This window comes from Carlito syrichta, unplaced genomic scaffold, assembly GCF_000164805.1.
Source record: "Carlito syrichta isolate Samal-C Ts95f unplaced genomic scaffold, Tarsius_syrichta-2.0.1 Scaffold302328, whole genome shotgun sequence".
Classification (NCBI taxonomy): Eukaryota; Metazoa; Chordata; class Mammalia; order Primates; family Tarsiidae; genus Carlito; species Carlito syrichta.
This window is the reverse complement of record NW_007246424.1, coordinates 216,841-288,929: the sequence shown is the minus strand read 5'-3', so window position 1 is coordinate 288,929 and position 72,089 is coordinate 216,841. Positions and strand designations below refer to the sequence as shown.

General features: G+C 37.5%; 1 protein-coding gene across 4 annotated transcripts; it reads right to left on the bottom strand.

Moving 5' to 3' along the window:
• Positions 1–25,970: 25,970 nt before the first annotated feature.
• On the bottom strand, positions 25,971–57,705 carry FAM204A (family with sequence similarity 204 member A). Of its 4 annotated transcripts, none has more exons than XM_008056349.1 (8): positions 57,650–57,705; positions 52,183–52,427; positions 51,537–51,624; positions 51,375–51,405; positions 51,083–51,182; positions 42,437–42,526; positions 27,096–27,202; positions 25,971–26,803 (listed from the first exon to the last, which is right to left on the bottom strand). In XM_008056349.1, the coding sequence occupies exons 2-8, from the start codon at positions 52,417–52,419 to the stop codon at positions 26,752–26,754; spliced, it is 705 nt and encodes a 234-aa protein (XP_008054540.1). In that variant the 5' UTR covers positions 52,420–52,427; positions 57,650–57,705; the 3' UTR covers positions 25,971–26,751. The 4 variants fall into 4 exon arrangements, with proteins under 4 accessions (XP_008054540.1, XP_021567186.1, XP_008054541.1 ...); XM_021711511.1 differs by having other exon boundaries at positions 52,183–52,424; XM_008056350.2 differs by lacking the exon at positions 57,650–57,705 and adding an exon at positions 57,443–57,516.
• Positions 57,706–72,089: the final 14,384 nt, after the last annotated feature.

Here is a 72,089-nt window from a genome sequence, read left to right as displayed (position 1 = left end):
TCCAGGACATGGCATTGCAACCTCTCTATGCTGATACAGGGTAATCTGCCACTGGTTACATGTAAAGTTGAGTAAGAGGCTGGGGAATTTCAAGAATGTTAGTTAATCCTTCAACAAACACCTACCAAAAGCAGAATATGCTAAGGTTCATGACAGAGGAGATACAGGACCAGGTGACACCCAGGAGAGGGGCACCCCGTGAGGACACAGAAGTCAGGAAAGGCTTCCTGGAGGAAGGGACCTATCATCTGAAGTCTGTAGGAAAAGTTAGCTAAGTCCTCCTGCGATTCCTGGACCTCTCGTTAAGAAAGGGAGTAAAGAGATATTAGTAGGCAATTGGTTAATAGGTTCTGAACTCAGAAGAGTGATGTCTTGGCTGAAGGTGGTGAGTTGGGCATTCAGGCATGGAACAGGTAAATCAGGGGACTCTCTGGGCAAGAGTCTTTCCCAGGGGAGACTCTCAACCTGGACCTCCCCAACCCATATAGGTTGTTATTGTGTGTCTGGAGGCCAGGGTGGCTCTCTCCTAGTCTGGTAGGCAGACTCGTGACCCAGAAAGCTGTCGCTGCTCCTCAACTGCTTATGTCCTCCATCCCGAGGGGCTCTGGCTGGGCTCTCCCCGCTCACTACCTGCAGTATCCCACTATGCATTCCAAGATCTTCAAGGCTGGGGAACAGAGTCATTCTAAGCAGCCTACATAGAGTTCCAAGCTGCCAATGGCCCGATTTACTCCGAAGGCCCAGAGAGCCCCAGTGAGAATCAGGGGTGCCTGCAGACACCTGCACAGTCATCCTCACACCATGCTGCATGTCCCAGGGCCTCAGGGCTCCTCATGACGTGCTATCTTCCTGGTCACACGCAAGCAAAAGCTGTAAAGTTGGAGGTGCACACAGCTCACAAGCCTGAGGGAAGGGAATTCATGTCATCACTGTAACAACAGGCACAAGGCTGAGGCAGATCTGACCAGGTCCTGAAAGTCATGGCAAACCTGAGATCCTTTTCCTGTTCTTTAACTGGAAGCATCCACTCACAGAACTTTTATCTTGGGGGGAAAGAGGAACAGTGTAGGTACAGAGGGTGCAGCCCCACTCCCGACATTCTGTGAGTGGTGAATGAGCCTACTACAGCTGATGTCACACACCCTTTCTGGGGGTGAAATGGCTTCAAGAGACACAGAACTGAAATGAAGGCAGTTGGAAAATACTGACCTGGCAAGAGAAGAGAGAGGAAGTGCTTTGCTGAACCAAAAATAAAATAATGAAAAGCAAAGCTCCTGTGGAGAAATAAGTCTTCTGGCCCTTTGTCCCTCTTCTCTCTCCGCCTGTGTGTCTGGGTTAAATGTGGAAATTGCTGTAGCCAACTCATGACAGTGATGGCTGTTTTGTCACACACACACACAGGACCTGAGGAGCAGAAAGACAGAGGATCCGGGTCCCTGATGCATTTTTCGAACATTACACCAGGAAATTTCTTCTCAAGTTCTTGCTGAATAAGGCAAATCAATCCTCATCTGTTGGAGACAGTGTTGCCTGGGTGATTACTCTAGGAAAAAAGATACTTGATGGAAAAGTTTTAAATGAAGATAAGGTGTGTAGTTGAAGGAGACCATCCCAAACCGCTTTTCTCTCCTATGTGTTTTCTGCAATACATTTGTCAACATTTCTTCTCTGTGGTCCAGAGTCTCATTAGAGGAACTTTGAGAGTAGTGGCCCGGTTTCCAAGGGAGGAAGATGATGATGGCAGCACATAGCCAACTGTGAGCAGATGATGGCAGCACATAGCCAACTGTGGGGTCAGAAATCCTTCATTCCTTTTCTCAGAGAAACAGCCTTAGCAAAGCAGTGCGAGAGTCATTACCAGGGGCAAGGATGCCAGGCTCTGCACAGGGCAAACCAGGACATGTGCAGTGGTCAAACTCAAAGAAAGCTGTGATTCTCGGGCAAGGACTGACCTTGGGAGTTGGGGATTTCCTGAATGGAGTTCACAAGAAATAACTCAGGGGCCCTGGTGGGGATCTTGACATACTGGCAACACAGGCCTACCTAACTTTTAAAAGTTCATTCCCAACCAGGTGCAGTGGCTCACACCTATGACCCCAGCACTTTGGGAAGCAGAGGCAAGAGGATTGCCTGATCCCATGGGATTGAGACCAGCCTAGGCAACTTGACAAGACCTCATCTCTATAATAAATCAAGAAATTAGCCAGGCATGGTGGCACATGCCTGTAGTTTCAGCTACTTGGAAGGCTGATGCAGAAGGATCACCTGAGCCCAGCAGGTCGAGTCTGCGGTAGCTGTGAGCCTGCCACTGTGCTCCAGCCTGGGCAACTGGGTGAGACTCCAACTCAAACAAAAAAAAAGGTCAGGTTTGGTAGCTCAGCCTGTAATCCCAGCATTTTGGGAGGCCGAGGCAAGTGGATTGCCTGAACCTGCAAGTTTGAGACCCACCCAGGCAACTTGGCGAGACCTCATCTCTACAATAAATTTAAAAAAAGATTAGCTGGGCATGGTAGCATGCACCTGTAGTTCTGGCTACTTGGAAGGTTGAGGCAGAAGGATCTCTGGAGCCCAGCAGGTCGAGGCTGCAGTGGCTGGGAGCGTGCCACTGCCCCTCCAAACTGGGCGATAGAGTGAGACTCCAACTCAAAAAAAAAAAGTGAAAAAGTGAATCCTCCAAGTATGGTCTGATAGCAGAATTCCAACTCCTTTCGTTAAAAAATAAATTACATCAAGTGTTCTCCTATTTTGATCACAGAGTGACTTTTAAAATATATATTTCTTAGGATTTTAGCCTGTTTGCTAGAAATGGTTCTGACCTCAATTCTGCTGCTAACTAGCATGAATTCACTTCTTTACTTTGTTTGGAGATAATCTACATAAACTAACAAACAGTGACTGTTGATGAGCAATTCTAGACTTTGTGCCTGGGATGATTTCATCAAAACCACACAATCTCCACCTTTAAGAATTTGATACATCTATGTGGTTGAACAAAATTTATTCTTCTTACCCTACAGGCCACTACATTGATGATTATGAACAACACAAGGCAGCAACCAGGCACTGTGCGGTAAGAAATGACAGCCTAAGGGAGGGAGGAAATAAAAACACAAAAGTACAGCTATATGGGGTCGTTAATGAAGGGGTAAAAGCTCTGCCCACACAACTGCTGATGGACATCACTGCACTATGGCACAAACCTGTAAATGGTGATTATAGTGATTACCCTGACCTCTTAAAAGGTCTAAATGATGTTCAGTTAAACCTGGTTAAGAAGGCAGAGGCATTTGTAACATATTTTAGAAATATTTCCATAAAATGGTTTAAGATTTTAAATGCAATTACATTTAAGTTCCCTGAATAACTCTCCTACATATTTTATTTCATACCCCAATGATACAGGATAAACCACATCCTGCTGAATGAATGGATCCTCCACTCATAATGGTAAATGCACTCACTTGTCTACACAACAGGTAGAGGCTGCCTGAATGCAAAGCGCTGTGAGTTCACGGAAGGCACAAAAAGGGGTCGGAGAAAGACAAGAGGGATAACGGCAATTTGAATATCAAGGAAGAAGTGGCCCGTGTTCCACCCCTGTCGTGGCTGCAGAGAATCTGATGTACGGGGATGGAGGAAGGCTCTTCTAGAAGAAGAAGTGAGACTATGGATAGGAAAGTGCCAAAGGTAATCCAGAGAAGAGTGTGGTTTGCTGTGGGCAGAGAAAGGTATGAAGGGATGAGTTATGAGTGATGGAGAAAGATAACACAAATGTTCTTGGCAAGAAGGAATTTTGACTTTTACTTATAGACTGTGGATACATGATTGAAGGCATGGTGGAATCAAAGCCATGCCTTTAGAAGATTGTTAATGTGTAGGCGGCACCGACACAGAGAAAGGCTGGAGACAGCGAGACACAGTAAGATGGTATTGATATAGTTCAATTAAAACAAATGGAAGAGTCCATGCAAAGACTTGTACATGAATGCTCACAGCAGCTTTAGTCACAGTAGCCAAAAACTGGAAACAACCAAATGTCCTTCAACAGAAAAATAGATGAACAACTTGCATTACATCCACACAGTAGAATGCTACTTAAAGGAATGAATTACTGGTACATCTAACAACAGGTATGAGTCTCACAATCTTTATGCTGAGTGAAGAAGCCAGACACCTCCCTTGTACAAAAAAAGAGTATATATTGTATGATTTCATTTATATAAAATTATAGAAAATATAAACTAACCTATAGTGATAAGAAACAAATCAGTGGTTGCAGGGAGATCTGCAAATGGGGCACAGGAATCTTTGGGGGTGATGGAAATTTTTTCATCTTAATTGTGGTGGAGGCTTTATGGGTATATACTTCCATCAAAACTCATCAAATTGCACATTTTAAGTGGATGCAGTTTATTGTACATACACCATGCCTCAGTAAGGTTTATTTTACAAACTAAGAGTGACTTCTGGATAAAGATGATGGATGGAACATAACTATTTCATGCCTTCTGCCAAATAATAGTAATAGCATTGTTTTAGAAAGGTATATGTCTCCAAGGGCAGTACAATGGACAAGGAGTCATTAGCAGCAAAACTAATAGAAGCTGGAAAGATTAGAGTAGGTCTGAGATGACTTAATCCTGTGGGGACAGTGAGGAAAGCCAAGGTTTGCTCAATGCTCAGGGAGTGCAGAATTAGTGCAGTTAAGGGGAGGGCAGCAAAAATAAGGAAGACTGATGGAAAATTCGTTTCCAAGAACTCAGTTTTTACACTGATACCCTTCCTCACCTCTCTCTGGAGAAGGCAAGAGGCAGTGTCTATGGACTGAGAGACACTCGACACGGTTGAGGGAGGGAAAACATTCCAAAACCAGAGATGTCACCAGGATGTCTACCAGCTAGAAGTTGAAATTCCTGCCTGTTTATTCATTTTGGTTCCAGGAAGTTGATAGCCAGTCCTCCAACCTCCAAGGAGAGACTGGCAGAGTCTTTGAATAATGTGACCAGTCTGAAAAGAAAGACTTAAAATACTGCTATTAAAGATTTCCTAGTTCCCAGCACAATATTAGGTCATCCCACCAAAAAGAGGGCCAAGTGCTTAAGCTGCCCTCATGTTCACAGAGCTTTACATTAACATTTCATACCTCCACTCTTAACGAATAGTTGACAACCAAGCATTATAATGCAAAAAATAGAAAAAAAACATTAAAAGGGCAATTTAGTGGAAACATATAGTATGCAATTAGAAGTAAACCTCCAAGAGATGAGATATTACAATCATGAAATAAGAACAGATGACTATTAAAAGAAATATTCTGATTAATAAAAGAGCACTGAGAATTTAAAATACAGCAGAAATAAAACTTTATTTGAAAACTTGGATGATAAATTGAGACTATTCTCTTAAAAAAATTCCAAGGGATTCTAGAAAGAGAGGTGGGGGAAAGTTGCAATAAAATATTTAAAGAAAGTTTTTCTTAATTTAAAGATGTTAGATGATAAATTGAAAGAGCCCACTTGGTACCCAGGAAAATGAATGAACAAAATCTGGCACAGGCTCATCAACATGAGCATTCAAAACACAGGAGACAAATGAAGAGATTATAACCTTCTAAAGGAAAAAAAAAAAGAATACAACACACAAAAAGAATCAGGAGTCACGTCTTCAATTTCAAAACAGCAATATGGAATTTAGAATGTAATAGAATACGACCTTTAAAATTTAGAAGGAAAGGCCAGGCCTGGAGGCTCACACCTGTAATCCTAGCACTTTGGGAGGCCAAGGTGAGAGGATTGTCTAAACCCAGGAGTTTGAGACCAGCCTGGACAACACAGCAAGACCTCATCTCTACAATAAATCTCAAAATTAGCTAGGCATGGTGGTGCATGCCTGTTATCCCAGCTACTTGGAAGGCTGAGGCAGAAGGATTGCCTGAGCCTAGCAGGTGGAGGCTACAGTAACCATGATTGTGCCACTGCACTCCAGTCCGGCCAACAGAGTGAGACTCCACCCAGATAGATAGATAGACAGATAGATAGATAAAGATAGAAAGAAAAGAAGGAAAGTTAATTACAACCTATAATTCTAAACTCAGCCTATCAAATAATTACCGGATAGAAGATCTGAAGATCTTTTCAATCATGTAAATACTCAAAAAAAATGTTATTCTCTGTATTCTTTCTCAGGAAGCTCTGAAAAAGGTGACTCACCAAAATGAAAGATTTAAAAGGGGCAGATGTGGGGTACAGGTGATAAGCAGTCAACACAAGAGGGAGGGAAAGGAACTCCTAGGATGATGTAGAGAGACCCCAAAATGATACCGTTGGCTGTAATCAGTAGCTGTTTTTCCTATTGGGAGCTTGTAGCTCACTTGGCATCTTATGTTTATTATTATTATTATTATTATTATTATTATTATTTTCAAAAAGCAACCCTAACTACTAAGGTAGAGTTTTTAAACTTTGTATGCACATATATGTGTATGCACACAAAAGAAATACTCGAGGGTTTATTAAAATGCAGATTCTATTGCTCTCATTCCAAGAGTTTCTGGAGGTCTGAGTGGGACCCCAGGAAAATGCTTTTGGATTAGTTACCTCAGGGGATCCATGCAGGTGGTTCACAGACCACATCTACAAAATAGTAGCCTAAACAACAGTTCCAATAGCTGAGTAAATGTGAGCTCAGTGTCACATTTATAGTCTGCCAATATTTACTTTTTAAAATTGAGTATAATCCACAGACCATAAAATTCATCATTTTAAAGTGTGCAGTTCAGTGATTCTTAGTATATTCACAGAGTTGTACAATCATCACCACTCTGTTTCCAGAAGATTTTCATTCCCTTTAAAAAGAAACCCTGTACCCATTTGTAATTATTCCTCATATCCTTCTCCTCCCTTCCCGTCAATTTCTAATCTATTTTCTGTCTCTATGCATTTTCCCATTCTGGACGTTTCATATAACTGGAATCATACAATATGTGGTCTTTTGTATCGAACTTCTTTAACTTACTATAATGTTTTCAAGATTCATCAGTGTTGTCACATATTTCAGCACTTCGTATCTTTTTATGGCTGAATAGTATTTCATTTGTATGAATATAGTGTACTTTGTTTATCTGTTTATCAGGTGATGGACATTGAGGCTGTTTCCATCTTTTGGCTACTATAAATCATGCTGCAATGAACATTCATATGCAAGTTTGAACACCTGGTTTTAGGTCTTTTGGTACATACCCAGGAATGAAAATACTGGGTTTGCAACTTGGATGGATTTAGAGTCTATCATACTCGGTGATCTATCACAGAAACAAAGAACAGAGTACCACATGCTCTCACTCATAAGCGGAGCCCGAACATTTACCATAATACTATAAGAAAGGGATAGGCAGTAGTGAGATACTGGCAGGATAAGGGAGGGAGCACAACAACAATAAGGTACTTGATCTCAAACTAGGCAAAGTGGGGACTAAAGGGAGGTCCAGACTGCCTGTACAATGACCACTTGTATACTTAATCCTGAATTGTACCCCACATCTTTAAAATATAAATAAATAAACAAGAAAATACAGGGTTGTATGGCAACTCTTATTAATTTTAGGAAGAACTACCAAACTGTTTTCTACAGTGGGTGCAACATTTTATGTTCCCTCAAGCAATGTATGAGGGTTCCAGGATCTTAACATCTTCACCAACATCTGTTATTTTCCTTTATTATTATTATTGTTTATTACAGTCATTCTAGTAGGTGTGAGGTGATATCTCATTGGCGTTACAATTTACATATTCCTTAATGACTTTCCAGGATTTATTCTTGTATATGCAATCCTCATTCCCCCCTCCTATTTTTTGTCTGTCCTATATATACATTGTCAGATCACATAGCTAGTATGAATGACAAATTTCCTTAATGATTTTTCCTCAATTCTACAAGTCTCTATGTATAGAATGCTCACTACCAGTCCTTGTGTCAATGTCTCTCCAGTCTGGAGTTCACTCTTTACTAGATTTCTTAGGAAGAGCTCATGGAACAATAGTCCCTGGATTTTTGCACGATAATAGTTCATTTATAGCCTTTACTCTTAAAGATCAGTTTTGATGGATTCAAATCCTTGGCTCATATTTTCATAACCGGAGTATCTCAAATATGTTACTCTATTACTCTATTTTCTTATGACCAAAAACATTACCTTAAAAAAATCTGACAACAAACTTATTTGCCTTTTAAGTCACAGGTTCTTTCACTAGCGATCCCTTTTTCCTTTAAAAATCAATAATTTTGCTATAATTCATTACAATTTGTCTCAGTGTTGTTGAAGACCAGCAATTTTATCATCATGTGTTTTAGTGTTGATTATTCTGGGTCAACATTCTCAGTACACAGCATGCTTTTTCAATATATGTTTTCAAATTGTTTTCTTTCTAATGTCTGGAAACATTGGTGAAGTAGATTTCTTCATAGTTGTCCTGCTTTCTTGCATTGATTTTCCTCTTCAGTACTTCTGTTATTTATATTTTGTCTTCTTTGCCTCATTTCCAATATTTGCCACTTTTTCTTTCCTCTCAATACTTTTAATATCTTTCTACAATTCTTTTTTTATTTTTGAAATAGTATTCTTTTCCATTCCTGTCTCTTAAAATATCATTTTCTATTTTGTTCCTTCTAGTTTACTCTTCTAAAATTATTTTTCTTTTATTTGAAATTTATTCTTACTTTCTGTCTCCTCATTCCTGAGTTTTTCTAATTCTGATTTATGTTGTGTGTGTTTTTTTTCACATTCCATATGGTTTTCTAACGTCCTTTAGCCTGTTTTGAAGGGGTACCTTACACTTTTGGAAGGGCTTTCATTTTTTTAGGAAGCTTTCATTGTCTGTAGGGATTTTACACTTTCATAATTTTAAAAGGTCCCTTATTTTCTCTTTCTAAAATAGCAACTTTATATGGTATTCGATCTAAATGTTCTGTTGATTATTTGTGACTTTAGTTTTCCAAAACGTTTAGAAGTTTGGTTCAAGGAACTTTTCTAACTTCACAGAGTGCCTAATAGTTGTGTGTTTACGTGCACGCACGCTGCTTTCTGTGAATTCCTGACTTTATTTCCTTTTACAACTTTACTCCGAACCATCTCTTTTCGTCTTTATCTCTATTATCTCCGTTCTGCTCTGTTTTATTTTATTCCCAGCAGTTTTCCTCTGCTGAGCCCTGCCCTGAAATGTAGTTCCGTAGACTTCATTTTGAGAGTTCCCAGGAGTCAGATTGCAAACCTTTAGGTTTTATTGCAGGTGTCTTACACCCTCCCACTTTTACCTGCTCCATTCTCAGATTGTCTTGCTGTGCTCTCTTGTGCTCACCTGGTGGCTATTCTGAAGTTATCCTGCTTCCCAGTATGTACCTGGTGGCTATTTGGAAGTTTTCTCTGGTCCCTCAGATGCCCTATTGCTTACCTCTGCTTTTTCCTGCAAATATGCTGACAATATTCAGGTCTTAAAGTTGTTGGAGGGTTTACCCAACCCCTTGAATGTTAGAGTTCATGGCTTGGCATCTAGTTGCTGTGTCTCTTTTAATGTGGAGATCTGGGGAAAATCTGAGAAATAGGTTGCCATCATTACCACAATCTTGTGGAGTTCCCTAGTTTAACGTGTAAAACGGAATCAATATCTTAGGGAAATAAAAAGTGTGGCCAAGAATAGAAGCAATAAGACAGGCACAATTAACAAATTTGGTGATTCTTTGTATACACCAGCAAATTTAAAACATTAGTCCTCTAAAAAAATTTCTCCATAATATCCAGTGGCCAGATCTGACAAAATTTTAAAAGTGAGGAATATTTTGCACAAATCTGTATCTCTGACTGCTCCTTAAAACAGAAGACCTGGTCGTCCTGGGCCCCTGTGCCTGGTCTACCAATCCCTACTCCACCACATCCTCAGTTATGTTACCCAACTGGTCCCTGAGAGTTTGGGGTTTAGAACCCCCAGGCTACAGTGACAGCCACCAAGTTCAGTGCTCAAGAACTATGAATGAAACACAAATTTTAAATGAACACTTCAGCTCATCATTATTGAAAATTCTTCAACTGATTGGCAGTAGTGGGAAACTGTCAGGGGAGCTGGGGGGAGGAGTGGTTGCAGCTGAGGGAAACTGCTAGGGGAGGGAGGGGCATACCTCATCAACAAGGGTACCTGCATAATCAACGTTTGTATACCTAACCCTGAATTGTATCCCACATCTTTATAATTAAAAAAAGAAGAAGAAAAAGAAAATTCCTCAATTAACTTCACCAAATAGAGATACATATATTAAAGCTAAGGTATGATCAGAAAATAAGATTGGTTTGTCTATATCAAAAAATAAATCAGTACTACTGTCACACATGACTCGAGTTTATCTTACAGGCATAAGATGAACAAAAGAAGCTAGACACAAAAGGACTACATACTTTATGATTCCATTGATATGAAGTGTAAGAACATGTAAATTCTCTAGGGTCAGAATGGCGATTTTCTCTGGATGAAAGTGGCAATTGACCAGGAAGAGGTGTTAGAAATATCTTGATCTAGGTCGAGGTGGTTTCATGGGAATTATACATAAATTCATCAAGCTATACACTTAAGGTTGGGTAATTTTACTGAATGTATGTTAAAACTCAATACAGTTTTTTGACTAAGTGTCATTTTAAAGTCATGCAATCAATATATACTATATGTGTACATTGGAAATGGCACAACAAGGCATCAGCGAGGACCTTTCTCCACTGCCACCGCCACCAAGAACTTTCAGAGGACTACAACTCTGTGCTTAAAAGGATGGAACATAGACCCACAAAGTCACTTTAGGACTCCAGGCCTGGAGTACATGAGTCTGATGGAGTGTATTGACATAGAAAAAGGAAGAAGATACCCATCAGAATGGTGGAGGGAGTGGGTGAATAAGAGGGGTCTACTAGAGAAGTTTAGAAAGGGGTCACCGTGGCTAAAGATGGCAGATTGTCATTTGGGACTTCCTGTATCATTTCTTTACAAGAAGAGACTGTTAATGGATGCCAGGGTCCAGTTCCCAGGGTAATTTCATGCCTCATTATAAATTAGTAAATGATCATCTGGTCTACATATATCAGCCTCTTGTAAGTTAAGACAGCACAAGTCAACTTCCCTGCTAGGAATACTTCTGAAACACTGGCTGAGCCAGGTGGCAGGGTCTGCACAACTGAGGGCCAGACCAGAACTCTGGCAACTTCCCCAAAGTCTGGCCTTGCTAGAAAACCTCTTGGTAGCCAATGGCAGTCTTTGGGGGGGGCCTCAGCCTGCATCATCATGCCCGTGAACTCTGCCTGGGCCATGGCAGCACTAACATCCTGCAGTCAAAACAGAAAAGTGTAGGCTCCATCTGGGTGTGAGCATAGCCAAGCAGGTGCAGGCGTCTGTGTCTCCTGGGCAATCAGCAAGGAAGCCAGACGTTCTGTGAAGCAGGCTGGCCACTGGCAGCTCTGGTATTTGCCATTTTCAGAAGTCCCATAAATACTGCTCTTAAATGCCAAATTCTCAGGGTTGTTTTTTTTTTTTTTCTTCTGTTTTCTCTCTACCCCCCTGCCCCCATCTTTCTGAGTAGGACTCTTACTCTGTCATCCAGGCTGGTGTGCAGTGGCACGCTCACAGCCACCGCAGTTTCATCCTGCTAGGTTCAGGTGATCCTTCTGCTTCAGCCTTCCACAGGTGTGCACCACCATGCCCAACTAATTTTTTGATTTATTGTAGAGATGAGGTCTTGCTAAGTTGCCCAGGCTGGTGTCAAACCCCTAGACTCAGCCAACCCTCTCGCCTCTGCCTCCCAAAGTGCTGGGATTACAGGCATAAACCACCACGCCTGGTGGTAATAGGGTCTTTCTATGTTGCCCAGACTGGTATCAAACTCCTGGGCTTCAAGCAATCCTCCCACCTTGGCCTCCCAAAGTGCTGGGATTACAGGTATAAGCCATCATACCCAGCCAAAGTCTCATGCTTCAAGATTTATTGTGATTTAAAAATCTAAACTACAATTTCTCTAAAACTCTCTAGATCAAAACCCCTTTATCCTTTCCTAACCAAATATAATTCGAATGTGATTGTAACAATGATATACTGATTTCCAAGTTCTAATAGAAAAATGAGAGAAATTTGTGTTTAGATGTTTTCCATAGCAATGACTTTTTAATTAAAAATTGAAATTGGAGAAAAAGTTCAGATCTAAGATGGGTCTGTATCCATGCTCTGGGTAGTTTACTATAGTGACCAAATTGATTGTTTTTATATTTGCTAATTAGTATCTAATTATTCTAAAATAATTTTGCTAATGAATCTTCAACTGAATCACGCTTATAAAATAATTTCTCAGCAATTTTCTAGCTTATCTTCTTTTAACTAATTGATGATAATAAAAACATAATGATGATAATAGGAGTTATTTTTCACTAGCTCTATTCATGTCCTTATAAAGTATTTCTGGATGGCACTAAAGGCCAATGAAACATCATATTTCTACAGAATGTGAGGCAAGGGAAGATTGGTCATTTTGAGAATGAATGGGAAGCATCCTTGGATGGCCAGTGGTCAAGCCATTGAATTCCTGGTAACAGTTTTCCCACCTGGGGTACAGCCTCTTCCAGATTCACAGTCCCCTTTGGGACAGCAGAGAATCATAGCAGACAAGGCTCTTCTGCAATATGGGGAAACAAAGGCTATGACTCAATGACACTGCTAAGAGTGGGTTGACAGATGGACAGAAAGACAGATAGTCACAGGAAATGCTCCCAGAGGCTGAGGACATGGCAGAGTCAGCTGCTGTAGGAGCCTGGTCCAGGGTGGGTCCACATGTCAGCTCCACTCCCACGAGCAACCCTGGGATCCCTGAGCCCAGACACCACATGGGCTTGACAAATGTGAGTGAGTGTGCAAGTGTCTGGCTCAAACCTCTTAGCATGCCCCACCTTCTCCCTGCCACCAGAGGGTCTTTGCAGAGGTTGTTCCCTCTGTGCAGAGCCCTCTTCTACACTCTCCTGTTCACTCCTTCTCACTTCCCAGAGCTGAGATCCATTCTCATTTCCTCAAGGAATTCTCCCCAGTCGGGTCATATCCCCTGCCATACTTCCTCCTGGAATCACAAACTCCTTCCTTCACAGCATTTATTCCAGGTAGACTTTATCCATTTGGGTGGTTATCTGATGAAGTCTTTCTCCTGCACTAGACAAATCTACAAGAAGGAAGACTGTGTTGTATTTCATTTTCTTTTTGGCCATTATGCTATCCCCATGACCTAGTACAGTACCTGGCATGTACTGGCATGCAATGCTAAGTGTATGTTGAATGAATAGATAGCTGAAACAATTTCTTTTCATTTTGCTAAGTCTAGACACCAAACTCCTCTGGCTCCAACTTTCCTCCTTCTCCCTATCACTACTCATTCATTTACTTACTTTTCTCTCCCACACAGAGCTCAAATACGTATCTCAAGTAAATGTCTCCTCATCCCTGCGGGCTGCACCAGGAGGGGGCTGTCCGTGGTGCTGGAGTTCAGGTCCTATATGTGCTGCTACTGTCAGCAGCCATTTTTTGCACAGGGTAGGGTCTCCTCATTAGCCTCTGAGAAGAAGATGGGGACTTTAAGTTTCACGCGGAAGTGTGACTCGCACAAGCCTTTCTCTTATCACCAAGTGACCCACCTCGACAGGGCCAGGGCCATTATGTTAATATACCACAAGCAGAGCTATGGGCCTTGGCTTTACCATGTACCATGGGTTTGGCCTTGGGCAAGTTCTGTAACTTCTCTGTACATAAGCTTCCTCGTGTGTAGGATAAGGATAATATCTATTTCACAGAGTTGTAAAATTAAATAAAATAAGAAGTGCTTAGCATCACGTTGGTCCCATAGGAATAAAGGATGGTGCCTGTATCTAGTACATGTGAGGATCTACACTGATAATCAAACTGACACCTGTCACGCTGGTCCCTGCACCTTGCATCACAAGGTTGGCCCACCCTTGCCTATAGGGTGTCTGACTCCAGGCCTGGAGCTTCTTTCTATTAAAGGGACCTGAGCAATATATATCATGCTCTTTCTATCCAGATGAAATTGCATGTAGAACACCAAAGGCAGCCTGAAATAAGAACTGACATCTGAAAGGGGCACCACAAAGCAGTGTTTCACTAGCTGTAGAGGAGCAGTATTAGAGGTGGAGGTGGTGATAATAGTGACCCATAATAAAGTCATAATAATAGTGGTAATAGTAACTGCCACTTCGCATCTGTTATATTGCTGAATTATCACAACAGCCTTTACAAAGTAGTTACCATGCACACAGAAAAAGCACCCAAGAAAGTTGCCCAAGGTCATTTGAGTGAGTAGAAGAGCCAGAATAGGAACCTAGTTATCTGCATATGCCATCCTTCAGGCTGCACATTCACTCCCATCCCCTCCCCTACTTTTTTTTGTAGAGATGAGGTCTTGCTATGTTGTCCAGGGTAGTCTCAAAACCCTGTCCTGTTTCAGTCTTCCAAAGTGCTGAGATTACAGACATGCACCACTGTCCCATCTCTTTATCTTGGATGTATGTGGAAGTGAAGGAGGTAACATTATGTGTATGGCTTTAAGCTTTTGAACCCATGGAATCAACCCATATACTTTCCCTGAATCCCTTACTAGACATAGTCAGATGGGGCATTCACATGGTGGCTCACCCTTGCAATCCTGGCACTTTGGGAGTCCAAGGTGGGGACTGTTTGAGCCCAGGAGTTCAAGACCAGCCTGAGCAACATAGCGAAATCTTGTCCTTACCGAAAATCAAAAGCATTAATTGGATGTGATGGAATGCGCCTCTAGTCCCAGCTACTTGGGAGGCTAAGGCGGAAAGATTGCCTGAGCCCAGGAAGTTGAGGCTATGGTAAGCCATGATAATGTACTCCAGCCTGGGTGACAGAGTGAGACCCAAACTCAAAAATAAAATAAAATAAATAAAAAAGGTAGACTACGCGTATGGTACATGACACATGAACAATTAGCTCTTTCCAGGTCCTGATTTTACATTCTTTTGCTGGATATCTTAATATCCTCTCATAGTAAAAGTCATCAGTGTATCTTTAAAACTTGAATGCACATGGGTTTCTGAATAAAGATGTTTATTCTCTCCTACCTGGTCCTTTTATTTGCCAGAAAGTGTTCCTTACATAAACAGGTATTGTTTCCATGTGTTTATGCTCAATCCTGCAAATAATATGATTTTAACTATCTGCAAAGCTGACCAGAACAAGAGCTCCACTTGACTACCTCTGACAACCACTCTTTGCTGATAGAGAAACTTGCTTAGGACAAGATCTAACTCGGGACAGGTCATAGCAGAGGACTGAGAAGGTTATTCAAACTGGATCAACAAAAAATCCTGGGCCCTAAGTTTTACAAAGTTCAGAGATTATTGACATTTATACAGTGTTATTATTGTTGGCACTAGAAAACATAAGGGCAAGTGATGAAATGTTGGAAAAGAGGTTTCAGTCAACTGTCACTATCATCAACATCCACCCAAGAGTGATCTAACCTTTGCAAAATCTTCACTGATTTGGGAAATGCATTTTCATTGTTAGGTTGCATTGGTAATTCTCTGTTGCATTATCCTTCCTGTTTAAAAAAATAAATGAAAACAATTTAAGAAGGCAGATAATGTTTAATGGAAAAGGGCAGCGATGGGCTAATGGTTGCCTAGCAACCACTAGACATTGTTTTGCTGCTATACTCTAGAGAAGCCAAGATGGCGGCTATAATCTTTCTACTGCCCCCTGGACAGTGTATGTGTGAGTGACAGTTCCCTCTGGGCCCAAATCATTTTCTTCTTTGTCTTGGACAGCAGATCATTTCTTTTTCAGCTTCCAAATGGGGAAAAATCTCTGCCTAATTCTTGGATGCTGCTAATGCCTGTACTTTCATCTTCTCAGAAAATCTATGGCTGAACTTACCAGGTTCTTGCTTTGGGCAGTATCTACTCAGGTGTTTTCATACATTCCCATTTCACTCTTTGAGTTCCTCTTTCTGTCAACCAATTACCAACCCCAGTTAAATATTTTTTTTAGGTAAGGCAAGGTACTTGATATGATTTAGTTTTGGAAATCTTCCTCTTGTTTTCTCCTCCTTTCAGCTTCTGGAGGGTCTTGAATGCTCAGTTCCTTAGGACCCAGGAAAGCTGATATTAATAATTCTTTAACAACTGGGTTTTCTCACAACTAGAGAATGGAGGAGAGGAGAAATATAGTTACAAAAAGTACATGTAGAATTTTCAGGATTGTAAGCATGACCAATAAGACGGAATGAACTTATTTTTACAACTTTTCCATTAGCTTGTCTTAAAAACTATAATTCTACTATAAGGAACCCAAAATAATGGAATTTCTTTAACCTTTTGCTACCCCTAAATCACAAGTAGATTGGAAATGGATCTTATGCAGCCTTGACTAGAGGAATAAAGTAATAATTGCATTGTAGATTGTCCATGATAGCTTGCTGTTTGGGGATAGATATATGAGACGTGATTTCTTGGCCATCTTAGTGGACTAGACACCCTAGGACAGGAGTGTTTAAGCAGGATCCTCTATGTGGGAAAGTTATAGGAGGTCTGTGAATCACTGAAATTGTGTGCAAGATGCAGTGTTTACAGTGACATGTCTATCTTTCTCAAGAGAAGGTCTGTGGCCTCCAGCAGTCTGAAAACCAGTGGCAAAGAGGGAAGTGAGGAAATGAGGAACTTTGGAAAGAATCTTCACTTTCAGAGCAACATATTGAGAATGATTTAGTGCAGAAATATCTCCAGAGAAAAGATGAAAGTAGAATTCGTTCTTTTTTCATTCAAATCAATTCAGTCAACAAATATTTACTGAACACCTACTATGTATGAGTCATTGAAAAAGGTCCTAGAGATACCATCATGAAAATCAAATGGCTCATTAAATCATGGTGTTGCAGCCTAGGGCACTGATTAACATTGGCTGAACACACATTGTGTGCTAGGATTTTCAAGCACTTTAAGAAAATCATCAAAAACAACCACATACACTTCAAATTATATCATCATATTAAATCACAAAGTATATATGAACTAAAAGCTATCTGATTCCAAAGTCAGGCTATTAGACACTCACCCATAGGAGCTTAGCTTTGAGGACTTGTGCGGGCAGAATCCAGGGATATACTGAGTTGGGATTCGATAGTTCCAAGTAAAGTAGCCTCCACCTGGAATGTTGTACAGTATTGGGGCCTTCTTCCCTAAAGACCCAGGGAGAGGGCAGAATACCCTCTAGCCAAGTCCTAAGCACAATAAGAATACAGCAAGATCAGTGATCGTAGCTGAGTGCTTACTGTATGCCAGGCCTTGTACTAAACTCTGCGTGGATTATTTTAAAGTTCACAACAACACGAAGTAAGTATTAGCAACACCACTTTACAAATAAGATATTGAGGTTTTGAGAGTCTCCATAGCTAGTGAACCTCCAGAGCCTAGATTCAAATCCAAGTTTCATTCCAAGGTCTATGTTTTTCTGTTCTTGTATGTCTTTTGTGCCATCTTTATGTAAATATTTAAACTCCTGGGCTCTCGTGGGAACTCTTTAAAGGCTGGACCCATCGGTTACACTTTTGTTTCTTCCAGAAAATTGGCATATTGTGTGGAGTGATAACTGTGATAATACTAACAAACTTATACAAACACTTACATAGTATAGTCAAAAACTGTGAAGGGTCTGAGATTTTACCCTACTTGCAAGTTAGCAAGTTAGTTTGCCACTGTTTCACAAATGTGGCAGAAGACACCAGACTCTTGGGTCAGAGACAAAGAACAGTTATTACTGGTAACAAGAGAAGTAGCCATCCGCATTTTTACACCAATTCCTACAGTGTGACACTAAGAGGGCCACATGACACCCGTGCATGGTTTTCATTAGAGAAGAGGAACTCTGAGCTTAGGGAACCGAATCTTTCATAATGAGAATAAGCATGGCTGCTCTTTGCTCCAGAGTGAGACAGTACCTCAACCTTCCAAGACTGTTTACTTACCAACATCCTTGCAAAGATAGCCTTGGAACAAAAGGGTACTTAGAGCCTTGTTCGCAAGATGGGCAGAAATGCAAGAACTGTCTGGAGAATTGTCTCCCAACAAGTATATTGTTTGCTATGTGTCAGGATCTAGTCTAAGCACTTTCATATTCATTAATTCCTTTAATCCTCACATCCCTATCAGATAGGCACTATTATCTCCATTTCTCAGAAGAAGAACCCAAGGTGCAGAGAGATTAAATAAGCTGCCTGAGGTCATACATCCTGTAAGTGGCAGAGCTAGGATCAAATCTGGGTTGCGCCATAGTCCAGTGTGTAGTAACTTCACTATTTTAACATTTGCTGGTAGCAGCAACCTGCCTTTCTGGGCCCATACAAGAATCCAGTGGTTCTCAAACTTGGGTGGGTGTCAGAATCACCAGGAGATCTTATTAAAATTTTCTGATTCAGGTCTGGTCTGGCACATGCATTTCTACATTTCCCAGGTGACGTTGGTATTGCTGGCCAGGACCTTGCTCTGGGTACCACTGAGATGTTGTAGTTTATTCTCTTTTTTTTAGAATATGGGCTCCATGAAGGTCAGGAGTTTTTTGTATTGTCCAGTGTGGCACCCTCGGCACCTGCTGTAGTGCTGGGCATATCACAAGCCCTTGATACATATTTATTGAATGAAGAAAGGAAATGGAATTGGAAGGGGATCCATTTCTTCCAGATTCTGTTATCTGACCTTAACTTTGGAAATCCTCTAGCGCCATCCTGGCAGTTGAAAGCCCCTGAGCAGTCCTCACTGCCACAGGATACAGAGGTGAAGGAACCAGGACACTGAATCTTGAAAAAGGCGGTGTGTTCCTGGTGGAACTGCACGATTGACAGGGTTTTTTACTGTGCGAATTGTTGGAGCCACTTCTGGTAATATATGGATTGCATAAAAATGCTTTCCAAGGTGCACAGAAACATCTGAGGGCTTTAATTAAGCCCTCCACCGCCGGGAATGAAACTTTTATGTAAGTGGACTTTGGATTTTCTTTTTCTTTTTTCTTTCTGAGCACTGCTGGCAAGGAAGAAAGAAGTACCAAGCGAGGATTCCAACTGAGTTCTTTGACACGGAACCTTTCTTTTCCTTTTTTTTTTTTTTAATGGAAGTGGTATACAGAGCAGAGCCAGTTTGGGGATATGAGCATTTATATTTACAGAATTGGACTTGGTATTTGTACTACATGGTATGCCTCCCTTTCTATGGGTTGTGATAAGACTTCCTATGGGATGTGCAGGTGCCATTGGCTTGTTTTTCTCTTTCCATTCCAGACTCCCAGTGAAGGAAGGTGGTGCTACTTCAAGATAGTAAGTCTTCATTTTATGTACTCATCACAGAAAAGTTTTTTAAATGCAGTCCAGGCTCCAATCCAGAGAGGGACCCTGGGGTTTACATTTTTAACAAGTGATTCTGTTAGCAAGCAGCCATGGATCTCACTTGGAGAATCACTGTCCTGAGTTCTAATCCCAGCCCTTTTGTGCTAGATGGATGGCCCCATAGATTCTCTCTCAAACTTCCCAGCACCTTGGTTCCCTCATCTATGAAACAAGTATAATGTGTGTCTGGCTTTCTTAGAAGGATACAGCAAGATCACTCTATGAAAACAGTAACAAAAAAATTTTATCTTTTCAATCTGCTAGATATATGTATGTAGAACTAAGATATATGCAAAACTAAAGTCTTTCTTTAAGACAAAGAGCATCTATAACAATGAATCCTCAGTGGCTGAAAAATTTACGGTAGAACAATAACAGTAGTTCTAAGGTTTATGTTTATGTTCTCAATTAGTCATGAATATTTATTTATTAAGGACATTAAGACAAGACTTCGTAGTTCAACTAGAAGGGCTAGGAATGTGTATTCATCCACCCATTCGTCTGTCCAACTGTCCATCTTTTCATTCCATGCAAAATGCTAGCCTGCACCACAGGCATTGACTGACCGATAGAGGGCATGAAGGCCAGCTCCCTTGCCACAGCAGGGTCCACAGACCCCTCCCCACCATGCACCAGGCCAAGGCTTTACCCTGTTCCACTCCCTCCCTTCCAGGTGTGTTTCCTGAAATGCATACCTTTATCAATCAGCTACTTTCTCAAAAGATCTGAAGCACTGCTTCTAGGAAACCTGACCCGAGACATCCATTGTCATTCTGGCTTGGATGTTTGGCCAAGATCACTGGTACCATGTGATGCTAACTCTAACAGGCACCTCTCCACCATAACCTTGCCTGACAGCTCAGTGGCATTTGTCACTGTTGACATGTGACCTTTTAAAATGTCATTCCTCAGCATGTCTTCTGCGACCACCCTCTTTCCTGACCTCCAGACCGCTACATACAACTGATCCACTTGGCATTTCCAGGACATTCCGCAAGTGCCCCAACACAGCAAGTCTATGTATGACCTACATTACTAAATGTCTAATTTGATATAACCAAACTCCTCATATCACTCTTGATAAGAAATCTGCCCTCCCACTTCCTTACCCCACATCACCTAACCCTCCCTGCACAAGCCCAGGCTTCCCAGCAAGTCTCGCAAAACTGTGTGTGAGCTGGTTCCAGCCAGCTGTCTTCAGCATCACTTCTTTTCTGCTGCTCCACTTCTCTGCTCTCATTCTCCCCCAGCCCTAGTCTTTGCTGTGTCTCCAATGTGTCATGCTGGGATGCTTCGACTCACCTACCTAGTGAAGTCCCAACAGCCCTTACGACTCTAACACTGAAGCACCACCCCTGCCACACTGACTAAGCACACAATGCTACTTAAGCAAGTATCGTGCTTTGATACCATGCACACTGTATGGTAACATGAGTGGCTATTTTGACTCAGCTTTGTCAACACATCCAAGCAAAAATGACTACATCACATCACAAATAGCATTTTGTCAATTTCAACATCAGCAAAATGCTTCAAGGTCATATGTGAGGCAAAGTGGCAGATCCTGCTATCTATTTACTAAAATGTATTCCTCTTCTTCGGGAAACAGCCAGTCTACATTTCCCAGCCTCCTTAGCCATTAGGTATGGTGAAGCAAGGAAGCTCTAGCTAGTGCAAAGTGAGAACTAATGTGTTCCACTTCCAGGCTAGGCCCCAACTTCCCATGAGCACCCTTCCATGCTCTTTTCTCTTCCAGCTGACTGATATAGTGACACTCAGAATTACTTGGGAAAGGTGATGAGTTGCTGTCAGCCTGGGTCTCTGAATGACAGCATGGAGCAGAGCCCCTGTTGACAGTAACATTCTCCTTTGTCCCATGAGCAATATTCTTCTATTGTGCCTGAGTCATAATATTTTGGGGGTCATATTTGTTGTAGTTGTGAGCATTGCCCTAACATAAGCAGGCACTGTGACCCAGCCATTCTAACATAAAAGACATGTTGAAACAACCTAAAAAAACTTTCAGCTGAAAATTACCAAGTAATGTGCAGAACAGCTGTTTGCATTCATTCCTGAAGTATACCCTCCCTGTCAGTTTTCCTCACCCCTAGAGTGAGAATACTACCCATGCTGGCATGAGCACATGTACATCAGTCACTTAACTAGTGAACAACTGTAGCTGACTGCCCAGCTAGAAAATTCAGCATTCTGTAGAGTATGTATATACTCAGGTAACCACAATTTTTAAGTCTAGGTGATTTAATTTATGACATATAGATTACTTCTTTGTATCCAGCAAGGAAAAGTCATTGATTGATAGCCCACCTAAAGATCAAATTGTCCAAAACATGGTTTACATATATTTCCCATTAGACTGTGCTTATTCATCTTTGAGCTGCAAGAGTTAGCTTAGTATCTGACATATAGCAGGTGCTCAGTAAATGTTTCTCAGTATTATATAGGGAGAAATTCAAAGAACTGCAAAGCTCCACTGTTTCACTATTCCTTGTGATGGTCATAAGTACTTCTACTAGTAGTTCCCCCCTTAAAAATGAAAACACTTTTTATTCTGGACAGTCATAATTGTATACTATCCACCAGACAATAAAACCTTTATAGCCAAGGCACATTCAGCCTGAAGATGAAGTGATATATTAACTTCTTGATCAAATGCCAGAACTTACAGATGAATATGAAACAGACATCGGTAATTACAGCTTGTACTGTAGTTGTTGGTTTCTAAAGCTTTAAGCTCAACGGACAAGTAATAACTGGACAGACACACCCTTCAGAAATTAGAGGTGGAAAAAGATTACCTCATTCCGTACCTGTCACCCAGAAGGCCCCCTGCAGCAATTCAGCAAGAGGCAGCCCATGGGCCCAGGAGGAGGTGTGGGCTGGAGCTGCTAGGATGGTGGGAGCAGGCACCGGGGGAACATGGTAGAGAGCTACTTGGGAGCCAAGACTTTCCTTGGCCACTACCATTCCTTTCCCTTTCATTCCTTTGATTTCCGTGTTTAAGAAACCTGCTTTGGATATAAAATGACTTATATGTAAATTCAGTTTCTTTAAAATGTCATCTCGCTTGGAAAATTTGTATGCTTTTTCTACTTGAATCTAAAAACGAGTTACTATTACTAATAAAAAGATAATTATTCCTCAGCTAATTCTTGATTTTTACAAGCACATCAAAAAACACAGCCTGCTGCATGGCATTTAATAAACTGTCCCCCCAGACGCCTGTAGTTATATTCTAGGGATTAAGATCATGAGAGCCCGTGTGGCAGGAAGCTCCTATGACAGAACTGCTGCATGTGAAGGAATTCCAGCAACGCGAACACTTAGCTCCTGGATATACACACAAGTGAGTAGAAGGAGATACTGCTGAAGACCCAACACACTTCATCTTAACACTAGAGCAAAACAGTTTGACTTTAAGTTCCTCTTGGCAATCTTTGTCGGTCACATGCTGCTGTATCCTTTACTGAAGGCGAGAATCCCTTCCCAGGAAGTCTCTGTGCTGATTACAGCTACAACACTTAGAAATTGTATGTGGGTTTTTTTGTTTGTTTGCTTTTTGTTTTTTTTAAGGTGAGAAGTGTGGAGGAAGGATAAAATAATAATTACTAAAGAATGCAGTTCTGTTCATTTTATCAAAACTAGAGTGTCTCAACCTCAAATAAAAATGGACTTTACTGTCTCAGTATGCTACAAAGGTAAAAAACAAATACATATTGATAGAATACCTCTTGACAGCTCATTAAATTTGAAAATATAGAAAGATGTTCCAATTACCTCATAATAAAAATTACTTGAAGTGCATTGCCATGGGTTTATAATGCCTCAGACTTTTCAAAGTACTTTCAGATCCACTGCCATGTTAGAGAAGGCACTGATGCCACAAATACCAATCTACGTTTGGTTTTGGAAAAAGATTTCCATGTACATATTTTGTCCAAATATTACTATTTGTTTCATGAAAGTCAGAGCTAAGACTTTTAGTAGAGTGTAAATTTTAAGCCAATGAATAAACAGTTGGCTTGGAAAAATATTAAATTGACATGCAAAGCATTTGTTGCTCTGCCAGATACTAAAAATAAAAGCAACTTCTGCCAAAATGGAAAACTTGAATTCAGTTAGTTCTGAATTTGACTACTACATTTCACTAACTTTCTAAAATGGTATCTGACATATAACATTAGCTTGTTTCTCCAAATTTTATCTCTCAAAAAAATAATGCACAATTCACATTTTATTTAAACATCAACTTCGCATGTTTTTTTAATAGTAAGATATACATTTCTTAAAAAGTAATATATTTATCTAACAAATAAAGATTTGAACAGTTTGCAAATTATACCTTCATATTTTGGAAATTAAATTCAAACTTGTCTTTAATTAAAGTTATTAATAAGCCAAGCAAACAAAATATTTAAAATATAATATTTTAGACAAAAAACATAAAGAAAATAAGTAGATTTTAAATGTGAAGTTCTAAGCTGTTACTTAAAGTTCGGGATAACATTTTATTCTTGTCCCTGGCCTATCCCTCCCTTATCTGTCAGCCTAAAAAAATAAGTGTGTTTAAAATATGGAGTTTGAGATTTATGATCAGTTGCAGAAACCTGTTTAAGTAACTGATTTACAGTCTTGGCTGAAGTATTTAACTCTGTCATCAGAACTAATTATAGCAAACCTAAGATTATATATTCAAACTCTCCTTTTGGTGAAAGAAATAGAATGTTCTGCTGAAAATCAGAAATGTCCTGAGGGCTCCCAAACAAGAATGCACTGCCAACTTCACTTCTCAGAACCAGTGCTATAAAGCTCAAAATTACTATTCTTTAGTAAGTTGTTTTAGCCTGAAGTACTTACATAGTAAATCATAGTTACATTAATGCCATACCAATGGCCTGAAACATATTAATCTCAGTTAACAATAACTGACGTTTACATTACTAATCTAACTCAGGCATTCTGATGGTAGTAAATGCACATGTTGAAGCTTTAGGAACTAAAGTTATTAGTGATCCAAAAAGAAATCTTATTTTGCTGTAACTAGAACGGAGAGGGCAAATGACTACATCCTTTGGGCAACATGCATACTCTAGGAATAATGTTCCCATTTTATTGCTTTAAGGAGGAAAATGTCTAATTCCCACTGAAGCAGATCAAATAAAATTGATCTCAAATGATGTGCCAGCAGGACCGACCCAAGACAACCTGCTCCTTCCTCTCCCCTAAATCCTTCCCTCCCACCCCCTTTCCTCTGCTTTACCATCATGTTTTAGAGCTTTCCACAACCCATGTTCCCAAAAGAGTGAGGACTTAGGAAATGTGGCTTTCTGTACACCAAATGAGTCCCCTGCTACACTGGATTCTGCCACACTGCCTTTCACTCAGTTAAAATGCTCCCTTCTACATAAGAACCCTGAGTAGGTGAAGAGGGGGCAATCGCTGGCACTGGAGCGGGCTGAAGAAGGGATTCAGTGGCTGGACAGGCTCCTGATTCAGACTCTACAGAAGGCCACTCTGGCAAGGCCTCACTATAAACAGTGCAATGAGCTTGCAGGGGCCACTAAATACTTTAAGGAGTAAACACAGGGGGAAAAAACAAAAACAAAAAACAAAGCAGAGGCCAAAAGGAAATGCCCATCATGGGACCTCATGCACAAGAGTATCTACACCACCTACCTGCTCAAAAATAACATTTTTAATGTTTCAGACAAAAACACTGGGTTGTATAGTGGATATTTTCCCCATAATGGATTTTTAAAGGAAAGGTTCCTATACTGTAAGTTTGTATTTACCTACCAGCAGTTTGAAATGGATATTGTAGGTAATCTGTACGGGACAGTATCTATAAAATGGAATAATGTTCCCAATTTATTAAATCATAAAATATAAGATCTTCCAATATTTGGTCTGGATATCTTTTCATAATGTATTAATATAATACACAATCTCCTAAAACTTTGCTTTCTCTATGCTGGCTTTTCTCAACTAACTGGAAGCAAGAAATGATTTTTGGATGCTTAAATAGCTACTAAGTATTCACTTACTCCAGAATATAGAAAGAAAACATTAAAAGTACCACCATAAAATAATACAATTTTGTTACTATTTTAAGTCTAAAAATAACAGTAGTATAATTATAATCATGACTAATTTTATATGTTCCTGAATTTACATTACCAACCCAGTCTCTATCAGACAACTAGAACAGCCCTGATGAAGGCTGAAAGATGAGCCGATGAAAGCCACGGGAAGCAGTTCTTCACCTCTGCTGGGCACAAACAAAGAAGTCCCACAACCTCTGACTCTGGTCTTCCTACCAGATTGTCAGATGACTTTTCCAAGGCCCTTGCTGTTAAAACCACGAAGGGCACATCACAGGAAAACTTCTTCCCATGGTACCAATCTTCTCTTTATCCTCATTAATTTATTCAATCTTTTGAGGAGCAATAGGAAAGAGGAGTAAAAAACAAACCAACTTTTAGAAGATTAAAAGTTTTATTATCTTGAGTCATACCTGTCTGTATAATACAATTAGACCATTTTCTCTTCTAAGAACCATCTCATAATTTAAAGAATAACATGGCTGAGAAAGAAAGATATTTAGAAAGACATTTCTAGGCAAAGCTGAATTTAAATAATCCTTCAAATACTACTTTCTGACCCTTTCTTTATTGTAATATTTTATTACAAATATTATTGTAATATTTTAGCTGAAGGTATACAAAAATTAATCAATTGCTTTTACTATGTAATTCTGAAATATGAACTCTACTGCCTCCAATAAAAATCAATAAGTACTTTGATAACATTAAGGTCATTAAAATCACTTGCCAAGACAGAATCAATTGAAACATTTTTACACATATAAATTCACTGTAAACAATGATCAATCTTAAAAACACAATTCCAATAAAAATGCAGTTTCACCAGGTACAGTTAAGAAGTACGGAGCTCACTGGCTATACTATAACAAACATGAAAAGCAAAATTGATTTTACACTATAGGTCTATACAAATAAACAAACCTCTATCCTTTTTTGTATTAATTCTTACATACCTAACAGAATGCTTCATTTTGTTCAGTTCAATAAGTTAAACTCTTTAGAGAAAGACTGAAAAGAGTTGATGGTCAATCCCCAAATTTTAAGCTAATTTTTTCTAGTTCTATCAACTTCCTAACATACATAACAGAGCAGGCAAGTCTTTTCAGTAAATTAAGCACATGAATCCACAAATGTCTTGCAGAACTCTGGCAAGCTACATATATCCCATGTTACTTTTGGTTTCCCATCTCTTCTTTGCTTCAAATCTGAAATGAAAAATATAAAAATCTCAATTTATTCCTAAAAAAAAATACTTTGCCAAAGTAAAATGTTCACTAAGAGACCAAAATAAAACAAAAAATTTTTCGCATACTTCAGTGATTACAAAATAAATGTCATACAAGATGAAGCCTCCATATTTATAACCTGATAAGCACCCAACAAAGAAAAAATGAGTAACAATTACACACAACTGGATTCATAAAATATAGTCACAGGATTTTGGCAATTGTTACAAAGTCAGTAAAACTACTACTGAAAATGTTAAAGTAAGCTTACCCCCAAGCAAGTTTCTTCTTTTTTCGAGCAGCCTGTGAATTTTCAGCCTCCTTTTTGGCTTTTACAAAGTTGTGGCAGGCAATTGCTTTGGCAATTTTTACACCAAGCTAAGAATTACAAAGGGGAGGGAGGGAGTGAAAATAAATATTCCAGCTAATACAATAATTACATGATACAAATAACTGAGAACTTGTGGGTAAGAAAGCCATGTCTAGAAATTAGAAATTCTATGCTCAGGCCCCCTTGAACAAAATATAGTAAAAACACAGATATGGCCCATATTTCCCATCACTCCCGGCAGACCTTTTGCCCTAGTTATACTAGTCTCCTGGACGGAAATCCTTCCCAAACTGAAGCCCCTCGAGGGTCCACAAATGTAGTAATGAGGATCTTCAAGCTATTCAGCATTGCAGTAGGCTGAACAGGAATTTACCCCGATAAGGCTGCAGAGACTGACAGAGACATCAAGTTTCTTTGCTCTGGGCTAGAATTACAGCAACTCAGTATGGTCACACCAGTTATCTCACACTGATCAGAAGCTCTGATTGGCAGTCATGATGTGATTAATAAAACATGGGAAAGCTAATTACTACTTCATAAATGCACTTTGTATGATGAGCAACACTTTTGATTCACTGAGAGAAAAAATATAAGGGGTGCCAAGAGGTGAAAGGGATCACAGTGCCTACATGAACCCTTACACCCATCTGCCAGTCCTACAAAGTTCATTCAGAATGAAATTCCCCCATCTAGAAGTCTTCTAACTCAACCTAAAACAGTCCTCATTTCTGTATTTCTCCAGCCCTGTAGCTTCTATGCCACAGCCTTATAGTGATTCACTCTGCTCTACACAGTTCTCTGGCTACAAAGCTGTTTCCAAGCAAGTATCTCCAGGACAGGAATGGTGATATTTTCTAGTTTTTATTTTTTTAAATGCTGCCCAAGTGGATGGCTCAAGAGTATCCATTAAGAACCCAGGTTAAACAACAAAGCTAAAATTTCTTTCTGGTGTTTCTTGCCTTTTCCATTCCTGTACTTAACCTGATGCATATTAGTAGATAGGCAGACTTGTGGAAGACAAGAAATGACCTAGAAGTCACTCTAAAGTCAACATATTAAAGCCTAAGTTTTAGGTACCTGTTTGCCAATAGTAAGGCATGGCAGGAGGTAAAGAGCACATGTGTAAGGAGAGAAGACAATTTAGGAAAGCGAGGTCTGGCATACTTGACATGTCTTTCAGCTTATCTTAAAGAATAATTTCCTTTTGGGTGAATGAGACAAGTACAACTCAAGCACTGGCTGAAGTTTATAAATGAAAGCAAAAATAGATTTCATTTTTCAGTCCAGGAAATAATATATATAAGAATATAAGTAAATGAAAGGAAGCTGTCAATCAAACCAAGGTGCTGAATTGGTCAACATTAACAGGAAAGCCTTTGAAGAAAGAATGATTAATTGTAAAGCAGACCAACCTCAGCGTCTCCTCAAAACCCAAACCAGTATTACACCACTACTGTCATCTTTTTCATAATAATAACATTCATTCAACGAATTTTACGAAGGTACACATGCATAATTTTGCTAGATACCATTCTAGGAGCTGGAGATAAAGCACTGATCACAACACGGATTGTTTATAAATTAGGCTGGGGAGAAGGAGTATGTCAGTTACATCTGATTGCTTCAATACTGGCTTTGTTCTTTTAGTTCTCTTTTCATTTCCATTCTTTATCACAGAAGAGTTCACCTAAATCAACCAAAAAGCTAAGAATCAAAGGGCTGTAGCATCCTCATCCCAGGAGAAAGTAAAACACTTAAGGATGCTGTAGCATAATTTATCATTAAGATGGAATTCTCATCCATGGAAAAAGTGCCCATACATGTATAAAAAATCAAGTTAGTACCTGTCAACTAGTTAGGCAAGTCAACACTGCAGTATCAATACATCCCCAGATCTCACTGGCTTTTATTTCTTGTTTCACTTAAAATCCCTGTGGAGGGGAAGGGCTCTCCTCCATCTTGTAGTGGCAGCATTTCAACATGTGGCTTTCAAGTTCATTATGGAAAAACAAGAGCTGGAGGACCTCACATTGCTCTTTGATACTTTGGTTAAGAAATGGCACACATCATTTCTACTCACAGCCCACTAGTCAGAACCACTCACATGGCTCCACCTAAACACAAGGAGGCTGGGAAACTGGAGGTACAATGAGATACTAGGAGAGTAGTAAGTGTACACAACGAACTGTCCTCTACCATAAAACACTGCTGGCTATTTGTGTTTAAGAAGCACATATAGAGCTCTCCACATTCAAGTGAATTTAGTCTCTTTCCTGTCCACCATCCCCAAAAGGTAAAACATAAAACTACATTTTTTCACTAACTCCATTCTCGTGTATTACATATCAAATGCAAATATACTTTTGCCAAACCCACCCACCAAAAAAAGGCCCACTCAGCTAACTTATCTTATATTTAATACACCTCGAGTAAGAAACAAAAATGATCTGAACCATATTTGCCTTGTACCATTAACCATATAAGAAAATTATTTTTAATAAGACATAGCTTACATTTTTAAGTCATTCGTTGAAATTTCCCAATATGGGTGTTCTAGATTTAGTACAGCCAAACCAAAGAGCATCTCCATGTGTCCAGACATGCAATTGTTTGTCTTCGATGGGCTCGATGGGCTCTTTACCTCAACATGGTCATGTACTCTAAAAATGTAAAGCTTTAATGCTCCAGCAGTGCTAAGGCCAAATCTGCACAACCAGCATCACAGTAAAGATTTAGAGCATATGTTCCTTAACACAATATAAACTTATCAAAAATCATTTATTAGAATACATTCAGCAACCATTCACATAAGAGGACTCCATCATTTTGCAAACTAAATAGACATAATAAATGATTAGGTGCATAGGCAACAATTTTTCTAACTGTATTTTAACTTGGGTTAGATTACATGAAATGTTCTTCAACTGATAAACATTGGACAAACCTGGCCTATGTATTTTTTACAGAAAAACTCTTTTAGCTTATAATGATGATGAAAGTTATAGCCTTTCTTATGATTAAAATGAATGCATCTGATTAAAATGAATGTGTCTGATTTATTTCTGTAGAGGAAAAAAAGAATGAAATATCTGATAATATAAAAGGATAATAAGACTTTCTATGGAAGAAATGATTGAGAAGAAATGCAGTTTCCCAATCAAGATGACTAACCCGAGTTCTAGAACATAAAAGATTATCGTGCTGTTTTTCAGTATTACAAGTAAAATAGACTTACAAGAATCCCCCCTTCGCTTTTATAAAAAGAAAAATGCATCTTGGTGCCCAATGTAAACAACACAAAAGCTTGGTCAGTGGTTTTATATTATAAAACCTGTCTTGGGTCATCAGATAACTATAGCAACACAATATGGAAAGAAAATTTTTTTAACGAATAAAAATATACACAAAATTTCTTGTATGTGTAGTCAAAGTATCAGCATTTTCCATATAGAACATCCAATATTTTGCTGCATTTTAATTAAGGTGTCTAAACATTATCACAAAGAACTGCAAATTGGTCGGAGCATGCAGTAAGGAAAATTAAGCTCTAAAGGCTTTTTATCACCATATTTCAGGAACCAAGGGTGTAAAATGTTCTAATTTGGGATATATTAAAAGCCATAAAAGGTCTTTCAAAAAGATTAATGGTACTTTGCTTGGATTTAAGATAAGGGCTTTAGCTGGTTGGAAAAGCAGGGCCCTGGCTGGACCCTTGAGGCATTCATCTTTACAGCCACTTGGAAGATTTGTAAAAGCGTCTGCATAACCTCAAGCAAATGCACGGTGACATTTTTTTAATTCCTTTCAATTTTACAGGTTTAGCGTGTGTAAATCATATTGGGTTGTAAAATAGATATAATGGCACATCCTTGTAACACAGTACAGATTTTTAAAAGACAAACTTCAAAATAAAGTTAGTTTTTCTTCAAAATCTTGTCATTATAAAGTTTGCTGATAATCATTTGAAGCATCTGACTCAAACAGCTTAATCTAGCATAACTGTAAATTTCTCATCCATTTCATAAAATATTTTACTCATCTGAAAATTACTAGCTTGTAACTGATTTATAAAGTTTTCCTCCCTTTTGAACACTTTCAAGGCACTTATTTAAGAATACCAATTATCATACTTTAACTTTTTATGGAATAATAGGTCTCTATGAAAAATATTTATGCCATTCTCTTTTGTTCTTTAATTAAATGAAAACAGATGTTTTCTGAAGTAAAGCGGAACCATTACTGGAGTACTTAAAGTGTTAAGGTCTTTAATTTTTATATCAGTTTGGTCGACAATTCCTGATTGTCTTTACTCAAGCTCAACATTAATGTCAAGCAAGTTACCTAGGAGACGAAAGAGATCAAAGAGACAAAAACCCCTCCAATGTCTGATTAATCAAGCCTGCAAACAGCTTATTTCTTTTAGCCTGCATGCAAGTATGAAAATGAGATTCTGGGAGCCGAACATTGTGCAGATTTGTTCTTTCTTATCAGAACAAAGCCAGCGGCAGCTTATTTCATGGATCATTGGCACTGTCATCAGTGCTACACAGAACGGGTGACAGCTCCTCATTTTGAGGCTTGAACAAAATTAGCAAAAAGTCGGCACAAATTAGCCTCTCATCTTTTTAGTAATATGACATTATTCATTTACTTTTTATCCAATTTTTAATTTTTTCCTTGTCAGCTATCCCTTTCTAGTGTCTCTTGCATGGCATCATAAAATGCCTTCCAAAAAACAAGCAAAGAAATAGCCAAAGTTGAAATAACATGCAAAGTTCAAGAAGCAAATAAGAAAAAAGCACTTCTAAATGCGAATAATCCTGTGTTCTTTTTTATAACTTTCAAAACTTTGCACTAATATTGTTTTTTTAAAAAAAGCTCAGAATGTAATGCAGTTAAGGAGTTTTATGAAATTGGTGGTACATTTCAACAGACTGTAATGTGGCTAATGTGTTTCACTCAAACCACAATTTCATACGGTATGTACTAAACAAATTGAGGACATCTACATTTGGATTGTACCTTTCTCTCCATGGTCACACCTGAGATGCCAAAGCCCTGATAGCAAATAAGCTATGCCACATTCAGTCATTTAACTCTGACTTTAAATCAGGTCATTTTCTCTGTTATAGGAAATAACCTAATTTCACTGTTATCTTAAAATGTGCACACACAACTTTGCCTGTTTGTATACTACATATATTTATATGTCTGTACAATTGTATGCACAGCTATTATTTATTGTTATGCCTACAACTTCATATAATTTTATTTCAATGCATCACCCCAAAATTCTGTTTTTAAAACACACAAATATATTTTACCATATGGGTGTACACATACATATGATATAATTCATTTACTCAACTTTGATTTCATGGTGAAATAGTTTGCATAACACCTGTTTTAATGATGACTATTAAGGCTTCAAATTATATGTAGATTACAGTATTCCAAAGGAGGGAGAATAGATGCTATATTGTTGAAATTACTCCTGGATATAGACATTTATATTCAAGCAACTTCTTCCATTCATAAGGGGAAAAAAGCATTAAAAAATTAACCATAAGCTGTTAGATGCTTTACACAGTCCCCATAAGAAAGACAGTTTTTTTTAAAGAACTGTAGTACTGTTTTCAGCAATTTCTTTATCTCTGTTCTTCTAAGTAAGAAAGCCTATTAACAAGCTTTGAACTTAAAATCACATTTACAATAATGTGCCATCAACAGTTTTATAAGCTAATTAGAAAAAGATTAATTAATGACTGGCTGCTAATAAAATGGCAATCATGAAGAAAGAAACCAAGGGTGCTAAGCTTCAACTACCACCAATTAAGAGCTAATTACAAACAAATTATATATGTGTTTTGCTGTGGGCTTTAATTTACTAAAATGGTTTTAATTAAAAGAGAAAACATGCTGATTAATTGAACTGCAGAAAAAATCTACAGTATAAACTGTGCTTTGTCTGTCTCTTTAATTAGACTTGTAACATCTGAAATCTTTTTTTAAGGTTAGTTAAAAGCACAGATAAATATAATTAAAAGAGAGCACAAGGAATGTCATTTGAGGTGATCACCCAATCATACCCCAAAGGTTATAAGAAAACATCCGCAGCGCAATGAGATCTGAGTAAGCACACCTAAAACCCTGAGAGAAGGAAAAAAAAAGCCATCACTAAGTACTAATCTTATTTTTCTAATGTTAAAATGTTCCAACGTCATGGCAATATGCAATTTTTTGAGAATGAACACATTTTTAATCTAGATTCAAAGGAATTCATCCAATCCTCCCTTACTGGGACACACATAGCTTATTTCCCATACATTGTGATAATTGTTCATCTATATGTAATAACTGAATTACTTATAAGAACTTAGGAGAACAAAGCTTCAAAGAATTAAAATAGCCATTTAAAAGTCATCCAGACCATGTGCATAATACAAAATTATACACGGGGGATCTTTCAAATTAAAAAGCACTGAGAGATGACCAAAGTTAATGAAAGACAGTCAGTTCAAGACAACCCTTAACTAATACACATGCCCCTCCCGCAGGCAGAGAGAGCTCCCACCTTCCCGAGGTGGCTGAGAGTTGCTGACCAGAGAAAGCTTACTGAGTAAGAGGCTTTTTCCCTCCCCACTCTCCTATATTCGTTCCCATTGCTAATTAGTAAAAATATACCAAAAAGAAAATGGTCCTAAACTCTACAGTCTAACTGAAAAGGGAAAATAAATAAACAAACAATAAATGAAAAAAGGATTGAAGGCAAAGTAGTAAAATTTGAGAGACATAAAATATATTCTGCAGACACTGCATGACTTTGTATACAATAATCATATAAAAAAATTTTACTTTTAGAGCAAAACCTGTAGTTAGATTGGATTGTATTTGCCATACACCCCTGGTACTAGCAACAATATAATCACCTTTTCATAAAATAAAATATTGAAATGGAGATATTAAATTTAAACCCTTAATATGTATAATAAATAAATAATACTTAATGCATTTTTCACTATGTTTACTCAATCTTCAGTGGCTAGAAATCACAATAATTAAGACAACAGAAAGGGTCTACAGGGTCATAGGTTCCAGGGATAAATTTTTATAATAGTTAATTGGAATAAACTGTTCAGCTTTATATCTGAGCAAACTGGTTTTTCTTGGAAACATGTTGTCGAGATACTTCTACACAAAGAAAGTATTTACAAAAGGGTAGAAAATAATTTTTTTCTCTGTATTATAGAATAAAGGATTTAGAATCAAAAGATCTGCTCCACTATGTCTTTCAACTAAGCTTTTTAAATGCAAGCATAACAGCACTGACTAGAAGCAACTTTAAACTTAAGTTTGACAGCATCTCTAGTTCAAAAACTTAAACAAATTTTTTATTTTGAACTCTAGATATGATAATAATCCAGGTACTTTGATCAAAATTGTATGATTTAAGGAAGATTTGTTTTGAGGGGGGAGGAACTCAAGCTCCTATCCCATCAAGACAACAGCATTTATATCTACATAAAACTAATAACTGAAATGAAAAGGGTGAATTGTAGTCAAATCCTCTCAGGAAAACCAAAACCTAACAATAAACTGACAGGAAAATTTCTGAGTGCTAGAGGAAACGCTACAACATCCAGAGCACTGCTGAGAAAGGACTACATTTTAGATGTTAGCATAAAATGCTGAACCTGTCTCCTCAAATGTACATATACAGTCTCTTTAATGAGAATGCCTTGAGATTTTCTAGCAAGTTGCTCAAAAAATAGAGCTTCACCTACAAATTAATAGTCTGTTTAAATTTAGAGAGCATTTAATTCACTTAGCTATAAAAGAATATAGCAGTCTATTTAAATTTTATTTATTATTATTATTTTTTTTTAAAGCAGGATTTATTCAGAGAACAGAGAAGCTCCCACAGTGGGAGGGGACCCGAAGGGGTTGCCCCAAATTTTATTTTATTTTTTAAAAAAAAGGCCATTCCTACATTCTTTATTAACAAAATGTTACTACTTCAACATTATTCACTTTATCTACATTTTGCAATACAAAAATTTAAGCAGTTACTTTGTAATAATATTAAAATTAAATTCCTGGTTTAATTCATCCTGCCAGTATATTGATTTGTAACTATAAAGATGATACTATTAAAAATATATATATATATATATAATTTCTACCTGTGATAACTTGATTGGATTCTAAATAAATATTAAGTTCCATAGCACTAAAGGCTAAAGTCATTACCTTACATCCTCATTTTTAAGTTAAAGAAAATGAGTCTTAAAATACGAAACATTGTATATCATTACTCTAAATCGAAGGGTTTTGGACTTAGCAAAGATGGCAGTGGATTATAACAAAAAGATCTCAGATGTAAATATTAATTCCTTACAAATCATCAAAAAGCAATATGACTATCCCTTATAGGTTACACAAAATTGTTATAATGTTACAACATGAAATACTGGTGTATCCAAGGAGTCAAGTTTACTCGGTGCTATAAAAGACTATCCTGCTTGAGTTACTTATAAAAAAAAAGCTTAATCTTTAAGGGCATAAAAAAAGCTTAAATGAAATTCACAGGCAACCTCTCTTGCCTGTTCATTTCTACCATCACACTGTACAGGTATAACTGAAATCAACCTGAGCAATAGATATGACTCACTGGATGGCAGACACTCACTGTTCTGCTGCCAGACCAAATTAGTTTTTATTTACAGCAGGCTAACGTGAAGATGCCTGGAGAGAAATTCTCCTTACAAAATATGAAATTCAACCTACCTGCTGTTTATTTAGTTAAATCTAGGCTTTAGCACTTAATTTTAAAATACCAGTTTCTACAAATTGGTATGATCTGAACTGTAAGAAAGATAACGTGTCAGAAAAGACAATATCCAAACAATGGCATTTTCAAGGATCCCTATCAATGAATGGAGTGTACTTCCAACCAAGTCTGAGATTCACAAGCCACAATAAGTTCAAATACTTGTGTGTGAAATATTTATTTCAAAGAGATATATTTCAAATTATAACAGTTTCATCAATATGACACAAACCCAAGTATATGTTTCTACTTCATCTCTCCTCCAAGACCGTTAGCAAAGAAGTACTTAACCAACAGGAGGAAGAGTCCAAAAACAACCACATAACTACATGGCCAAACCAAAGATGACAGCACGATCTAGGTTTCAAGCATGTGAACTTCATTGAATCATCTCCCCAAACCAGACTCTATACATCCTTAATGTCATCATTAATTTAAGGGAATGCGACTTTAGAAAACTATGTGCTTGCTGTGTCACAATGGTAGCACATACCGCTTTTTGTTTTGTTTTGTTTTGTTTTGTTTTTGAGGAACTGTTTTCAAGGCCTGTTCTCTGCCATGGTTCTACTTTTGGCTTCGTTTTTCTCAACACTGATGCTGCCCTATTAGTTTCACAGGCTTATAAATGTTAAACATCAAAAATTAGTTTCACTTATTATGGTTGGAAAAGGCTTTAAGAACTCTGGGATCTGTGCCTCTGAGCAAAGGCTTTATCAGCAGGTCCCAGTCACTGCTGCTTGAAAAAGAAAACGGTACTGATTAAAAGCCAATATACCTGATTTCCAAAAGGACATTTACCATGCACATATACATTTAATTCATAAGGGGCTTCTGCCCCAAACTCAGTTACTTCTCAAAATCCCATCTCTCATAACCACAGTGATTGGCACCAAGAAGATAAATATGAAAATTTTAATCCCAAACTAAACTATTCATTCAAGAATTCCATCTTGATTATTCTTCACGGGTGCTTAATGAACATAACATCAGTATCTTTTCAATGTCAATGTCTGTACAGCAATTATTTTCTGATGCTTTTCCACTTATACAGGGAAAAGAAGAAAGTTCAAATTATTGGGGTTTTTTTTGTTGTTTTAATCAGTATTCTATAATCCCACACTAAATAAATTTAATTTATTTTACTGGAACAAAGTATTGTATTTGTATGGAAGTAAAAAGAATACTGAGAAAAACATTTACTATCCTGCTGAAAATATCATGTATTTCTAAAGCAATCTCATTTGTCATAAAGTATGATAGGAAATAGAAGCCCTTAAAATGGAAAACACTTAGTATTATACAATTCCCATTTATAAAAAAAAATATGACAAAACAACATACAAAAACAGAAACTTAGCATCCTCAAAGGAAGTACAAATTTCTGAAGCCTCTAAAGCACTGGAGTTCTGTCTGTTTTGACAAACAGCTCCGAACTGCATGTAGAAAAGAAAGCTCACAGTGAGTACTAGTGAGGTAGACAAGGTCAGAGTTTAAGTACAATTGCTGGCGGGCAGAATGTCCCCATCCCAGTCCAGTGCATCATTAGAAAAACAATATCCAATTCTCAATTGCTCAGATTCACTCAGAGATTTAACAAGAATACATAAGAGAGTCTATAATCCAATATCTCTCTTAAACCAACATTTAGATTTGCTTTGCCAGGTAAAGATGAAAGGTGCAACAAATCATGTTTTAAAGATCTAAAGTCATTTGGCAATTACTAGTAATTGTCACAAGCAAGAGAAGAATCAGCAATGGATGCTAAAACTAGTGGGCAAAAGTATAATTAGAAAAAGAACACTTATACAGTCTTAGAGTATCTCTGATCTCCTCATGAGATACGTATTCATTACAAAGAGAAAAATAGCAACTTCACAGTGGAGAAGCCCAGAGATATCACTTCAACCAAATAATCAAAGTAAGACTATCAATAAATGGGACAGATAGAATACGCCTCTGCACAGCTTGCATTGAGCAGGACACAACATTACTTCTATGATTTTCCTGCCAAAAAAGGCAATAACTTGAAATTCATCATGAAGAAACATCAGACAAACCAAAATTAAGGGACATGCTACAAAATAACTGGCCTCTACTCTTCAAGAATGTTAAAGTCCTGAGAAATAAAGAAAGACCAGGGAACTATCACATATTAAATAATACTAAAGAAAATTACCAAAAAAAATGCCATGTTGTAAACCAAGAAAAATAAAAGCTTCTTTTGCTATAAAGGAAGTTAGTGAGACAATTGGCAAATTAAATGTATAGATTAGAAAGAATGAAAATAAATGTTGCAAAATGTTAGCCTTTAGGGTATATGAGAGAAGGGTAAACAGAAATCTTTTTACAAACTTTGCAACTTTCTGAAAGCCTGAGACAATTTCAAAATAATACCACCTAACTCCAGTCAGAATGGCCATTATCAATAACTCAAAAAATAACAGATGCTGGAGAGGATGTGGTGAAAAGGGAACACTTATACACTGTTGGTGGGAGTGCAAACTAGTGCAAACTCTGTGGAAAGCAGTGTGGCGATTCCTAAAAGCTCTAAATATCGACCTCCCATATGACCCCGCAATCTCCCTACTAGGAATATACCCTAAAGAACTCAAATCACTCTATAAAAGATACCTGCACACGTATGTTTATCACAGCACTGTTCACAATAGCAAGAATCTGGAACCAACCATGCTGTCCATCAAAAGAGGACTGGATTTTGAAAATGTGGTACATATACACGATGGAATACTACGCAGCCATAAAAAAGAACAAAATCATGAATTTCGCAGCAACCTGGATGGAACTAGAGTCTATAATACTGAGTGATCTTTCACAGCAACAAAGATCTGAGTATCACATATTCTCACTCATAAGTGGACCTAGAACATCTATTGTAATACTTTAAGAAAAGGATCGACAGTGGTGGGAATCTATGGGCAGGGGCAGGGAGGGCAAGGGTGGTGGGATTAATGGTAGTCAATATCTGTCTGGGGATGGGGGGGACACCCCTTATCAACAAGGATGCTTGAACGATGCATATTTGTATACCTAACCCTTAACTGTATCCCACAATTTTAAAATAAAAAATACGTATAATTTAAAAACAAAGTTTTTTACAAAAAATAAAATGTGTTCAACTCAAAATTTCAGTATTACTAACTCGACTAAAAGGAACATAGAACCTTCAGTAAAATAAATGCTTCCTTATGAATTTCCCTCACTTCAGGTGGGGGTGCTAATAAGCAGAAAAGACAAAATGACAAATGGACATCAGTTGATGGATCGCACAGATCCCACATCTTAACGCTGTAAACTAGGCTTTGTCTTGCCCTTTCTTCCTTTAGCAAGGCAAAAACCTGAGAAAACTGATAGACCTGGGGGACTCTGCAGGTCACAGTCACTTGTTATTGGCTAGGTATCATACAATACTCAACTTCAAAAGGAAGACTGGACAAGCAATGGCAACAGGACACCAACTTGTTGAATCCTATGACCCTGATTAGAACAGTTAAGAGACAGAAGTCCATAGCATTTCTAAATACAATAGGGCAGTCATACTCTAGGGCTCTGCTGGGTTTTTTTTTTTATGTGCCTGTCTTAAGCTTTACTTGGAACTATCTAGCAGACTCCAAATCAGCCAGCATCTGAAAGCAACTGGCAACATATTTCCAGAATTGTTAAAGGGATCCAAGAGACACTTGTTCGACATGTGGCACAACATGGAATACTTAGCAGCAATGCACTTAAGCATCAGTTCTCTAAAAGACTCTTGTTCCTGATCCAAATGGAGTAGATATTCAGACCAGGCTGGCACCAGCTTCTACACCCCCCTCTACCCCATGACTGGTTACTGCTGCCTTATGTGCTTTTCAGTTCCTAAAAGCCCCTTTAAATCTTGAGTCACTCCTCACTCTCCCCATCATGTCTTAATATACTCCACATCCTTACAACTACAAAAGGTAGCTACCCTGGAGTCTCCCCAGTCCCATAAACACAACCCCTGCCCAACATTCTCTGACATATTCATAGTCAACTCTTCAAAATTTAGAGATTAGATATTCTACCAGTATAATTTTGCTATATTTCCAAGTACAGTTATTGAAAGTAACTATACTTTCAAGCTGGTCAAAAAATGAAGCCACTCTTTGGTAACAGCACTTCTCTGAAAATGTAAGCTCCAAATGCCAAAATAGTTTACTCACTAACAAACAACAGATACTGTTTCGTTGAACAGAATTTTAAAGGTGATTTTTGACACATAGCTCATCATTTAGGAATAAAGTCCTCTATCTAATTCATACTGAAGAAACCACTCAATAACCAAGAATTGCACAATACATCCAAGTAATGAAAATGCATGTGTACTCCCGAATCTAAAATAAAGATTAAAAAAAATAATAACCAACAACTAACATTGAAATCCTACTGAGTTTGTGGCAGCACGCAACACACTTTCAAATTCACTTGATTAAAATATAATATCTGAATTTTCTATTCTAAAAAAGAATAATAAAACACTATTATATACAATGAAAGTTATACTCAATGAATCAAAATATGGCTACTTTAGAGATGAGAGTAACTGTCAAACTGCAAGCACAGAAAGTATTATAAAATGGGAAGAGGAACATGATATAAGAAAAAAATATTAAAAATACCTTAAGATCCAACAATTCTACTTCTGGGTATAGGCACAGAAGAATTGAAAGCAGGGATTCAAATACATATTTGTACACCCGTATTCATAGCAGCATTATCCATAATTGTCAAAAAGTAGAAGCAGTCTAAGCATCCATTGAAAGATGAATGTAAAAACAAAATGTTATACATACCTGAATGTGACAAATATACACAATAGAGTATTATTTTGCCTTTTGACACGCCCTCCTTCAACCTGGATGAAACTTGAAAACACTATGCCAAGTGATAAATACCAGACACAAAAAGACAAATTTTATATTGTTTCCATTTGTATGAGATACCTACAATAGTCAAATTCATAGTCATAGAGGGGTGGTTGTCAAGGGCTAGGTGGAGGGGAGAATGGGGAGTTACTGTTTAGCAGGTACAGAGTTTCAGTTTCAGTTCTGCAAGATAAAAAGAGCTGCAGAGATAGATGGTGGTGATGGCTACACAGCAAGGTACTTAATGCCACTTAACTGTATACTTAAAAGTGGTTAACATTATAAATTTTATGTTATGCATACTTTACAATAAAAAACACTTTATAGAAAATGTCAGTTTATTTTTGGAAAGACCACATAACTGCCATTCATGCTACTTCTTGTCTAACTGAAGCTTTATAATCTCCTTTATATTAGCCATTAGTGTACACACACACCTACCTTATACACAGAATTATTTAATGTGTCAGATGATTTTAAAAGGTTTAAGAAAAAAAAATAATTTCTGAATCCGTTTTCCAAATTTGTTTTTTCCCTATACCAAAACATAAAATTTACAAGATACTTAACGCCTAAAGTCAAAAGAAAAAGAAAATGCAAACATCCATCAATGGTAGATTTTTTTGCCATCTGATCTGACAATGGAAGAGTGCAATATTTCTACAGAAGAATTTACTAAAACCACAAGTTTATCTCTAGTTTCAGTTTAGAAAAAAAAAGTTGCCTGCAAGTCAGTGAGAACAGTGAGTGTGGCCAGCAGTTTACACACATAACCCATGATGTTCTCTGTAGGATGAAACACGATGGGAGTAGTCAGAGTTCAAGTATAAGGTAAAAAAGGCAAAGTTTCAGGCATTAAAATGAGAAGCTACAGTGGAGACTTTTCCCAGAAAGAACAGAAAGGAATTACAAAACAACAAACCACATGCCAATATGTGCTCAGTAATCGATATGTGACATAAAGTCTCAACTAAGGAATATCATCCACCCCCGCCCCCAGGAATGTAAGTCAGAATCTTCCTGTGGCCTTCTATACTTGAAAAAAGAACATTCAACATATTTATTAATTTTAAACTACAAGAAAGAAGGACTAAAAATGCTTTAGGGCTCAAGGGGATGTGCCAAACACAGAATAAGAAAGCATGTTAGCAAGGGTTAAGAAAATGCTTAGGGATGTGACTTTAGAACATGAGCTGCCCTCAGGAAGAATCAAATAGCTAAAGATGCAACTGGAAAAAGAAACTTGCTTTTTAATCACACCTTAAAAATCTTCTCCGACCTAGGTAAAATCTAAGGTTACGTTTACGTATCAATCATGGATTATTTCCAGCATGAGTTTTAGACCAGAATAAATTAAAAACATTAAGGACAAAAATAAAGCCAAGCATTTCAAAATAAATGACAGAATAAGAGGGAAGAAAATAAATGAAAAGGAAAATCTTAGATAAAATATTTTAATACTGAACTTATTAACGATCATAAAAAGAATACATATTCATTTTAGAAAAATCTGAAAATATAGAAAATGTGTCATTGGTTTGACTTACCTCTCGAGTAGCCAGCTGATTGCTGAGTTCCTCAGCCTTCTCAATATTCCACTCCTCCACAGCCTGGTCTATCCTCTTTTCAAGGCCTGACTAGAAAGAAAAGAAACCTAAAAATTAAGGACTGGTAGGAAAGGCAAATATTTCCTAGTCAAGACTACATCAAGGACTACACCAAATGCATTACATACGTAGACCATTTAATTATCACAATAACCTCATATGCTAGATGGTACCATTCCCCTTGGTACCATCTCAGAGACATTAAATGGTTTACCTAAGGTCATATAAGTTCTTGAACTAATAAAAAGGAAATGCAAATCCAGATTTTTGTGTATTCCAAGCCAATGTTTTCCCCTAATAACAAGAATAATCTTGATGATAATAATAGCTAAAAACTACAGTGTGTTTCTTGTCTAGTGGACTCTGAGCTTAGTACTCTTAAGAAAGCTGTTTAACTCTTGTAACAGCTCCATGAATAACAATGTTATCTTGTTTTCAATATGAGGAAACAGAGCCTTAGACTCCCTATCTTGGCCAAGGCCAGTGTCCCTAAGTAGTAAAGCTATCACGTTAATTCAGGTTTAGTCAGAGCCTGCATTCTCAATCACAATTTTCTTGTATCTCTTCTTACTGCCCATTCCTATAGCTCAAGACTTCTACTCAACAATCCTTCAGAGTATTTGACTTATGGACACTAAGTTAAATATTAAATGTAGGAGGAAAATAACATATAAGAATGCTTTTATTTGCCTACAGAAATGTCTTTAATAAAGATACTTCAGGAAATCATAATATTTTTGTGAGATTACCAAACAGATTAGGCTAGAACTTATCATATATTTATAAAAAAGATGCATAGGCTTAAATAATTAGAGCTCTAGCTGGTAAAAGGTATTACAGATAATAAAAATTTTGAAATATAGTCTAATATATGTTTCTTATAAGAAGATTTTATCTTAAAAACGGCTTATCAAGTGTATCCTTCAACTTTCACATTTTCAGTCAATACTGTATCTCTTATAGTCTTCTCCCTGTTTATGTAATAACAGAAGTCCTAAGAACATCCCTTCTATCAGAATATTGCTTGATTATCCCAGTCAACTGAGAGAAATTCTATTCCTGCGTAGTCTTTGCTGAGATGAGACAATAACAACATAATTTGCCTAAAAAAGATCACAGAAACAATAACTAATGACGTCATCATGTTGTTGTTAAGGGAAGATTGTTCTTTCTTTCCCATAATCCCTTTTCATAAGCCCCAACTAAATACCTGCAAGGCCAATAGGCTTTTCAGTTTGCTCCCCTCTGTAGCTTCATTCAATATTCCCTCATGGTATCTGACCCTAGGCCATATGGCTCTAATACTCTCCTCCCATTCTTGTCCTGTGATCATCTACTACTCTCCAGAAATTCTCCTTTCCGGTATTTCCAAAGAACTGTCTTCCTGATGGTCCAAACAATACCCTAGACTCACTTCCCCAACATCCTTCATCTTCAGGAACCTCTAACTCTACCTACTTCAAACGTCTATACTCTAGACCAGCGCCACTCAAATTATGGCCCGTGCACCTTTCTGGTCTGTACACAGTATCAATCCATAAACTGTTTATTTTGGTCCATGCAAATATAAGGAGCGTGTGCCAAAATGCAAATCAGCTTCATAACTAAACAGAGTTTTATCTAGATGATTTTGGGAGGATGGGAAGGTACAAGACTTTCTTAATGAGGAAAATAGTACACTGAGTTACATTCAGGCACACACACTTCATATCTTTGTAGACCGGTACTTTGAGTAGAATTGTTATAGACAACTTCCAAAAATTCTACCTTCAAAACTGCACAATCTAGAATTCTGTTCCCTAAATACAATTCTACATCTCCCAATTCCTCGTATCCAATAAACCTGCTCTGTCTTCAGCTGGAACATTATTCCCTGGTATCCCCGTATTTAGTCTCACTTATTTATTCTCATTTATACTTCAGTCTCTTCCTGTATTCTGGATTTTCTTATCTCTCCTCTCTAGATTGCAATCCACGATTACTCTTACCAACTAAACTCTAAGCCAGTGGCTCTCAAAGTTTAAGTTCATTCCCAGCAGAATCAGCATTCCCTGATAACTTGTTAGAAATGCAAATTCTCTGAATCAGAAACTCTGGGCTGGGGCCCAGCAATCAATATGATTCTGATGCACACTAAAATTTATGTCAGCTACAGTCTCATTCTTGAAACTATTCACTATCTCTTCTTACTTAATCACTATCTCTTCTTCCTTAATCAAGAAACTCATAGAGACCACTGAACTTAATAGATATAATTTTCACTTAAAAATAAAGCAGTTAAAATTACAAATCTTTTCACCATCAGCCAACTGCCATTCCTTCAGTCATTCAGAGCAGCATCTAAAGGTGATGGCTAACACAGTAAAAAGCACTGGACTGGAAGCACTGGAATTTGGTCAAGGCTCTGGGTAAATGGAGGTACTTGACTCATAAGTCTCAGTTTCCTCATGAGTAAAATTCCTAGATTTCTACTACATTTTCAACTTTGTTTTTAGCCCTTCTCTGTCATTCTTTCTTTCTGGCAATTTATTTAAGGAAAATATAATGGCTCCTTTTGACTTTGAAAAATTTTTGATCCATGTGCACACTCAAACTTTGTTTCTGTAAGAACATATTAATATTCTAAGACATTTGAAATTCTTGTATTAGTAAAAAACATTCTTCTGTAAAATAGTCCCACCTCCTTAAGTTCATAGACCACAGCAGGCAAGGTCAGACCTGGGGTCCAAAGACCAGCTTTCTCTACTTATGAATTAAGCAATCCTGAGTGAGGTTCTAAACTTCTGTGGATTGCAGTTATCTCACATGCAGCAAAATGAGAATAAAACCACATTCTCTGCAAGGTTATGGTAAGGGTCAAAGAAAATATATGTAAAATACCTAGCCAAGTTTTTTAAATATAGTAATCTGCTCCTATTATTATATCTAAATATCAAGACATCATTAATGCAAAGAGAAGGCTTATCTCTATATGACTACAGACTTCATTATAGCTCTTCAAGGGCTCAGACCCAAGCACAAGACCCAAGAATTTAACTTCGAGTAAGTAGTCTCAAATTTGAGTATTAACATTTTTAAAAAAGGTTTAAGCTGGACTCAAGAGCAGACATTATTTGACTTATCTAGGGCCTCTTCCACACCACAGGAGTGGCAGAAGGCGCAGAGAAGCTGCTGACAGACTGCAGTGCCTTGGCGTGCTTCTAAGTTGCCTTTTGGCTGGAATCAAAACCTATCTTAAGAGATCTCAACAAGCCGGGCTCAGGGGCTCAGCCTGTAATCCCGCGCCTTTGGGAGGCTGAGGTGAGTGGACTGACCGGGCCCACGGGTTCAAGACCTGCCTGGGCAGTGAGACCTCATCTCTACAATAAATCAAAAAATTAGCCGGGCATGGTAGCACGTTCCTGTAGTTCCAGCTACGTGGAAGGGTGTGGCAGAAGGATAGCCGGAGGCCAGCAGGTCGAGGCTGCGGTGGCCAGGAACAGCCACTGAACTCCAGTCTGGGCAACAGAGTGAGACTCCAACTCAAAAAAAAAAAACAAAAACAAAAAAAAAAGAGATCTCAACATAGACAAACCTAGAAATGGCAATTTGGCCACAGGTAGAAAATTCATCTAAAGGCAGTATCTAACAGGTTCCCACAAGGCAACAACTAATCTCTAATTAACAAGGTTTTGCTACAGATGCCAAGAAGACACAAATACAAATATCTAAGAAATGTATAGGTACAATGTTTAATATTATGGACTAACAGCTATATGTGCATATGTAGAATACCTTTTAATATGTGACTAAAGCTTTTAAAGTCAAACTGTACCACAACATATTTCAATAGAAATTTTGCTACTAAATATTTATTTGAATAGTATATTCAATTTTTAAACTTTAATACGGATGAATTTTCTACTAAAGTTTGCTTTACTGGACTTAAATATCCAGAAAAAAAAAAATGAGGAAATTTCTCCATAAAGAAAGGCGGAATAATACTAAGTGATTTATCACAGAAACAAAGATCTGAGTACCACTCATAAGTGGATCCTGGACATTTATCATAATACTATAAGAAAGGAATTGGCAGTAGTGGGACACTGCTGGGGGGAGGACATATAACATTAATAAGGGTACTCACATTTCACCTGTATGATGACCACATATGTACCTAACCCTGAATTATACCCCACATTTTTAAAATAAGGGGAAAAAGGGGAAAAAGAGGTATATATAAAATCATTCATTTATTTATAATGTTTTTAGCGTTATACATAAATCATATCTACTTAAATCATTTAAGTCAGTTAAGTAAAAACTAAGTTCAGCTATTACTTCAGAAAAATCTAGATTTGGGACCCAATGACTTGGGTTTAAAGTCTCAGTTTACTTCTTACCTGTTGTTTGTTTTATTAGGCAAAATAATCTATGAATTGGAGTACCATGTAGGAGTCTGGTTGAAAAGTATTCTGCTAAAAAAATAAGTTTGAGGCCGGGCTCGGTGGCCCAGCCTGTAACCCCAGCACTCTGGCAGGCCAAGGCGAGTGGATTGCCTGAGCCCACAGGTTCAAGACCAGCCCGGGCAACTTGGCAAGACCTCGTCTCTACAATAAGTCAAAAATTAGCCAGGTGTGGCAGTACACATCTGTAGTTCTGGCTACTTGGAAGGTTGGGGTGGAAGGATCACCGGAGCCCAGCAGGTCAAGGGTGCAGTGGCCGGGAGCGTGCCACTGCACTCCAGCCTGGGTGACAGAGTGAGAATCCAACTCAAAAAAAAAAAAAAAAAAAGTTTGAAAAAGCTACACTACATAACAGTAGTTTCTTCTCATAAACAACTTTTAAAAATCATCAAAGATACTGTACAACTACTCCAAAATTTAATAGAGTACCTCTGGTTTTTCATGCCAAAAATTATCTATTAGGTATATATAACACTACTTCAATAATGACTGCTGACTAATCAAATTGATTCAACTAAAGAATACTTGAAACATTTATGTAAAATTAATGAGTGAAATTTATTCTAAAGAAATTTCCAGATTCAAAATAATTATGTTATGATTACAGAATTATTAGTAAGTCCCAGAACTGCTGCCAGAAACACAATTATAGCTGTATTTTATACAAAGAACACTTTAAAATAACTTTGGATATTAGGAAGATTACATTTTAAAAACACAAGCCTCTGCATTGTCTGGGAAGCAGGTGACAGCAGTGTTGTAAATAGACATTCTTGGTTGAGCAAGAGTTTCAGCTTGGCAGTGTTCCAAAAAAAGAAAAAAAAAAAGGAAAGCAAAAAAAAAAAAACTGCACGATAGACACAAGATTAAGAAGTTTGTTTTATTTTGCCATTCTAGAAGGTTGAGTGAATACAAAATAAAAAGGCTCTCTGAGATACAGTAACAGATCAGCTTCTGCTCCAGAGAAATAAAATAATGGATAGAAATCCATGCTAGTTTTGTTGTAACCGTATCACAGATTTTCATGATCCTCTCCAGATTTCATGAGCAGTAGCTACTATCTGCTGGACCACGTTTATCCTTAGTTTTTTATCTTGTTGCCTCCAACATGAACATTCTTTAAAATTTATTTACTCTGTTGGATTCACAGTAGACACTTAAGCAAGACAGCAAAAGGGGTGCCATGTAAAACAGTAATCCCAAACCAAAGAATGAGTGAGAACCTGGCATGCAATTATACTGAACTACCAAGAACACATGAAAGTATCTGGCCTCACTAAATCCTTCCTTTCCTTTTATGCTTGCACCATGACTGTGCCACTGCACTCTAGCCTGGCATCTCAGTGAGACCCCAATTAAAAAGAAAAAAGTCAATATTAAGTGCTGACAAAATTCTGGACAGATACAACCCGAGCCATCTCAGTCTCCTTGTTTAGAAGATTACTGTAAACTGCTCAGCCAGATGTCACTTATATAGAAGAATGTTAACTAGTACAAAAACTCAAATTTATAAAACAGATCAATGAGTGATTATAAAAGGACTTAATAACAGTCTCCCTTAAAGAGAAATCTCATTTTAAAAATGGTGTTTGAGTTATGATTTTCTTCTAGAACACCTTTAAAGCATAGTATGAAATAGAACACTAGTTCATAAAATTAAGTTGTTTAAAAAATTCTGCACAAGGAATCCTAGTATACTAAAGTAACTCATACAAGTTCCCAATTCTAGATGATGAATAAAAGTAAGCCATTTCTGGCCAGTATCAAAAAAGGTACAATTTAATATGTAGGATTATAATAAAATTGCAATACGGATTGTAAAAAAAAAAATTCTCTAAAGGTCTACATTTTAGAATGGCTAAAAAGTTCATTTCATGGCTTTAACTTCACTAAGGAGCATTTCAGACATTCTAACATCAATACAGGTCAGGCGCAGCGGCTCACGCCTATAATCCCAGCACTTTGGGAGGCCGAGGTGGGAGGACTGCCTGAGCCCAGGAGTTTGAAACTAACCTAGGTAACATAGCAAGACCTCGTCTCTACAAAAAAATTTAAAATATAAAAATTAGCCGGGTGTGGTGGTGTGCACCTACAGTCCCAGCTACCCAGGAGGCTGAGTAGGAAAAACTGCCTGAGCCCAGCAGGTCACAGCCTCAGTGAACCCTGACTGTGCTACTGTACTCTAGCCTGGCATCTCAGTGAGACCCCAGTTAAAAAAAAAAAAATCAATATAGTTATTAGAAAACACAACAAATATTGTAAATAACTGAAAATCAAAGAAAATCACATTACTAACTCGTAAGTAAAACATGAACAAAGATTTCCACTTCCCTCAAAAGAACAATCCAGTCCGTGGCTAGGACTGCACAGCACGTGGAAGATGGCACGTGGACCAGGGGTCAGCATGATCTTCCTCCCTGACGCTCTAGAATAGATTCGGCACAGTCAAGAGAATAACCCTTCACATGGCCAGTGGCTCCTCTTAGCCCATCAGAATCACCAAGGCCAGGAGCATGGCACGTATATTTCAGTTACCACACCCACCTTCTGCAGTTAGCCTAGGAAACTGAGAATGGTGTCATAAACCTGGGTTTAAGTTTCAACTCTATTCACGATCTTTCGCTGTAAGAAATATAGCATTTCTGCACCCACATGAAGATTTGAAAAAAGAAGATTGCTCAGCAGCAGTAATTAGTTGCAGCAGAAAGAAAATCCTGGTGTTCCATGAACTATTTTCAGATAAGAATTTTTTGCAAAGTTGGAATAAAAAATTCACATGCAGAATTCTGTTGTGACAATTCCTTAATGTGTGTAATTCAATAGCCAAAAGCATCCAATGATGGATTTAAAATCAGATTTTTCACAAGAAAATCATAGAAAATGATTTCATTTCACAGAAATTGGCAAAGATCTCTAAGTACACATATTAGTCTATAATAATGATTCATGAAAGAGGCATCTGTCTATAAACATAGGATACAATATACTTGGGCTTCAACTAGCCCCCGGTGCCTCTGGCCCTACCACTCAGCACTTGATTTTCATGCTCTGTGAGCCTGTCAACATATCCTGATGTGAACACATGAGTTACTCATTAATTCAAGCCTCTACTAAGTATGACTATATCTAGAGACTGATGACTCCAAATGTTTATCTCAAGTCAAACTTTCCTATGCACCCCAACCTAATCATACTAACCATCTGCTCTGTTCCTGCTTTCCAATAACACCCATGCCCCAAACTGAACTTTGAGGGGGCTAGGCTCCCTCTCAGTCCTTTCCTCTCAACCTTTCTCACGCCCTCATCACTCTTCACATCATTGCTTAAGGCAAAACCTTGAATGCCTCCTCCCCCTCATGTCCTAAACCCTCCCTACCATCTCACAAGCAATCGAAACACAAGTATCATCAATTCTGCTTCCACAATATACCTCAAATCCATGCACTCTTCCCATCTTTTAGCAGCATCATTCTTGCTCAATTCACCATCATCTAATTTCTAGAAGTTTAACTGTTCTCCTCTCATCTACTTTTGCTGCCTCACAATCAATTCACCACATAATAGCCAGAGTAATCTTTTTAAACATAAATTGGATTATGTCATTCCCTTAACTTGAAACTCTTTAATGACTTTCAATTGCATTGTGAATAAAACCCATTTCCTTACTATACCTTTCGAGGTTCTACAAAGTTTGGTCCCTGTCACTCTAATCTTACTGTGGGCTACTCTCCTCCTTGCTGACCCCATTCCAGCCAAGCTGGCCCATTCCAACTTGGATGTTCCAGGACAGCCCTTTCTTCCCCAGAATCTTTACCCATGTCTCTGCCCTAGCATTCTTTATATAGATGTCTGTTTGTTTTCCTGTCCTTCAGGTCTCAGTGAAATGGCATCTTCTAAGAAAGGCTCTTCCTGACACAAGCAAAAGTGGGACCTCCATTTTAAGTTGTCCAAACAACCTGTTCTTAACAGTTTTTAATGATTTGTAACTATATATTTACTTGTTTAGTATCTTTCAGTACACAGTATGCATTTTAACTTTCTATTACTAACTCAATGAATTAATGAGGACAAGTACCTTAGGCAAGGCTAATGACAAACATATCCTACTAGATAATATAAGATGTACTAAAAAACATCTTACCTTGTCAACTTTTTTCCTTTTAACAGGGGGTTCAAATCTATCATTGACTCCAAAATACTGAGTAAGCTCCTTCCATTGCGTTTCATTTGAGGACTGTTCACTGCAAGAAGATACACAATAAGTTTTGCTTTACACAAAATGTACTCATTTTTATATTTACTGGTTTTAAATGGTTACTACAATTATATTACAACTACTAGTTCTTCTGTTTGATCACTACCAGAGATAAGTAAACTATCTGGATAAGTTCTACAACTGCTTCAAATAGAAAACTATTGTAAATTCTACCTACCTATGAGATTCTTTTCCATTCTTCAATTTATCTGAAAAGAATTCACAAAATGTCAATACCTAAGTATTCAATTGTTTCAAAATTATGTTTAAACAACTGTTGAACTCAATTGGTCACAATTTAGTATTAGTATTACTGACAACCTGAATGAAAACAAAACACCTTTTCTGGAGCATTTTCTTTTTTTCCTTCTGAATCTTGAGGTTGAGTTTTTCTGTTCAGAATGTTTTTGATGCAGATCTTGAAATTTCTATGTAAAAGAAAAAATATTGAGAGGCAAATACTTTGCAGAAAAATATGTATTAAAAAAATAACAAGCGTGTTAAGTAATAAAAGCAATGAAATGCTGGCATTTATAAAGACAGCTTCTAACAAAAGAAGTCCGTTTTTAAGATACTCCATTCTGACACTCTCACAATCTGAGTTTTCAATAACAATCTGAGTTATTTTGAAACAAATATTAATTTGTTTCAAAATAAGTTGATGGATAATTTGAGAATGAAACTCAATGACTCACACAGATAATAAAAACATAAAGCAGATACACCTCATGTATCATGTTAAGCAAAATAGCTAATCCTATGTAATGTGGTTTTTTTTCCCTCTTCCTCTCTCTATGAAAAACAAAACAAAAATAAAAACAAGTATCTAAGCAGTCAGGGCCTCAAAAAAAAAGTAAAAGTATTCTGAGCCCATCTTCCCTGTTAGGTCCTAAAAACAGATACATTCTGACCAGGCCAGAGACACAGATGAATATGCACAGACACACATGCATAGACTTTGACAAATGCACATGAGAGAAACCTACATTCCACATATTTAAGGGAATTCCAGAAGGACACTCTTCATATGCATTTACATTTGGCTCAGTTTCAGTTTTTGGTCCATTTGTTGGGAAATCTGAGAGTTCTGCTGTTTTTTTAACGGCCCCATCCCCTTTATCTTCCTGTGGGTTACATCCAGACTTCTCTAATGTAGCTTCATCTTCCGAATCCGACTCAACATCACTTTCATTTAGGCCAGGAGGCAGTAGCCCACTCCACATCTTTTCTTCTATAAGAAAAAAGATGAATTCAGATATATACAATAGCCATGGAAATGATTTCAAAAACATTAGAAGACCCTTCAGGAGCCTAATAGTTATAACGATGGTTTGGGAACAGTCCATCTAAACTTTTTTTTTCCCATATAAAATGAGATGGGATGATCTCTCCATATTAAAGTACTCAAATCCTCATTTGTGTAAGTAAAAAAGTTTAAAAGTAGTTTAAACAAGTTTGTTACAATGCACACCACAGATAAATAAAAACAGAACCTCTCTAATATATGAATGGTCTTCTTGTCTTTAAAAAAATGGAATTCAGCAAAGTAGTCATTGCTCAAGAAAATGAAGAGCCTAATAATATACTCTGCAGGTCATTTAAGAATTAAAATACTATATTTCATGCTACACGAATTAGACCTTAAAATAATGTTGAATGCTTCACCTATATTTTAATGAATATTGCTTCCAGAGGGTTCAATGTCTAAGGAGCAAGAAAATAGTAATTTACAGGGAAATTTTTAAGTTATATAAGTATAGTTTGAGGAAGGTGAGGTTAAAAAAAGGAAGTCCTAGTTTTTAATTTAATATTGTTTGCTAAATGACATATAATCCTAACAATTTAACAAAAACATGCAGCTTTTTTGAATAACAATACTGTATTTGGGAAACTAATGTTAAAGTGCAGGATAATATTTAGCATTAGCTATACAGCCCACTGGTAGAGAGAACCATTAACTATTGTTAAGTTTAATAAAATTAGATTTTAAAAATCAGTGCCATAATCATTTGCTAAATTTATGATAACTGAGTACATTTTCACTAATGATCTCCTCAGCATACATTTTAGCATACATATGAGCCAAACCAGTTCCTTCAAAAGATGTCTAAAATAGAGAAGTTGGTTGTATTGTTCATGACTTACTATCAATCTAAAGGAATAAAATGGAGGGATAGACTTTTGTTTTCTGAGTTTACTGTCCCACATTGTAAGAAAACCATACTAAGAAAAACAAAAACAAAAAACCCTAGTAAGAAAACCATCACCATTCTTTCTGGAACAAAGGTATCAGGAGATTTTGCATTACCCTGAATAATAGATTTCTGCTATCTTTTTAAGAACTCCTCCCAAGTCCAAAGAATCGAATCTTACTTTTTATGGTTTTGGTCCAGCCTCATCAATTGCTGGCTCTCTGAAACATCCTCGCCAAATATTCTCTTGGCCTCTTAAGTAGGCATCTAACTGCTCCCACTGGAATCCTGACTCTGCCACCTACTAGTGGTATGAGGAAATTATTTAACATCTCTGACCCTCAGTTTATCTGTAACGCAGGGATAATTATACTGCTTATAGAGTTATTCTGATTAAATGAGGATTAAATGAGATAAGCCCCTCAACACAGTGTTTAGAGAGTCCTAGGGGTTCAATAAATGTTAAGTTCTCTTTGCTATTATTATTTCTGTGGCCATGTATTGCATTTTTACCATTTCAGGTATGAACAGCAGGGCTCATAAAACAGTTTAAAAATTTCTAATGTCTGTGGTGCACTCACTTAGCAATTGATGCACTCATTTACTTCTCTGATATTCACAGTCTAGAGTAAAGTGTCTATAGAAAATGTATTTTGTTTTCTGAATAGAGCAATAAAACAAGAGGCAAATTACGGGGAAGATAATGGAGCTTAAGCTTCAAGACTCCTCATTTGCACAGGCACTTTCAAAGCACTATACCTGATTTCCTATTCAGAATTTAAATTTCTTTTTTAAAAGAAGAGACCCAAAACTATATAAATTCTGGTCCCCATAAAACCCAGATCTATCCTTGAACCTAGCCTGTATATTTTAAAAGTTAGGATAATGACATTCTTGAGACACTTAGCAAGAAAGATGTCATATAAAGTATGCCAATACTGAAAAACAGATATCCTACTATTAATGAAAATATTTCTGCTGTTGAGGAGCAGGGGGGCAGTAATAAGCTTTTTTAAAAAAGAAAAATTAAAATAACTTTAAAAGGGCATAGCCTACCTCCAAATCCATAAAACAAGGCAAAATTCAAATAAGCTATGTTTCAGAACTCAGCTCTTGGAACTCTTTAAAGTTATGTGTCATTTTCTGCATTAAAAAAAAACCCAAATACAAGGGAGACTCAGTAGCCACTAATAAATACAGATAACTGCTGTCACTCACTGCAGAGCCTGCAAAACGGCGTTGCCTGTGTAAGAAGCAACTCAATTGTACATCAGCCAATATGAAGTGGCTGCTTAGTGACTTTTGCTTTGGGCTCATGTTTGAAAACAGTCTTTCTATTCATAGTATATACATGTCATTCACACAGCTTTCAACTGGCATTGTGCTAGGTCTCCTGTTATTCCAGTTATGGCTGCTCTGGAAGATGAGTCTATTTCTTTGAACTGTCTCTTACTCATGCCTCTCAGAGTGTAGATCTTTATTTTAAAGCAGATAATCTCAAATTACTCTTTAAAATTTACTCAGCCACTCTCAAAAGATATGAAATACCTAAGAAATAGAAACAATATTTTTAGCGCAGATTGCAGCCAGGTTCATATATCAGCCAACACATTAAATTCATAAGTTTCTTTTTTTTTTTTTTTTAGCCTGTAACCAAAATAATTTTTCACTTAATTATTTTAGCCCCAAGGAAAATGTAAATGATTTCAAATCCCCTTTTTTCTCTGTGGTTTTGAATATCACATTCTTCTTCATTTTATATACCTTCCACCTCTGGAGTTAAGATTTACTCCATCCCACAATTATTCTTAAAAACATTCTGTGTGTACTACACAGAACATATCTTTAGTCCTATGCTGACAGAGTTTACAAGGAACTGAAAATATTTATGCATAGTCCTAGTCTGAATAGCTAGGTTTTCTTTTGCTCTTGAAAATCAACCGTAGTCATTATTCAGCAAACTTGGTCAGATAACAATGTACCAAGAACAGGGCGCAGTTCAGCTGTTCCTAATCTGTTTACAAATTTTATGAAGACAGGAATGGGGGTCTCTCAGCTAATTTAAATATTCAGAAAGCCAAACATATTTCATTTTTTCCTCCCAGTGGGACAGTAACAACCATCTTTAGGTAAGGAGACTTAAATTCAGTGAAGCACATTATTGTTCACCAGATGGTCATCAGATATTCTAATTGGTAGCTATAGGCCTGACTTTTTTTTTTTTAATGAGTGAGTATAGGTTAGTAGACATAATCTTTAAAACATAGCACCCATGGAGATATCAAATTATAATAAAAACCATTCTAGATTGTGCAAGGATTGGGACCCATTGGTTATGGGAGGAAAGCACTGACTTCAAAGTCAGAAGATGGCTTCTAGTCCTGAGAAACATAATTAGGGGCAAACCACTGCATTAGTCTGGGTTTCCATTCTTTAACTATAAAATGAAGGTATGATAACATGATCTCTGATATATCTTGCAGCTCTAAAATGCCTCTTTATGATCTTAATATTATAAGTGCCCCAGATACCCAGAGCCACCTCAATCCTTGCTGCAACACTCCATTTCCTCCCAGTTAGATGAAATACTAATTAAACCTCAGTATCCTAGTAAATAAGGTTTTTCTCCATCTAGCAGCCAAGATTATTAGTTTTCAGAGAGGCTGCACACTTCAGGACCTGAGAAGGGGAAGGAAACCCTACTTACAACAGAAGACCAAAGAAATAGAAAGGGGAAACAAAGCAGGTCACCGCTACACATAGCATACAATGTGGCAGGCCTTGGTTTACTACTAATCCTCACAGCAACCTTTCCACTAGGAATTACCATCCATATCCCTTAACAGATAAGGTAACTAACTGACATAATATATTTTTATCCTCTTATTTTACAAAAATAGAGCCCTATGGCTTTAAATTATGAACTTTTAGAGGGCAGAGTTGTAATGGTAACGTATTCTTGGGGCAAGGATTTTAGACTGGATCTGAAGAATGTAATTATAGGCTCATTAAAATTTGGTTAAGAATTTTTTCTTTTGTACTTTTTAAGTACAGAACGCTATAAGATACTATACTAAACTGCATACATCAAAGTCACAGAGGTTTGAGTAGTAGTGTCATATCTTCTAGACAAGGCAGTTGCTTATAACAAAAACCCAGAAGATATAATATGAACACCTCAACGGGTAAATGTGTCCTGCCTCTATTCCAGAATTTAAATTTCATTTTCATCATATGAGGCTGTCTTATTTCTCATATTTTGTATTCAATTAGAAATAACCCCAGGCACCTGAACCTTGTCTGACTGAAAACTAATCATACTTGTATAATAATCATAAGCCATCACCCACAAATCTGAAGATTCTATTAAATAATTTACATAATAATCAGCTTCTGTGGCTTGAAAATAGTTGTATATGTATTTTTAAGCATGTAACATCAACATTAATGTAAATGCCTTATTTTGAAAGAAATGTGTTCCCTTTTCTCAAAAAGGTGCAGAAAGTACAATTGCATCACAGGACTGAGGTAGAATTTAAGTTGACAAGCTGCTTATCCAGATAAACTATTTAGCAAGATTTTGCATGCATGCATATGCTTTAACTAAAGAGTGTCTGTTTAGCCGAGGCCCAGAAAATTATCCTCCAGACTCAAGACTACACTAGGAAAGATTTACCATTAACCAGCAACATTTCAAGGCTCATTTTAAGTAGATTCCTCTGTAAGAATACTTACAAGGTTCAAGACTGCAAGTAGCTCTAGAAAGGTACACCTTTTTCTGCTGGGCTGCACAACCCGGAACTCTGCCACACTCCAATCCCAAAAAAACAGGAAGAATCCCTTCCCGGGCACAGAACTAACCGCCGCAGATTTCGGCGTTGGACATCTAGCCTGCTGACATTCCCATTCCCTGGAGTTGTTTTCCGGGATACAGCAACCGTAAACATGAGCCTGTTTCCCGATCGAAAGCCTCCGCACTCCCCCCCTTACTTTGGCTGGGGTGGGTCGGAGAATCCCTCTCCCACTAACAAGCTGGGAAGGCACTGCGACGCACCTTCCGAGGACAGCCCAGGGCGGCCCCGCCGTCGCTCCCGTGGGCCCGGGCCGGGGGCTTTCTTAGCCTGCTTCGCGCGGCCAGGCAGAGGAGCTGTGAGGCTGCACACGCCACCTCCCTCGGCCGCCTGCACGGGACCCTCCCGGACCAGTGATCACGCCAGAGCGCGAACTGGCGAGTAACCAGCCCGCAAGAAGCCGTACTCACCGGTCAGGAAGCTGCAGCTCGGCAGCCATCTTAAGACCCTGCCAACATCGCGTCTTCTCATTGGCTCGGGCGTCTCAGCCAATGGCCGGGGGCCGTTCTGGCCCTAGCGTTGCCATGGGAACCAGCCTCGCCGGGCTTCCCTTTCTCTTCTGCCTGAAGGAGGCGGGGTTGTTTCTTTCTTCTTTTGTAATTTTCTGTTTTGCTTTCTTTTCCGAAAGTTTTAAAAGCTTTGCTCTTTCTCCATTCCCTGCCGTAGGCCAGTGCGTCTGGGCGCGGAAAGGACTGACGTAGACATTGAACAGAGTTCCTGCCAGCAAAAAACAGAATTAGTGCAGATGTTATCTGGACCTTTCTGCAAAAGTTTCCATTCATTCATCCTTTTCCCTTCCATTCCTCACCCCCCCCCCCCCCCCGCACATATTTATTGAGCGTCCACTTTGGACCACACACCAAGCCAGTCCCTGGTTAGCGGGAAACGGCCCGGCTCCTGATCTCGTGGCGCTTGCCATTCGGTGATGGAGTCCACCATGCTCCGGGGACCAGCGGTGCGGCCAAAGTTTACCCTACTCCTTCTCCGTGGCAGGCACCATGTTGTGCCCAGAGGAGGGGTTTGGAAAGTATGGAAAATAAGCAAGGGGCAGAGGGATGAGGGCCAGAAAAAAAGCACTGAGAGGAAGATAACATAGCGGAATGTGACAGGGATGGGAGTAGGGCTATTTTAGAAATGCTTGTATTGAACGAAATAGTGTTCTTGTTGGATAAGATTAAGTGTGCCTATCTTCTGGTGGTGTGATGATTACGTAAGAAAATACAGTAGACCCCCATCTGTGACTTTGCTTAACATGGTTTTCGTTACCTGTGGTCAACCGAGGTCCGAACATATTGAGTGGAAAATCCAAAAATAAACAATTTATGTTTTCAATTGGGAACCTATTCTGAAAGTATTGTGATGAAATCTCCAGCTGTGTGAATCAGTCCTTTGTCCAGTGTATCCAAGCTGTATACCTCCTGGCTTATTAGTCACTTAGTAGCTGTCTCAGTTATCAAGTTGGAAAATCATATATAGGGTTTGGTACTATTTACTGGGGAGTCTTGGACCATTCTCCATGGATAAGGGTGGACTACTGAACACATAAAGTCTCTACAACAGTACCTGACCCACAATAATTTTCTCTTAGTTATTTTTTTGTTGTTGTTAACATTATCAATAATACCTTTCCTCTAAGCAAGCTAAAGGTAAAAAGTTTGCATTGTAATGAGTAATATATCTTGATTTAGCATAAACAGATGTTTAAGCCTAGTATCTGTCCACTGCCTCACCTTATGGACAGCATCTTCTGGAAGATGCTCCAAGAGTCGCTTTCTATAAACTCAGAATCATAGTAAAATCTGAATCAACAAGCTTGGGTCGCTGAGGTGCCTTTCCATGTACACATCCTCTGATTCTAGAGTAAAAGCAAGGCTGAATGATTTCAGGATCTATATGAAACACTCCTGGTCAAATCTTTTCAACTTCTCAATAGGGTTTTCCTTGGATCCAAATCTTTAAAATGTTAAGCAGTTAAAGGATGTGTATGAAAGTGCTGTTGTAACTGTTTGCATCAGGCCTCTTACTTGCTTTATTAGTCTGCTCAGGCTGCCATAGAAAAATGCTGCAGACAGGGTAGCTTACAAAATAGAAATTTATTTCTCACATTTCTGGACGCTGGGAAGTCCAAGATCAAGGTGTCAGCTTTCATCATCAACATGAAAGGCTTCATTTTGAGGACTCTTCTCTTGCATTGTAAGCAACCACTGTCTTCCTGTATGCTCCCTTAACCTCTTTGTGTGCACAGGTTGGGGGAGCTGTCTGGTGACTCCTCACTAGTGATAACGACACTAATCCTATTGGATCAGGGTTCTACCTCTGACCTTATTTAACCTTAATTACTTCCATGAGGGCCCCATCTCCAAATACAGCCACACTGTGGGTTAAGGCCTCAACATATGAATTTTGGAAATACACAAACGTTCAGCCATTGCTGATGGTGGAAATATGATTAGAATGGGGAAAGACAGAGCAAAAGAGGAAGAACTGAGGCATGGGGTAGGAAGGAAGTATTGTTGGCATGGTTAAGAAGGAACTGGATTGTTTCTACATAAAGTCTATCGAAGAATGCTCTTATTTAATACATATAAATGTGCAAGGGATAGAGGTAGAATAATTATAACTACTACAAAGACAAACAACAGGTTTCATATCAAAGGTTTTGGAAAATCCTACTTCAAAAAGATCTAGTATTTTAAAATTAAATTTCTCAGTGTTAATTTGAGAATTCTCAAATACCTGAGATTTTTATTCTGGTTCTGATTGTGAGACTTTCAGTTTCTGGGTATTATTGTTTTGCCAGTTTTCTAAGGAACATGTCAGTCCTTTGATTTATTTTAAACAATAAATTTACCCTCCCTTTAGCAAATTCCTTCCCTGGAAACCTGCCAAACCATGAATTTTGTGAATGAAATACTTGTATTAGTGATATTTCTATGAAACACAGAATTGTGAAATATCTTTTACTAAATCATAGTAAAATACCTGATGCAACTAGTGAATTGTGCTTGAATTGTGTTGCATCTGGCACTAATTTCAAGCATGTAACTTTCATTTAAACTCTCAACCATATCTTTAAAAACACAAAGCACTTTTTCTTTGCCAAAAATATTATAGATTATAAATAGTTTTCCCTTACATTTAATAATTTTTTTTAGTGCAGAGATTATAAGTCACACTCATAAGAGATTAATTATGGAGTTCTTTTTGGTGGCTGCTAAATCTCTGATTGATGAAGAATTTCTCCAAATATAATGAAATCCCTTAAATATTTCTCAGTTGGAAAAAATGAATGCAACTTTGTTGAGCATATAATAAATGTGCTTCTTGCTAAAACTGAGAAAAGGAATATTAATTTCCTTCTGTACAGAATGCCTCTTTTTTGGCACCGAAGGGAAAAAAGTGGTTTAATGACTTAAGCAAAGGAATTGAAACTAGGGAGTTCTGAATTTCAGGAACTGTATTGATATCTTTCATGACTAAAGAATGACAATTTCTCGATCTGGATTTATTATTTAAGTTTGTAAATTGAAGCATCTGTAAATAATGCTAGTCTTCCAAGAATATGTTAAACAACTAACAGTATGTCATCGACAAGAATTGACATTTGAGAAAACAAAATTTCTGTAATATAAGATGTTGTCAGAGAAAAGTGTTTTTTCTTTATTGGTCATGTCTAGGACTCTCAAATTTTTCAGGTCCAACCAGTTGTACATAGGAAGGGAGGTGGAACAATAGAGGGAGGCTTATTGAGTATTTCTGTATGCTAGGTAATTTGCATCTAAAATTCTATGTAATTTTATAATGTAGCTATTTTTAATTGAATCTATTTTATAGCTAAAGAAATTTGAGGCATCAAGAGCTTAAGAAATTTTCCCAGTGTCACATGTCTAGTAATGAACAGAACCAGGATGGAGAAGTCTCACTAGACTCTAAAACTCATGTTCTCCTCACTCCCACATATGCCTCTTTCAAGAGGAGGTTTCTGATAAAAGCCAGTGCAGTGCAGTCAGTAAAGTAGACATCATTACTGTCCAGGGCATGGTATATTCACTGAGAGCTCATGAAAAACGTAGCTTCAGGAGCAAAGTCTTCTCTCTCTTTCTACCTCCATTCCTAGTGAGTAGATTAGATCCTATCAGAGGCATCTTGTTCAATTATTCTTGGTTTGCTACATTGAAGTCTATGTTAGTTTCCCAGTACCTTCATATTCAAAATATCCCACTGCCTGATTAACTTCTCTAAATGAAGGAAGACACATAAAGCTTTAACATAGAGCCTGGCATATAAGTCAGTTGCAAATAACTATTAGTTTCCTTCTCTTACATATAAAAACTAAGATGTTCACAAATATTGATAATCTTTCAATGTCTTCATGGTCCTTACTATATGCCCAATACTCAGCACTGCGCTAAAGGTTGAGGATTCAAAAGAAGATCTGTATAGAAACTGGCCTGTCAAGAAGTTTGTAGTCTAAGGCATATAATATGGTTATACATGATATATATTATACCATAAGTACTAAGATTGTAAGGTTCATGATATGTGAACTATAGAAGTCCTAAGAATGGAAAAGTAAGCTAGATGGAGTTTAACAAATACAATTTCCTCTGACTGAAAACCTTTCTCTTTTATACCTGTAAAACTTCTTTTCATCCTTTAAAACCTAGATCAACTATTACCTCCTGAGTTAAATCTTTCTTGATTCATGCAGTTCATGCCTTTCTTCTCTATGCCTTCATAATAGTTGGTACTGCCAGGTACAGTGGCTCACACCTAAAATCCCAGCACTTTGGGAGGCAAAGACAAGAGGATTGCTTGAGCCCAGGATTTCAAGACCAGTCTGGGCAACATAGCAAGACCTTGGCTCTACAAATAAATAAAAGTAAAAGCGAATTGTTGGTACACAGCACAAGAAGGACTTTATCAGATTAGTTGTCTTGGGTCAGTCTCCTCTGAGGTTGTGAGCTCCTTCTTGGCAGTGCTTGTCATGTAGTAGGTGCTTAATAAATGTTTGCAGAGAGGATGGATGGATGGCAGAAGAGAGGATGTCAATGCATAGAATGAAGACAAATATGGGGAAGGTGGTTTAGGAACATCATATGAACACATGCAGAGTGACAGGAATGCTGTGATTTAGGAAAAACACGAGAAACCAGCTTGGGCCAGACTATGGAACCCCCCCTAAGGCAGACAGTCAAGTTCTAATTTGATAGAGTAGAGGGAATGACAGGATTCTATCAAGACAATGACATGATGAAGCAGATGTTCCTTGAGAGATAGTTTTGGAGGTAGTTGAACCAAAGCAAAAGGCACCCGGCTAGGACCTTATGGAAACTGAGTAGCATCTGGACAAAGGCAATGGAAACAGAGGATAAGGGGCAATTCTCAGCATCAAGTCTAATATTTTTTCCATTCAACCATTCATTAATTCCCTCTCATTCTTGTTTTTATAACTTTGCTTGTATTATTGCTCCCTGCTTTCCATCCGTGCATACTCTGTGTTCAGTTGTATGAATTCAACCCAGCCGTTGGGGATCCTTCCTTTACTACAACTTTCATAAAATATCTGTATTTAAATCTTTCAAACACTCCCCTACAAAAATGGTGTATATCACCTCTTAGCCCCTTTCCACCTTCAGCACCACATTCTCAATTTATTCTAAACAACAACAAAGCTGTTCCAGGTGAGTGGTGGTCATGTAAATAGCCTCCACTCGGAGCTCATCCAAAACCTTTTCCTCTTGGTATAGAGTGAACCTAAAAAGTGCTCTCTGATCTCTCCTTTGTCTCCTACAACTAGAGGAATTAGCAAATCTCTTCCACACAAATACAGGTACAGGTGTACCATCTGGAAACCTCTTTTCCAACTTTAGCCCAGTAACTTGAGTGTCTTGTTCTCCATCCTTTTTTGTGACCCACAAAACGTCACTACTCACCACACTAATTTTAACTGCCAAGCACAAGGTGATGATGTGCTTGTGAAGAAATGAAAGCTGTAAGTTTAAAGTGAGAATTGAAGACTTACATCTCACCTTGAATGTGGCCAGAAGAACGCTTCAAAATCTTTTCCAAAATTTCCACTACTCAAAGCAATGGGAACTCATTTCTTATTTAGTGTTATTTGATTATTTTTGTTTAGTTTTGCAATGTGACATTATCTTCTATGGCCTAGAATTTAATCACCACCCAAAACATTGTCTCTAATAAAATAAAGATGCTAAATTTTCTGTAACTATGTAAATATAAACACTCAAAACCATGTATTTGCAAACTGAGGGCATCCTGAATGATCTGCCTCACAGAATCTTTCCCTTACTGTGTTCTGTCTTTTGAAATTTCTTTAAATTGTATTCTATCTTTTCACTTGAGTAAGTTTACACTCATTTAATTTCAGTTAAGAAAAGCATATTCCAGTCTATGGTCTTGGATTACAGACATGTTTTCAGCCTACCTAACCAAATCAGATAATGAGTCACACAGGCTTTGCCATCTTGCCCTCCCAGCTCCTGGGACTTTGTCCGCCTCTTCTTCCCAAGCTCACATCAGGTCCCTTCTAGAATTTCATTCTGACTTATACGTTAACTTTTTATCTATACCTCATTGCCTTATTTTTATGGTCCCTCTAGGGATTACAGTCCTCATCCCTAACTTTTCACAGACTACTTAAAGTTAATATTTTAATATTTCATACAAAACGTTTAAGTTCTTGATTTATTCTTGATGTTGTCATGTATACTATATCTCCATACTTGGTAAATCTTACATTAAAGTGGGGTTTTTTTCGCGTTAAATTACATGCATATTTTAAAGGGGTAAAAAATAGTCTTTTACATTTACCCACATACAAAGGGGGCTGGAAAAAAACCAGAATGTATTAAAAGTTGTGTGTTTATTCTTACATGTTTAAACTTCAGTTACCTTCAAAGTGTTCTCCATTTGCTGCAATACAGCTATCGAGATGCTTTTTCCACTGCTCAAAACAGTTTTTGAAATTGTCGAATTGTATGTCTTTTAGTGCTTCTGCGGTTTTTTGTTTCACCTCTTCCACATCAACAAAACAGTTCCCTTTGAGGACTTTTTCATCCTGGGAGAAAAAAAAAAAAAAACTGCTCTGGATGAGATCAGGTGAATAGGGAGGGGGAGGCAGGGGGATCATGCCATTTCAGATTAAAAAAACTGCTGAACATTCAGTGTGATGTGGACAGCTGCACTTGTAAATCACCCATCAATAAATGGGCAAATGTATTAAAAGAATGTCCAAAAAAAAAAAAAAAAATTCACTGAAGCCAAACACAGTCTCTTACAACACTAGCTGGTACACTGGTGCCGATGGATTCCTAGTCGAGGAAGCTTGTACTACAAGGGGAAGGCCCTCCAAAAAATAAGTCTAGCTCTCTTTGGACCCCTCCTCATATTTGCAATTTTCAATGTTCTTCATTCCTCCCTGTAAATCTGAGGTTACAGCCGGGCTCAGTGGCTCAGCCTGTAATCCCAAGCTTTGGGAGGCTGAGGTGAGTAGATTGCCTGAGCCCGTGGGTTTGAGACCTGCCTGGGTAACTTGGCGAGACCTCATCTCTACAATAAATCAAAAATTAGCCGGGAGTGGTAGCACACGACTGTAATTCCAGCTACTTGGAAGACTGAGGCGGAAGGATCGCTGGAGCCCAGCAGGTCGAGGCTGCGGTGACCGGGAGTGGCCACTGCACTCCAATCTGGGTGACAGAGTGAGACTACAACTAAGAAAAAAAAAAAAAATTGAGATTACATCTGCTTTCGTTTACCTTCATTCTAAAGAATTTTCTTTAGCGTATTTTGTAGCGTAGATTTGCTTCCAACAAGTTTTCTTAGTTTTCTTTTATCTGAAAATATGTTTATTTTACCTTCCTTTTTTTTCAGGTGAAGTTTGTTGAGGTATAATTTATAATTATATACAGTATAATTTACAAGCAATATAACTGTACTCCTTATAATGTGTACACTATGAAATTTGGCAAATACATATAGTCCTGTTAGCACTGCCACAATCAATATGTAGAATATTGCCATCAACTCCTCAAGTTCCCTCATGTCTCTTTGTAATCAGCCATTTCTCCCACCCCCAGCTCCTGTAAACCACTGAAATGTCCGCTGTCCTCATAGTTTACCATTTCCAGAGAAGTACATAAATGAAATCAAATAGTAAGTTGTCATTTGAGTCTGGCCTAGTTAGTACAAGTAGCTTAATGCATGTGAGGATCATTTGTGTTGTTGCATGTATTAAAGTTTGTTCCTTTAGATTGCTAATTAGTATTACATTGTATAGTTACAACACAGTTTGTCCACTCGCTAGTTTAAAGATTTGTTTTCCATTTTTAACAATTATGAATTATGAACAATTATGCTAAAAATACTTACATATAAGTTTTCATGTAAAAAAATACTTTCATTTCTCTTGGATAAATACCTAGGCTTGGGATTCCTGGGTTGAAAGGTAAGTTTATATTTAACTATGTAAGAAACTGCCAAATTGTTTTCCAAAGAAGCTGTATCATTGTGTATTCCCACCAGCAATGTATGAGACTTCTTGCAGCTCCGCATTACTTGGTATGGCCATAAAAACTTTAGCTGTTCAAATAAGTATGCAGTGATGTCTCATTGCGGTATTAGTTTTAACTTCTCTAATGACTTATGATGTATCTAGCTCAACTTTTGACTTTCTTAATCATGTGTTTCAAAGAGCAAAAGTTTTGATTTTGGTGAAGTTCAATTTATTAATTTTTTTGTTTTGTGTGTTTTGGCAAAGACATTTTTGACCTATTCAAGATCACAAATATTATTTTACGTTTTATTATAGACATTTTTATAGTTTTAGATTTTAGGTTTATGAGCCATTTTATGTCAATTATGTATATGATGCAAATTATGTGTCAAGATTTATTTTTTGGCACCTGGATATCCAATTGTTCCAGCATGATTTATTGCAACTCCTTCATTCATCGAAGTGCATTTACACCTTTGTTGAAAACCAAATTGACCACATATGTGTACATATGTATTCTGGACTACTCTCAATTTTGTTCCTTTGGTCTATGCATATATTCTTTTTCCAGTACCACATTTTCTTAAATATAGTGGCTTTACGATAAGTTTTGAAATCAAGTTGTGTGAATCGTTCAACCACATTCTTTTTTTTTCCAAAATTTTTGACTATTCTCATCTGTTTGCTTATTCATACAAATTTCAGAAGTAATTTATCAATTTCTACAAAAAATACTGGTGAGATTTTTATTGGGAGTGCACTGAATCTATAGACCAATTTGAAGAGAATTGATAACATTGAATCTTCTATTCTGTGAGCAGTTTACCACTACATTTATTTAGGTCTTCCTTAACTGTTCTACTGAATATTTTGTAGTTTCCAGCATATAGATCATGCACATTTTTTAAAAGAGTTATATCTAAGTATTTCATGTTTTTTATGATATATTGTAAATTGCTATTGAAAACTATATTGGCCCCCGGGTTCGAGACCCGCCTGGGTAATTTGGCGAGACCTCATCTCAACAATAAAAAAAAAAATCAGCCGGGCATGGTAGTACGTGCCTGTAATTCCAGCTACTCGGAAGGCTGAGGCGGAAGGATCGCCAGAGCCCAGTGGGTCGAGGCTGCAGTGACCGGGAGCGGCCACTGCACTCCAGTCTGGGCGACAGAGTGAAACTTCAACTCAAAAAAAAGAAAAAAAGAAAGAAAGAAAACTATATTGGAACTGGTTAATTTCAATTTCCTACTTCTCGTTTCTATTATAAAAAAAATTTTTAAATTTTGATCATGCACTTGAAAAGAATGTGCATTTTGTTATTGTGTGGACTGTTCTGTAAACATCAATTAGATCATGTTGGTTGCTAGTGTTGCTCAGGTTTTCTATTTTTTTTTTCTTTGAGTCGGAGTAGCACTCTATTGCCCTGGCTGGAGTGCAGTGGCACACTCTCAACTACCACAGCCTCAACCTGCTGAGCTCAGGAGATCCTTCCTCCTCAGGCTTCTAAGTAACTGGATCTACAGATGCGTGACACCACACCTGGCTAATGTTTTGATTTATTGTAGAGACAAGATCTCACCAAGTTGCCCAGGTAGGTCTGGAACCCCTAGTCTCAGGCAGTCCTCTCACCTTCACCTTCCAAAGTACTGGGATTACAGGTGTGAGCCACTACACCCTGACAAGTTTCCTATTTTCTTACTTTTCTTCTGTTACCTTGTTCAGCTGATTACTGAGAGAGGAATTTTGGGTTCTCCAACTGTTATTACAGATATGTCTATTCTCCTTTCATTTATATTAGTTTTGCTTCAGGCATTTGAAGCTATGTTTTTAGGTGCATAAATACTAGGAGTTTTATGACTTCTTTGTGAACTTTTTTGTTATTATGTAATAATGTTTAACCTTGGTTATATTCCTTGTTGTGAAGTCTATTTTTAGTTCGATATTAAAATAACCACTACAGCTTTTTCATGGACTATCTTTTCCCATTATCTTATTCTTGACATACCTGTGCATTTACATTTAAAGTGTGTTTCCTATAGACAACACATGCTTGGGTCTTGCTTTTTTATCCTGTCACACTCTTTTAATTGTTGTAACTGGAACATTTTTTTTAATGTAATTATTGGTGTAGCCAGATTTAAATCTACCATCTTTCTAAATATATTCTGTGTGTTCCATTTCTTCTTTATTCCTTCTTCCCATGCTTTTCTCAAGTGAGCCAGTGCTCCTGTTTCATTGCTTTCTGAAGAAGCTTGTCATTCCTTGGATTTCCAGCTACTTGTTTGCCCGGTGAACTTAGTGTTCTGTGGTTTCAAGGAAATTTATAATGTTTTCATTTCATACAGTACTTATTTTTAGTGTAAGATTGATGTTTTTTGTAGGTTCTTGCATCTCTCATAAAGGTGGAACTCATCTTCATTCTTGAAAGATATTTTTATGAGTTAACGTTTTTTTCTTTTATTATTTTAAAGTTGTTGTTTCACTGTCTTTTAGAGTCTGTTGTTTCTGATGCAGCGTTAAATGTCCTTCAAATCATTGCTCCCCACTTTGAAATGTGTCATTTTTCTCTGATTGCTTACAAGATTGTCCCTTTATCTTTAGTTTTCAACAGATTGACCATAATGTTTCCAGATGAGCTGCTCACATTTGATATATTTTGCTTAAAATTAACTGAATTTCTTGAACTGTAAAATATATTTTTAGCCAAATTTGGGAAATTTTCAATTGTTGTTTCTGCAAATAATTTATCTAATCCATACTCTTATTACTTTACTCCAGGATTAAGTATTTTGATATTTGCCATATCAAAATATTTGATATTATTTTTAACATATTTATGTTTAAAGCATGGTTACAGGACTCTAAAGCTCTGATCATTAAAAAAAATTTTTTCTCCATTCTTCAGAATATATCATTTTTATTAGTCTATCTTCAAGATCTCTGATTCTTGATTTCATCATATTCTTTCTGCAGTTAAGCCATGTAGTGAATTTTTTATTTTATATATTTTATTTTTTTGTACTAGAATTTGTATTGATTTTCTTGTATGGTTTATATCTCTCAGCTAAGGTTTTCTGTCTTTTCATTATTATAATATATTTTTCTTTCACTCCTTAAGCATAATTATTTTAAAATTCTTTTCATGATGGCTGAAGAACTCTGGAGAAAAAAAGGCATAATTATTTTAAAATTCTTATCTTTTGATTCTAACCTTGGGGTCATCTCAGAATTAGTCTCTATTGATTTTCTTTTTTCTTAAAACTGGTTCACGTTCTCCTGTATCTCTATATGACAAGTAGTTTTGCATTTTATCCTTAAAATTATGAAGGATATGTTGGAGAAACTCTGGATTATATTATCTTCTCCAAAGTATATTAATTATTATTATTTTTAAAGCAGGCAGCTAACATGGCTGAGCCCAAAGTGCAAGCTCTGTCTCCCTGGCAATAGATAACAGCTCAAATGTAAGTGCAGTTATTTTAGTCTTAGCTAGGCTCCCTGAAGTCTGCCCTTTGCTTACATAGCTAAAGGATTATCCAGAGATTAGAGCACAGTTTATATTAGAATTTATGCTCACCCTCTGTCTCTGTTCTTTCCAAGAACTTTCTTGCAGCTGTTATTGACCCAAAGTCTTCCCAAGTAAGACCAAATTTCTTTTCAATATCTAGCCTTCCTACGAAGCTCCAGCTATGCCAAAGCCTCAGGATAAAAGCTGGAAACAAATGGTAAACTCACCCCTTGCCTTTCTCTTCTTCCAAGAACAGATACATATCTTTTTTCCAGAGCTTTAAAAATATTATTTATATTTACATATACATTTATAGAGATAGGGTCTCTATGTTGCCCAGGCTGGTCTCGAACTCCTGGCCTCAAGAGATTCTCCCACCTCACCCTCCCAAAGTGCTAGGATTACAGGCGTCAGCCGCTGAGCTTAGCCCAAATGCATATCTTTTTAAACATTCCTTGTATTTCTTGTAGAATCTCTTTGCTGTTAGAGTTTATTCATTTTAGCTTTTATTCTTTAAGATCAATTACTGAAACCTTTTATGTTCAGCACCACCTTGACAGTTGCAATATTTAAATGATAAATAATAAGTAAGTATGCTTGTTGAGAAAAGTCATTCTATTCAAGAGTACCTAATTAATAATTCCTATTTTTCATTAAAAATTTCCATGAGAACTGAAAAAACACACTCAAATTTCTTATAAAAATACAAAATTCCCTTTGTCTCCTTTTTAAAAGATTTTTTATTTTAAATGTGGGATACAATTCAGGATTAGATATAAAAGTGGTCACTGTGCAGGTAAAGTTTGGGCCTTCTTTTGGTCCCTACTTCACCTGGATTGAGATCAGGTACCCTTATTGATGTTGTGTCTTCACTTTTCTGATATAAAGGCAATTATTTAAAATATTATATTTTAACATAACCATAAACTATTTTTAACTGGTAACGGGACTTGAAAGATACTGAGAGAAGAAATAACTTTCAAATTTTGCTACTTTTTCAATTAAATAGAAGCTCAAAGACCTTGCTCCATAATTTTGCTTAACAGAATTTATATCTTTTCTTTATTGTTTTTGCTCATTAGAGTCTTAACACACACTTCATATTTTCCCATATATTAGATCTTTCTTTATAGCCACAATTCCATTCACTCGCATCTCCTTAGTATTTCATTGGAATGGTTTCTCCAAAAAATACTAGTGTTTTCTTTTATTTGGTTTTGTGTTTTGGGTAGTGGGAAAATATTCGCAGAAAGAAAATGGTATCTATGGTTCATAAACCTGGAAACTCATACTATTTAAATGCAAGCAAGTTGATATTCATATTTAAGTGACTATAAGAAGCAATTTAATATTTTTTAAAATGTGCTGTTGAATTTAAGTATGTCTTCTGCTTTTATTAGTGTTGATAATAATTATTTTACTAATGTATTCTACTAGGTAAAAAGCACCTTGCTAAACATAACATGCATTATCTCACTTAATTTTCATGACAATGATATGAGATACTTTTATTATCCCTATTTTATATTAAAGGAAATAAAAGTTCAGAAAGGCTCTGTGCTCATAGCTAGTAAATGGCAAAGTTTAAATGTGAGCCCAAGATTACCTGACTCCCAAGCCGATATGCTTTCTTCTATATCGCATTGCCTCCCCCAAGAAATGAGGAGGACGAGGAAGGGGAAGAATGTCTAAAAAGTGAACTGAGTACTTCCTAAATGCCAGCACTATTCCAAGTACTTTTATACTTATTAACCAATTTAATTCTCACAGCTGTCACATGAGGAAGCTTTCTTGTTATCCTCATTTTGCACATGAGTAAACTATTCCCCTCCAAAAAGGAAGGAAGAAAGGAAGGAAGGGAGGGAGGGAGGACACATGAACCAGGAAAGGAACCCAGATCTTCTGCAAGGCATTCAACAATACTACAGCTAAAATGTCCATAACAATTGAGGACTTTGAGCCAAGTCACATCATTTGATGATCACTGGGAACATTTTCCTGATCCCTAAATATTGTCTGTAGGGTCTGTCCCTGTAAAAGCTAAAATAATGCAGTGCAGTAAGTTTCATTAGTCAACTACACTGCACTGAGACTGGATGGCCAGCTAGATTCAGGAAAGGAAGTTTTAATGGGGGGAGGAGGGGGGTGATTAGCATAGGGCACTCAAGAGGAAGGGGTGGACGCACACTGGGAGGAGGGAGAGTGGAGAAGCTCATTTTTCCGAGCTGATCTTGCTAGACCAAAGTCACATTTGCGATTCATAAATGGAGATAAGACAACTAGGTGAACACACTGCGCTCCAGAGAAGATGCTGAATTAAAGTATATTTGGATTTTAACCACTGAAGAACACAAAGGAGTTTGTGTGCGATTGATGCTAAGAGTTGTCCATCTGGCTCTGCCAAATATTAACTCAGGTTAATTGCAGGCTACTCAATCTGTCATTCATGTGATGATTTCAAATTTTTAAATGATACATTAAATTGTTCCTTTAAATTGATGTCACTCCCATACTATATATCACATGTGATTTGCCTTCTTAACTGAGTGAGTGTGTAATGCTGTGACTGACCCTGTGGCAAAAAAGAGAAGTGCAAACAGAGCGGGAAGGACTCAGTTTGGGTCCTAATGGTACTGCATCCAGCTGGGATATTGAATTAAGTTAATCTGTGGGTTAACTGCAACTAAAAGACCTCATCCCAAGAAGTCATTTTGACTTTTAAGCAAAGGATACTATGAGACGTAGATTATTATAAACTCTCCTGAAGCAAACTATTTGCTTGATATAAATAACCTTCTCAAGGTAATAAATGATTAAGGAACTT

Bases quoted from the DNA above. Each gene is read 5' to 3' on its own strand.
- FAM204A (XM_008056349.1), bottom strand. From the start codon at position 52,419: ATGTGGAGTGGGCTACTGCCTCCTGGCCTAAATGAAAGTGATGTTGAG. The intron at 42,527-51,082 runs GTAAGATGTTTT...TTTTCTTTCTAG, and splicing joins AAAGGAAAAAAGTTGACAAG to TCAGGCCTTGAAAAGAGGAT. The intron at 27,203-42,436 runs GTAAGTCAAACC...TGTAATTCTTAG, and splicing joins ATCAGCTGGCTACTCGAGAG to CTTGGTGTAAAAATTGCCAA.